At 33.5% G+C, this 70740-nt stretch overlaps 2 protein-coding genes across 4 annotated transcripts; both read left to right on the top strand.

The window, feature by feature from the left end:
• The first annotated feature begins 19295 nt into the window (after positions 1 to 19295).
• MYPT-75D (Myosin phosphatase targeting subunit 75D) lies at positions 19296 to 46798 on the top strand. Of its 2 annotated transcripts, none has more exons than XM_077429743.1 (11): positions 19296 to 19638; positions 23583 to 23674; positions 25198 to 25385; positions 25480 to 25598; positions 26632 to 26761; positions 26838 to 27034; positions 28590 to 28715; positions 29088 to 29163; positions 29257 to 29510; positions 42442 to 43057; positions 44389 to 46798. In XM_077429743.1, the coding sequence occupies exons 2-11, from the start codon at positions 23595 to 23597 to the stop codon at positions 44598 to 44600; spliced, it is 1998 nt and encodes a 665-aa protein (XP_077285869.1). In that variant the 5' UTR covers positions 19296 to 19638; positions 23583 to 23594; the 3' UTR covers positions 44601 to 46798. The 2 variants fall into 2 exon arrangements, with proteins under 2 accessions (XP_077285869.1, XP_077285867.1); XM_077429741.1 differs by lacking the exon at positions 19296 to 19638 and adding an exon at positions 22706 to 22811.
• A 4527-nt stretch (positions 46799 to 51325) lies between these two features.
• MsrA (methionine sulfoxide reductase A) lies at positions 51326 to 61535 on the top strand. Of its 2 annotated transcripts, none has more exons than XM_077429194.1 (5): positions 51326 to 51584; positions 57861 to 58024; positions 59646 to 59766; positions 59846 to 59982; positions 60557 to 61535. In XM_077429194.1, exons 1-5 carry the CDS (start codon positions 51534 to 51536, stop codon positions 60792 to 60794), a joined length of 711 nt encoding a protein of 236 aa, XP_077285320.1. In that variant the 5' UTR covers positions 51326 to 51533; the 3' UTR covers positions 60795 to 61535. The 2 variants fall into 2 exon arrangements, with proteins under 2 accessions (XP_077285320.1, XP_077285321.1); XM_077429195.1 differs by lacking the exon at positions 51326 to 51584 and adding an exon at positions 53128 to 53561.
• The last annotated feature ends 9205 nt before the right edge of the window (positions 61536 to 70740 follow it).

The following is a 70740-nucleotide window of genomic DNA, read 5'->3' as shown; positions in this document are numbered from 1 at the left end:
GGTCTCAGAGTGCTGCTGCTGCTGGTGGCCTCTCCAGTTTGCAGGCTGCCTTCTGATCCGGATGGACCTGCTGCTCCGGGAACACCTCCAGCCGAACTTGAACTTTCACGCCGGAACAGACCTATGATAGATTTGGCCTGCTTAGGCTGCTCAATGCCGCCTATGTCAAAATTAGGGAGAAAAAATAAAAATAATACAAGTGAGAGAAAGTAAGAGTGCAATAAATCTGGTCACAATTAGTGCTATCTATATTATAAATACGGCATTAATCAAAATAATAATTAAAAAAAATAAAAACACCTGTCAAGCACAATGACATTCTAAAAAGTAAAACAATTCTAATAAAAAGATAAAATCCAACAAGCAAGAGCTAAACGTGAAATTGAAAAGAGGTTTTTAAAGGTGCTTGAAATTAGTTTCTGGGTTAAGATAATACTTTCAAAAATATATTTAACTCTAAAATATCATATAATAAATTCTGTTCTGATTATTTATATTAAAAGATAAATTACCTAAGAAACATACATACATAAAACTAAGCGAAAGAATTGTGCGAAAAAAAATATCAATTCAAAACACTGAGATTATTTATTTACATAAGCTTTTTAGAACGGATGTTTACAAAAAAATAAAAAATAAAACAAATAAATAGAAAATGCACCGGTTTGCGGTGTGAATGTATTGAGAGATGAGATATTTGGGTTTTCAAAAGAAATAAAATAAATACTACGAAATTTGTTGTTTTATTTATTATCCATTCAATCAATATGACAAACATTTACAACATATACATGTACATAAACTACTTATGATTGCATTAATTTATCGTTAGTATAAAATGGTTGTATTTTCTATGGAAAATAAACTGCGTCTATTTGCTGATCTTGAAAGAATCCAGTGGTGAAGTGATGTTGGTTGTGTTCCACAGGCTGAGAGGAGTTTTCCATTTCGTCATAGTGTTTGTGGGTTGGGTTGAGAGTTGAAAATGATTTTCTTAGCAAAATTGTCGTTCACTAGATGACATCTCCAGTGCAGTTCAGTGAAAATTCCATCGAGTTGATGAAATTTTTGCGCAAAACATTCACCATTTTTATAATGAGTGTCACCAATAATAACGCGTGTTTCTTTCAAATGGCAATCTTCCCTTTTTGTGAAGAGCTCGCGATGACTAAGTCGTACTCGTCTATTTCACTCGACTACTAAAATAATCAATAGTGCGGACCGGTGAACGACCACTACTACCAACATGTATACATGAGGAATATGCGGATACGAAGGGCGCACTCATCACGGGGTTCAGTGATTACTAGTCAAATGTGAACCTGTCACAGGACAACTGGTCGCCCTAGATCGGTCACTCGTGATCATCCGTCACGCTAAAACTGGTCACAAGAAAACTAGTCACACGCTAAAACTGGTCACGAGAAAACTGGTCACACACTAAAACTGGTCACGAAAAAACTGGTCACACGCTAAAACTGGTCACGAGAAAACTGGTCACACGCTAAAACTGAAATTATTATTACTATCGACTAGACATATGTTCGAGCCAAAGGCCCTCGTGGCCGTTGTTTGTGGTCTTCGCGAGGTGTTCGCGGGCATCTGTCAGCTCAACTGACGCTCGCATCCGCATCCGAGAAGGTCGGCAATCGCTTTTGCGTTCATTTCACTTTGACAGTTCGAATGTCAAATCACTAATCTTAATTCACCGCGGTAAATGTACCACGGGGAGGTCAATGAAAACACTGATTGTGTACTAGCACTAAGAGGATCCTTATTTATGTTCACTTGTTACAATTGTAATTATATGTAAAAAAAGAAGTTCATTTTCGTTTCTCAGCTTCGGAGCCAATGGGACGTTGCCAGAGATTCATTCTGCATGTTTGTACAAGAGCGATGATTATGCCATCGTCTTCATCTTTAATATGGACGGTATCTTAAAGTGAATTCGTCATTTTATAATGAACTTGTCACATCTCATCTACATAAAGAAATCGTCGGTAACATTATTTTTTTTATCTTTGTTACATTGTAAAACATTTTCTATATGTCATTTATATATTATAATATATATTCATTGGAAATAGGTTTTTGAGCTCTCTCTCCTATTATGCTGTGCATTTAAATTAGAATAATATAATACTATGATTACTAACCAAATAAAATAAAATCGTAAAATAGAAAATGATCAGTAGATCAGTAGCTATTAAAATAGATATAAGATGTATTGTGAACATAATTTCGTAATAATAAAAAGCATTTAAAAATCAAAACAAATAATATATATTCAAGAATATGTTAATGTATAATGTGTTGAAAACATAATAAATCATTGTATTTACTGTGCAACAAAGGTATTTTTTTTAATTTTGTCCCTGTAATTTAGATTTTGATTTTTTGATTTTTAAATGCTTTTTATTATTACGAAATTATGTTCACAATACATCTTATATCTATTTTAATAGCTACTGATCTACTGATCATTTTCTATTTTACAATTTTAATTTAATTTGGTTAGTAATCACAGTATTATATTATTCTAATGTTAATCTAAAGCATAATAGGAAAAAGAGCTCAAAAACCTATTTACAATCCTTATAAATGTTCATAATACATCTAATACATAATATTAATTAAAGACTATCTAAAGTCGATGACCTAAAGCAGATTGTGTTTAGGTAATCTGTGTTTATACCTGAAGGGTATAGACATTTTATTGTAATCACCGAGGCTCTTCACAAGTGTGTTAGTATGGTTATTAGTGATTCTTTCATAGAATCTACTGGTTAGTTTGTTAGTAATGTCTGTAACAAACGGAATATTATATATAGCATGCAGTTTTTTCAGGTTAGTATATATGGGTGTATTATAAATTATTTTAAGGGATTTATTTTGTATTACTTGGAGCTTGGAAAGGTTAGTATTCGAGGCGTTATTCCATACAGGTGAAGCATAGGTTAATAATGGTAATATGAGCGCGCGATATAATTTTATTTTATTTAGCGTTGATAAAGAACTATGACGATTAAATATTGGATATATTGAGGATATACCCCGCATCGCCTTGCATTTCGCTGCCTCAATGTGAGGTGCCCATCTCATTCTTTTATCAAACGTTACTCCTAAATATTTTATTACTGACTGCCATTTCAGACTTTCTCCAGAGGGGATTTTCAGATCTGAACTTGGCTTATGTTTTCTAACACTAAAGAATATGGCGTCTGTTTTGGTTTGATTAATTTGAATTTTCCACTTAGTGAAGTGTTCAGTCATTGTTTTAATTGCAAATTCAAGATTTTTAAGAATAGTGTCTGGTTTTTTGCTACTTGTGAAGCAAGCTGTATCATCTGCATATAGGGCTATGTGACAGTTTTTTGGAATAGGTATGTCATTTATATATATGGAGAACAAGAGTGGGCCAAGCAAGCTCCCCTGCGGAACGCCAGCTGCGATTATTTTTGGAGACGATAATTCATTATTTACGCTAACCACTAGCTTTCTACGAGTTAAGTACGATTTGATGATGAGAATTAGGTAGTTTGGTATTTTGTTAATAAGGAGCTTATGAATGAGTCCATCGTGCCAAACCGTGTCGAAGGCCTTTTCTATGTCGAGACATACCATTCCGGTACTTCTCTTCATATTAAAGTTCTTCGTCACGTGTTCAGTTAGTCTTGTTAGTTGTTGGGTCGTGGAATGTCCAGTGCGAAATCCAAATTGTTCATTTATTAATTTCTTATTTACGACTTTAAGTAAAAGTGTGTAGATTATTTTTTCCAGAATTTTTGAAAGCGTGCAAAGTAAGCTAATGGGTCGATAATTGGCCGGGTTTTTTGAGCTTTTATCGGGCTTAAGTATGGGAATTACGTTGGCTGTTTTCCAGTATTCTGGGAAATACCCGGTGAGTAAACATGCGTTGAATATTTTAGATAGTGAGACTAAAGCTTTTAATGGAAGTTGTTTGATTGTGATGTTATCTATTGAATCTCGCCCAGGTGCCTTTTTATTTTTTAAATTACGTATTATATTTTGGATTTCACACGGATGCACCAATTTTATATTTTTAGTACTGTTAGTGGGAGTTTTTGTGATGATTTTAATGGACCGGTTGACTTTATTATGCGTTGGTATGTGATTGTAATGTTGTGTGAGTGTGTGATGTTTTTGGAAGGATTTTGATAATAGTTCTGCTTTGTCGCAATCACGCGTCACTGAGATTCCTGCATCATCTAATGGAGGAATCGAGTTTTTTGTCCTGCGAATCGCTTTAGCTAATTTCCATAGAGAGCCATCAACTGGGCTCAATTTTTCTAATTTTTTAGACCAAGCTTCATTTTTGATTTCTTTGATTCTAATTTTAATTTGATATGTGAGCTTATTAATTAATGTTTTCAATGCTGGATTTTTTGATGTTTGCCAAATTTTACGGAGTTTATTTTTACTTTTAATTAGATTTGCAACAAAGTCAGTTATCTCTAATTTGTGTTCAATGTATTGTGTCTTAGGTATGTGAAGGTGTTTGGATCGAGTTATTGATTCCGTTAGGTGTATTATGGAGCTGTCGATTTCGGTTTTGTTTGTGAGTGTGGTAGAAGTTAGAATGGTTTGGTCATTTATGTACGACTTGAACTCTCGCCAGTTAGCTCTCCCGTAATCCCAACTATGCTTGATGATTTCCTCGGGTTTCCCGTCGATTGAGAAGATTATCGGGAGATGATCAGACGACAGGGTTTGAAGGGCATTTGGTGTCGATATTTTTGGGCAGTTCTTGACGAGGACAAGATCTAGTGTGGATGGTTGTGAGTTATTTGTGGGATAGTGTGTGTATGTATCCGGATGAAGTAAGATTGTATCTGTTAGTTGAATGTATTTAAAAAGAGTTGTGCCTTGTTGGTCAGTGTTTACGCAACTCCATAACGGATGTTTGGCATTAAAGTCACCAGCTACCACTACCGAACTACCAATGTTAAATATTTTGTTAAGATCGGATGCCAATAATCGTTTTTGGGGAGGATTGTAAGCGGATGCTACTATGTGACGGGTGTTGTTAATTGTTAGTTCGATGGCGGTTAGTTCTAAATTTTTTAGTGGCGGGGTTATTACGCGACAATGTTTAATTGACGATTTTATAAAAATGGCAACTCCCCCTCCATGCTGTTCTCGGTCTTCGCGATAGCAGTTAAAGTTAGGTAGGTTAATACGGATATGAGGTTTTAAGAAGGTCTCGGAGATTAAAACTATGTCAACACAGTACTCACCGATCGCCGACTCTAGTTCGTCAATCTTATTCTTAAGTCCACGAGCATTCCAAGCTAGAATGTTCAGTCGCCTCCCGTTAATCAAAGACATCGAGATATTCGACAAGCATGAGTGCCAGCTCTAGTTTGTCGGTGCAACCGCTGGCCTTGGCACGAATCTCCTGGAGGATCTTCAACATCTTCGTCATAGACGCCATGGAAGTTAGGTCTGTTGTTGGTTGAATGTTGGGATTGGTTGGTTGGTGGGGTTTTTTAGGGATATTTGGGATATTTGGTGAAGGAGTTTTAATGGTCGGTAGCTTTGGGAAGTTATGATCGTTAACGACCGGGATATTTTGTGGCTGTGCCACTGGGAGTTTCCAAGGGTTGGCTTTGACAATTGATGCTCGATTCTTCCTCGATTCCAGCATTTTCAGATAGCTCTGTCTTTTTGGACAGTCTTTGAAGTTAGCGGGGTGAGATCCTGAACAGCCTGAGCAGACAGCAGGGGTAACTATTCCTTGATTGCATTGTGCGGTGAGGTGAGTGCCGGCACATTTGACGCACTTGGCCTGCCGATTGCAGTTTTTCGCAGCGTGTCCATATTCTTGGCATCTGAAACATTGAGTAATATTTTGTGATTTACTAGTATATTTAACGACACTGACCTTTTTAGATTTAGGTACATATATATTTTAGAATTTTTATGTTATGCATTTCAAAGCAGCAAAATCGTGAAATTTGTGTTTGTTTTTAACAATCCGGATAATCGTGGTTCTATTGTACATACATATTACTTACTTATCAATACATTGGTAATTAAATCGGTGATAGTCAGCAACTCAAAACAATGTCACTTGTACTAATCCATATTTTTCACTTCTCATATTCAACAATTACTCAACTTACTCATATTCAACAATTAGCAATGTTTTATATATGTACAAAACATGAAAATATAGGTCTGGTGCATGGATCTTATCTCAAAGCTACGAACTGAATTGCTCCCGATGAAATATAAGCGATCAGGCTCGACGGCTGCAGTAATTGACGGATTATTGTAAGTATGTGAAGCAGTGGCGTAACTACCGCGCCCGCAGACCCCGCAATGCGGGGGGCCGCCGAGGCTTGGGGGGCGCCGCAAAGCGGCGTGCCTTTTTTGCAGATTTCTTAATTTGTTCTGTAATTTCTTTGCAATAATTTTTTTTAAAACCTCTGTTATTTTTTAACCTATTTGCATCTCGTTTTATTGTATTTACATATAGCTGACAATTCTCTCTTATTCTTGCATATATTTTTGTTAAAACAATAAAATAAAATTATATGAGGCGTAAAAACGTAAAAATTTATAAATTTATAAATTTTTAGCTATCAACATTAACAAGTGGGAAGTTTTTAAGGAAAATTCATCATCAGTTACTTTAAACAGATTGTGCACTGCTTGTTGGTCGTCCAGATTAGACTCTATTAATGCACTTCGATACATATATGTATATGTAGGTACATATATGTACAGATGTTTTAAATTTCTTACAGAAATAATTTTAAAAAGTAAAAGAAATGATGAACAATCAAAAGAAAAGTGACTAAAAAAGAAAATGGAAAGTTTCGAATTTATTCTCCTACTCTTCCTTCTTGAAAAATTCTTCGGTTTCTCAACTTTGTTTCAAAGTTCCTTCAATCAAAAAACGCTGATGATATCAGTGCTCAGTCTATGATTAGAAATGCATATTGCGAGATCAGTTATTTTAGAAATAAATTTGAAGGATTCGTAACAATTTCAACAATATTAGGGTTGAAGCCAAAATTGAATCTAAAAGCATTTCGATGAAGTTAGTCATGATATACGATTCCAGGATCCATTAAAAGAAATTTTGAACAATTTTTAATGCGGCACTAAACGTAACCTAAGTGCAAATGAAGGTTCGTATCACGTTATTTAAACATTGTTTCAAAGTTCGCTTTCCTGCAAAACAATTATCAGATGACGATTTACATATATGTACATATGTATGTATATCGTGAAGCTATGTCTCTAGCAGTGGCGGCTCGTGATAATTTTTAGTGGCGGGGCTGCACTGAAAAGATGTCTAAAACATGTCACCATAATTGTTCTATCATGTCATAACAGGACAAAATAAGCACAAATTTGGCGTACGACCACTTACATGTGGATTTAAGTACTATTGAAAAAAAAACTAGCAAAATTCACCACCCATTAAAGGGGAGCGTCCAAACGCGATGAAGATTACGAAAAATACGCTGCTACTCCAGTAAGATTGCTAAAAAAAATTCGCGCTTGCTGGTTTCGCGACCCGGCTTTCTCAACAACTAAATTAAGTTGATGAGCATAACAGTGAACGAAGTGTGCATTTTTATAAGTTGGTTTCAAAATTTTCTGTACACCTCCCCTCTCTCCGCTCATTACAGCGGCACCGTCGTAAGTTTGAGCAATAAGTTTTTCATTGTCATCGTTTAAAACTAGTTTTAATTGTTCAGTAATGCATGCGCTTTTATTTTCCGGATTAAAAAAAACCCCAAAACCTTTCAAAAACTTTACCCCCTAATTCGTAACGAAAAACATTAACCTGTTGACAATGTATCGATACATCGGTTGTTTCATCTGCCATAACAGCTGGATAAGTTGCTTTTTTTATTTCAGCACTTATTTGTTCCCTACACACGTTCAAAATAAAATCTAAAAGTTCATTTTGAATAGTTTTTGATGTCCCTTTAAAAACCGAAGAAGTTTGAAAATGTTTTTTTAAAGAATCGTCGAAATTTTGTGAATATTCTAGAAGCCCCCGAAAAACTCCTGGATTTTTTGAATTATCTGTTTCATCGTGTCCCCTCATTGGCATTTCAAATTTACCGCAAAATTTAATCAATAATTTTAAATAAAACATCCCGATTTTTTTTGACGTTTTTTTTGCCGACAAGCTTCGCTTAAATGGGTTTTTATATTAGCCGATCCAAAAATCGTGATATTACACACATTTTTTAAGTGTTCGACACTTCCCTCGTGTTATTTAATTTTATCGTTTAAATGTTTTAAGTCAATAACTCCTGTTTTATAAATGTCTGGATTAAATTTTCGCGAGTAACTAAAAGATCTACTAGTTGCAGGCTGTGAAATAATTAAATTGGGCGTGAGGCAGCCTAATGCTTTTATAGCGACTTTTTCGGTAAGTTCTAGTCGCGAAAAGTGCAAATTTTGTAAATATTTTACTGAATTCTTTTTTCTTCCATTTTTAAAAGAAAAAAATCTTAATATATTTAAATAAAAATTACGAGAAAAAGTTAAACAGATTTGAAAAAAGTTTGCTGTTATCAAAATGAAAACGACTCACCGAAGTTTTGATGAGGGATCGTACACAACCAATTAAGAGTAACGAAAACGAATAAAGCTGTGATCGTGCGATTCAACTAATCAAATGTAAGATCAAGCACGCGAAATCTTACACAAACTGACAGATGAATGCCGTTTAACAGACGAAGGCTGCCGACTATCCAGCCCAAAACGCCAGAGTGAGTGAAAGAGAAAGAGCTATCTGCAGTTGCAAATAGCTCTTTCTCTTTCTCGTTCCGCAACTCCGGGCTGCGTGGCGTTCAGGGCGGCGCTGTAAAACTTTACAGCCAGTACAACAACATTTTAATTCATCTGTCACCATATAAGTTAGTGGGGTCTTCGAAACGGTCAACATTACTTACAATATCACCCTTTTGGATATGGGTGATATTGTAAGTAATATTTACTCTGTCGAAGGCCCCAATAGTTCGTCCATCCAACTAATAAAAAAAATATCATTAATAAATAAAATATTAAATGTATTATTAATATATTTTAGAATTTTATAGGAGGGGCTGCAGCCCGGCAGCCCATTAGGACGAGCCGCCACTGGTCTCTAGCCAACAAATATGTCAATGACTTTGACAAATCATTGCCTGATCAGATACTTGATTTCCGTTCGTGCTTAAAAGAAAACAAACCTTGTAACAATAAGTAGATCAACGTGTTCATAATTTGGCAAAGCTCTTCATTTGTAATTTTTATAATTTAAATCATCTTGTTCCTCACGCTTCCAGTAACTGTAGCCACTGCGGAGCGCTCGTTCACAAGTTGAAACTTATTAAAAATTACTCAAGGTCAACTATGTCACAACATCGACTTAAAGTATTAGCAATGATTAGTATTAAATTTTAACAAACTAGTCGTGTTTGCCAATGAGTCCAGAAAAAAGTTTTTCTACGTAAAAAAGGTATGAATTATTAATTTTGAAAGTTATTTTGCTGTAAGGAAATAATATGAATATATGGGGGGGGGCGCCTTAAAATATTTTGCGGGGGGGGGCGCCTGGAATTCACGCTACGCCACTGATGTGGAGGCACCGAGGAGCAGTAGCGTAGCGAAGGGGGGGTCCAGGGGGTCTGGACCCCCCCCTTGGCGGAGTGCAGTCGGCGGCAAAATATCCCACTCCTGTCGCAATTGATCGTTTGTACCATTTTTAGATAGTTTTCTATCCCAAATCCATGACAGATTTTTAGGACGTAAACATATACTTGAAAATTTCCAATGTTTGCTTCCTGATTGAAAAAGCTCTCAACCATCAAGTGTTTTAAAAAATAAGATAAAGACTTCGGGGGGAATTTACAACCAAGATATATTTTGTGGGCCTTGCATTCTAACTGGAGAGTTGGAAATGTGGTGGCAATATATAAGTACTAGTGAAAATCGACCAAAAAACGCACTAGCTGCAATTGCAATTTGCAATCCTTCAATATTTACATACTTTTAAAAATTCTAGCAACACTTGACAACAGCCACAAGTGAACGGAGCTTCTCCACACTAGGATGACTAAAAACATACATATTTAAGAAATACGATGTCGGAAAATCGACTAAATGGACTTGCTTTATTAGATATTCATAGGGAAATAAATTTTAGTGCAGAAAAAATATTAGATAAATGCGCGAAAATTGGATCTGTGAATTTCGTACTTATTTATTAGTATTCATTATTTTTATTTTATTTGAATTTTGTTCAACCCATATGTTAATTACGTATTTACTTTATTTTTATATGTTGTGATTTTATATTAATTAAATATAAATTATCTTGTATTTTTTCCTGTCAAAACCCCCCCCCCCTTGACAAAATCCTGGCTACGCCACTGCCGAGGAGTATCCCAATGATTCACCGAATGTTGTTAAATGGCAGTTTTTTTTTATAAATTATATATTCAAGAATATGTTTATGTATAATGTGTTGAAAACATAATAAATCATTGTATTTTACTGAACCCCGTGATGAGTGCGCCCTTCGTATCCGCATATTCCTCATATATACATGTTGGTAGTAGTGGTCGTTCACCGGGCCGCACTATTGATTATTTTAGTAGTCGAGTGAAATAGACGAGTACGACGTAGTCATCACGAGCTCTTTACAAAAAGGGACGATTGCCATTTGAAAGAAACACGCGTTATTATTGGTGACACTCATTATAAAAATGGTGAATGTTTTGCGCAAAAATTTCATCAACTCGATGGAATTTTCACTGAACTGCACTGGAGATGTCATCTAGTGAACGACAATTTTGCTAAGAAAATCATTTTCAACTCTCAACCCAACCCACAAATACTATGACGAAATGGAAAACTCCTCTCAGCCTGTGGAACACAACCAACATCACTTCACCCCTGGATTCTTTCAAGTTTACCAAAGAGAATATATCCATAAAAAACACAACCATTTTATACTAACGATAAATTAATGCAATCATTATAAGTAATCTATGTACATGTATATGTTGTAAATATTTGTCATATTGATTGATGGATAATAAATAAAACAACAAATTTCGTAGTATTTATTTTATTTGTTTTGAAAACCCAAATATCTCATCTCTCAATACATTCACACCGCAAACCGGTGCATTTTCTATTTTATTTTTTTCTATTTATTTGTTTTTTCTATTTATTTATTTCTAAACATCTGTTCTAAAAAGCTTATGAAAATAAATAATCTCAGTGTTTTGAATTGATATTTTTTTTCGCACAATTCTTTCGCTTAGTTTTATGTATGTATGTTTCGATTTCAAAAACGAAATTCGACGCAAGTATAAAAAAATAACTCAAAACATATTTCATACATTATATTCATTATATTCATCAATATTGAAAAATCAACATTCTACCAATTTGTCTTAAAATAATTTACATAAAACAATGCACATGCTAAACGAAATCTACGGAACTTAGTCGAATACGATTTGAGGCAAGATTCTTTTTAAAAAACTTAAGATGTAAGGTTATCCCAGTTGAAATGAAAGTTCTGAGGAGCATTTAACTTGATTTTCTAGTTATTTGAACAGCTTTCTTACTCGACTGGACTACTTGAAATCAGTAGCTGCTCATGAGAAGTCATAGTGGGGGGGCTGCAGAGACTAATCAGGCTGTAGTAGCTCGTTAACTAAACCGGTGATCGAATGAAACCAATAATAGCATACATATGTACTATACTGGGAGGTCTGCAGTCCGCAGCCCATGTGAACGACAAAAATAGCATGCATTTGTACTGTACTGGGAGGACTGCAGCCCATATGGACGAGCTGCCACTGCTTGAAATGCCTTTCGAGCTGTAATATATTGGTTTTTTCCAACTAATGTAAATTTACGTTTTTTATTTGCATTACTCAATTACTCCCGCTATACAATAACATCATAATCTTCGTCCAAATTGTCCGTATACGGACAAACTTTCATCATCATATGAATTGCTTTATTCTATTCATTTCTTTACAACTACAAACAATATAACATAACAATTTTTAATATTATAACAACAATTTTATTGACATTTTATAGTACTGGTGCGTCTATTAGCACATTTGTAATTATGCTACTACAACGATGTAGCTAAAAGAACGAAATATTTATTATGCTTCACAAAAATAGTATTTTATATGTTTTTTTGTTGTTGTCTATAACTGATGTTAGATTATAACAGATTTCACAATGGAAACTTCTTATTCAATAAGTATACAATCTATTTTTTATCATTTTAGTTATTTATTTTTTTAAAAAAATTTTCCGCAAACAATTTTTTTATTAAATTTTGAAGTACAAATTTATTAACAAATAATAAAAAACAAATTTAATGATTGATTTTTATTCACAATTTCATATTATTATTTCAGAAATCTATAGATTCTATATAATATACAGTTATCAAATAAAACATTGCAATACAATGCTTAATAATAGCAAATCTAATTTTTAATTGGCACATTATTTTGTGGTATGTATTATGATATAAACATTGAAGAGAGCTGTTTTTTTTTTATTCTAAAATATTCTCAAAGTAGAATTAAAAATAAATTTTAATAAACACCTATGGAAGTTATTTTATTATTTCTCATATTAAATATGTTTCAATATGAACTATTGACTATTTTACGTATGGGATTTAATTGCTTTTATGTCAAAAAATCAGATTAAAATAACTTTTGACTTTCATTGCATTTCAAGGGTTTGTATTTTATAATGAGTCAGAATTTCAAAATACACCCCCCGCTATCATCAGTCATCAAACATTATTAATATCTATGTCCCTTCATCTTCCATCGATGAACTAGAAGAACTTGATAACAATGATGCTCCGAGAGATTGTTGTCTCCTAACCTGAACACGTGGTGTACATTTTGAAAGGGTTCCTCTCCTCACATTCATTTTCTCACTCTCTGGTAAGGATTTGCTGCATTTCTCCTCGATGATGGCATCTCTAGAGAGGTTACTGAAAATCATTATCATTATTAGCATCCGATAATTATAAATATCATTATCACATTAAAGGAGAAGTGGAATACCTAGTCAGTTCAAGCATTGAACCTCGTCTTGTTTGACCTCTGTGAGGTCCTTGCATAATGCTGGCTGGACAGCTTGCAATTCCTAGTGGATCCGCATGACCCACATCTTCCATCAGTAATACTGAAGGACCTCCTACGCTAAAGCTCCTTGCCGTTAGAGATGGTCTCGGAGTGCTGCTGCTGCTGGTGGCCTCTCCAGTTTGCAGGCTGCCTTCTGATCCGGATGGACCTGCTGCTCCGGAAACACCTCCAGCAGAACTTGAACTTTCACGCCGGAACAGACCTATGATAGATTTGGCTTGCTTAGGCTACACAATGCCGCCTATGTCAAAATTAGGGAGAAAAAATAAAAATAATACAAGTGAGAGAAAGTAAGAGTGCAATAAATCTGGTCACAATCAGTGCTATCTATATTATAAATACGGCATTAATCAAAATAATAACTAAAAAAAATAAAAACACCTGTCAAGCACAATGACATTCTAAAAAGTAAAACAATTCTAATAAAAAGATAAAATCCAACAAGCAAGAGCTAAACGTGAAATTGAAAAGAGGTTTTTAAAGGTGCTTGAAATTAGTTTCTGGGTTAAGACAATACTTTCAAAAATATATTTAACTCTAAAATATCATATAATAAATTCTGATTATTTATATTAAAAGATAAATTACCTAAGAAAGTTGCTGAGGGTGAATTATACGCTAGATATTCTTTGTTTGAAGCTTAACGTTGGAAATTCGGTTTGTTTTAAAGCACTACTGCCTTCGTCACCTCTTTTCCTAGGCAGCATTGTTTCCGTCGCTGTCGGTGTACTGACACGAGTTGGGTCTCCACCAGATAAGTAAGGATCGGTTGTGTAGATTAAAATTAAATTAAATATAAAATAAACTCTTCAAACTTTATGAGTTGATTGATGCAAAAAGTAAATAAGCGGTTTCGAAAATATTACCATTAGACTTTTGGGAGGTTCTTTCTTCTTCTTCCAGAATATCTTCTTCAGGTACTGCAAAAATGTATATATTTTATTAATAAGTGTGCAATAACATTTAAAATATATAGCGACGATACATAATTTATTTTATAACAGCATGCAAAACAATCATGCAAGTTTATCAAGAATAAAAAGTGTTATATATGTAGCTTTAAAATATTGATCATAATTCAATTATCTTTCAATTTACACTCACATTCAATTGTGTGTAAGTTATTATTTGAAATTATTCAAAAAGGTAAATCAAAAGATATCAAATTTGAACTAAATGCTTGTCAGCATATGAACATTCAATTTTATAAGAAATGTGAAGAACATAAAATTAAAATATTCTACATTTGTTAATTGGAAAATATATTAAAACATATAATATATATTTATATATCTTGATTAAATCTAATTATAAAACTATGAATGTTTTTTGAACAATGATTTAATAAAACAGAAATGGTCTACTCATTGATAGTTTGGATCATGTATTTAAAGTTGAGTTTTTTTTATATTAATGTATTATTTAATAAAAGTCGATAACTTGCAGCTTACATCAGAACTGTCTGAGAGAGCAAATTATGTTTTCATAAAAGAAATACGCTATTAATCCCGAATGAATTCTATTTCCTTATGTAATATCAATATGGAAACAGAATAATGACAATTTGCCCCATTAGCTAGCTCTGGTTTACAAGAAAAATGTATAAAATGATTGGCAAGCCATAAATATAACAAATTTGTTGATGCATACCTTGCACATGCAAGGTGATAGATTATAATATAATATTACATAAAACAATAAGCATATAAGTATTATAAACTAATTCAATATAAACAAAATGATAAAATATAATGTAATATCCATGTGGATTCATTTGAAATTGTGGTTTATGTATTAGATATGTACTAAAATTATCAACAATTTTAACAATGTTTTACATTTGCGAGTAATACTTTGATTATTTTATATTTCATTTATTGAATTTGATATTAAAAATCCAAGTAATATCAAAGGCATTATATAATGATTTTTTCTACCTACATTTAAATTATATACAGATATTTTGAATACAAAAGTTCGCGGTAATATCAATATGAATTCCATTAAATTATAAAACATGTATTAAAAGATATCTGTATATGAATATCTATCTATAAGTGACGAAATACAATAATTAAAATATTTGTTAGTGCAACAATTTTTAGAAAATTTCATATATGTGTGTATTTTGCATTTTGTTCTAAAAATGCTATTACATAACTGGGTCTACCCCACGGGATCGAATGTGAAATGCACGAAAAACCAAATATCGGAAGGCAAAGATCGAAAATCGAAAGATCTTAAGTCGAAAGATCAAAAAAAAGGGTGCATGGTAAATGGTACATACTCACTTAATTTGCGTGAGCAGGATACAACAGGAACAAGAGGAACAGGCTTTTCCTCCCGTATTAAGGTCTTTTCATACCTATCCAGCACGACTTCTCACAAGCAGCTACTGATTTCAAGTAGTCCAGTCGAGTAAGAAAGCTGTTCAAATAACTAGAAAATCAAGTTAAATGCTCCTCAAAACTTTCATTTCAACTGAGATAACCTTACATCTTAAGTTTTTTAAAAAGAATCTTGCCTCAAATCGTATTCGAATAAGTTCCGTAGATTTTGTTTAGTATGTGCATTGTTTTATGTAAATTATTTCAAGACAAATTGGTATATAGTTTATTTTTATCTTATTTAATAGGAAAAAACTTCAATGTGCACATACATCCTTAGATAGAATGTTGATTTTTCAATATTGACAAAATGTGAAATGAAACGAGGTGACGAAACTAAATACTTGATCATATGAATACATATACACATACGTATATAATGTATGAAATATGTTTTAAATTATTTTTTTATACTTGCGTCGAATTTCGTTTTTGAAATCGAAACATACATACATAAAACTAATCGAAAGAATTGTGCGAAAAAAAATATCAATTCAAAACACTGAGATTATTTATTTACATAAGCTTTTTAGAACATATGTTTACAAATAAATTAAAAAAAAAAACAAATAAATAGAAAAAAATAAAATAGAAAATGCACCGGTTTGCGGTGTGAATGTATTGAGAGATGAGATATTTGGGTTTTCAAAAGAAATAAAATAAATACTACGAAATTTGTTGTTTTATTTATTATCCATTCAATCAATATGACAAACATTTACAACATATACATGTACATAGATTACTTATAATGATTGCATTAATTTATCGTTAGTATAAAATGGTTGTGTTTTTTATGGATATATTCTCTTTGGTAAACTTGAAAGAATCCAGGGGTGAAGTGATGTTGGTTGTGTTCCACAGGCTGAGAGGAGTTTTCCATTTCGTCATAGTATTTGTGGGTTGGGTTGAGAGTTGAAAATGATTTTCTTAGCAAAATTGTCGTTCACTAGATGACATCTCCAGTGCAGTTCAGTGAAAATTCCATCAAGTTGTTGAAATTTTTGCGCAAAACATTCACCATTTTTATAATGAGTGTCACCAATAATAACGCGTGTTTCTTTCAAATGGCAATCGTCCCTTTTTGTGAAGAGCTCGCGATGACTAAGTCGTACTCGTCTATTTCACTCGACTACTAAAATAATCAATAGTGCGGACCGGTGATCGACCACTACTACCAACATGTATATATGAGGAATATGCGGATACGAAGGGCGCACTCATCACGGGGTCAATTTTTTTGTTATCATTCGGTTCTCTTGCCTTCTTATTATTATTCGGCTTACATCATCAAATCATATCATATATACATATATAATATCGCTATACTGTATTTCTGGGTGTGTGTGTATCTGCGATAACGCTTGCCGTACTATTAGGGGGAAATCACACAGCGGTGAATGTGGCACGTGTTTTTTTTTAGATAGTTTTTAACATGTAGAAAAAATGTGACGTTCATGGCACGCATGCATGGCACACGCCCTTTCAAAACGACACATTGGTTGCTATTTAGGAACTGGTTATGGATAAATTCGTAAATATCGGGTGTAGATATCGATAGTGTGGATGTAGCCTATGAAACATTACAAAAAAATTTGCCCGGAGGAAGCGGACCCAACAACGAGGAGGTACAGGGGGTTATATGTGCGCGGGTAGTAATAAAAAAGGGAAGGAAGCCAAAAATGTCAATCGACGTAGAAGCTGGTTACCCATGTACTAAAAGAATGAACTCTTCAAAATAGGGACATTTTTTCGAACGTTGGGCCCCATCTATGGTCAAAACTGATCATAAATTGATGGAATGGAAGCACATGACACTGTTTAAAATCGATGAGATTTTTTATTTAACGTTTTCGGATTTTCCACTAGGTTCATTGTGAAAAATTAAAAATTGTAATACTACGTCTTTCTCGTCGTGCCTTCAGTTGGTAGCAATGCCAATAGTTATAATAATTTGGCAGCAGGTTGCCAACCCCCACTCTCTAGACGTTGATTTCTGGGCGCGTGAGAAGAGACCGGGCGAGAGTCTTCTCTTGGACACGGTCGAGATCAGTTTTTCCTCTCTAGTAGAAAGTATCGACTTAAGAGTCGAGCGGAGCTTCCCGCGTGTGGTTGAGTTCAATGGTAGTTTTTAAAGTTCCTGGAGTTCCCGCCTTCTTTACACGCAGCTTTTAGTAGAACGGCTAGAAGCCGTCTCCACAGAGGAAAAAACCTCGTCTCAGTCCAACGTCGACGAGAGTGTCTTTCGTGACCTGGTCAGTTCACGATTTTCTTTAGATCGTCCACATGGAATATACCTGTGCGCCACCTGCACGTCACAACATGGGATACATTTTTGAGAAACCCAAGGAAATTTTTAGACCTAATGTAGACACATACACAGCTAGCCATTGTTTATATGAAATTGTATGATATAGAATGCGGTAAACGGGCTACATCCCAAATTTGAATTGCTACCAGGATAACCACCGCTAGCCAGTGCCGGCCTTACACCCAATGGCGCCCTCGGGCAATTTTTTTTTAAATACCTGTGGCTGCTCGCTATACGACATGGTCGAGTTTGGTCACTTTCCTGCGAGTGGGGACCAACTCGATTGTGTTCGGAGTTAGCTACCTCACTCTGCCTTCAGCTGTCATAAATAAAACACGTGCATTAATATGCCAGTTGTCTCATTCGTTCATCCCCCCCAAAAAAATTTCGCCTTTGGCGCTCTAATCTAAAATTTAGTATGGCTTTTGGCGCTCTAATTTTAATTTGAAAGCGCCTTTGGCGTTTCGAGCGGCGCCCTAACTTATTTGACGCCCTCGGGCGCTGCCCGACCCAGCCCCCCCCCCCTAAAACCGGCACTGCCGCTAACGAATGATGAATAGTCACCGGACCCAGAAGGTTCCGCGTATTGTTCAAAGGTTGTAAATGCATTTTTAAAGGTTTGCTGAACATTTTTTACCAAGGATTTACAACAATGGAACAATGGATAGCACTGTGACTATCCTACTTCTAATGATGAACGACCTCTCGTACAAAATTTTACCGTAAATGGTCCGAAGGGTCGTTTTGTTATAGATCACTGTCAAACAAGTATGGGGGATGAATGAATGAGACGACTGGCATGTTAATGCACATGTTTATTATATGACAGCTAAAGGTAGAGTGAGTAGCGGCTCTCCGAACCCAGCCGAGCTGGTCCCCACTCGCAGGAAGGCAACCAAACTCGACCATGTCGTATAAGCGAGCCGCCACACAAGGATAAATACTACCATATAATTTCAACGACTATCGGTCGAATGTAGAGTTTTCAAAGGATTGTACTACGTACGCATCTCAAATAATAACTAAAGAAATTAGATATAATAAAAACAAAACATATATATACATATATATATAAATATATATATATATATATATATATATATATATATATATATATATATATATATATATATATATATATATATATATATATATATATATATATATATATATATATATATATATATATATATATATATATATATATATATATATATATATATATAAACAAACAACTATAAAAAACTTTTATTATAAAAAATCATATACATTTTTGGAATCTACGCTTAGGTTATCGGTGCAGCGTCAGTACTATGAGTAGGGACGGGTCATGATCGCTAGCTTCAGAGCTGTACGAGTGGGTAAATATGGATCGAGAAGCGATCGGCGTGAGAGTGGACATGGACGAAAAATAGAGTGCTGGGGGTGTTTCGAGCGGTGGGCGCAGTTGCAGTTGTCGCTCGCAGTGTCGGAGCGAGAGGCGTGAGGGGAGGAGTGCGGGGTGTGTGAGGTGAGGTTTGCAGAGTGCAGAGTGCAGTGCGGAGGATGCGGCATGTGGGCCGCGAGCCTTTGCGGCCCACCGTCGCTCCAGCTGTACGTCCGCTCCGACTCCGACTGCGACTTCGACTGCGACTCCTCAGCGGCCGACCTGAACGCTGACACCCTCGCACTCTCGTCAGCGTCAACGCGTCGCACTTGATCGCTCCGACGACCGACAACCGACGACACACCTTTCAACCGGACACAACATCGACAGGTATCATCTCTCTCTCTCTCTCTCTCTCTCACACACTCTCTCTCACACTGTCTCACTCTCCCTCTATCCACATAACCCCAAACCTCCACTCGTCTCCTCTGCAGCTTCACATATTCCACACTTTACTTGTTTGACACATGTCTTTCAAACTGACAGTTGTTCAATATGTTGTCCTTTCGTCGTTTTGGCCCTAATACGTTTTTCCGACCGTCTATGTATATTCAACGACTATTGTTTTTATGACGACATTTTCAATATTCCATCGTTTTCTTGTTTTTATCTTCAATCTCCACGGTTGTTTATAATCGCGATCCTCGCTCGCAGTGCTATTCACTTTCTGAAAATGTTGCGCAATCTAAAATGTGTGGGTTTGTTAATAAACGTATATCCAGAAAGCCTCCTTGTGTTATTAAACAAATTTTGTTACTTTAAATACACCTCACATGTATGGCATGTTCATTTTTTTTTTTACTTCACAAGCGAATTATATATATATATATATATATATATATATATATATATATATATATATATATATATATATATATATATATATATATATATATATTGTGTGCTTATATTTAATCAGTCGGATAACTTTGCTCAATTTGGTTGTGAATATTTAGTCAGCGAGTTATTTTAATTTACTATTTGTCAAAAATATGTCAGAAGCAGAAAAACAAGAAAAACAATTTCTGTTGAAAGCCCACCCCACGTTGAAAATTTCCAACCAGAATTATTTTGAAATCCAATAGAAAGCAGGTGTAAAGATTGTAGCTAATCCAAACAAACCCTAAATAACTACCGACGAGGATTTCGAGTTTTGTAAAGGTGTGTTTAGACTCTCTAATATATCTTGAAACAATTTTAAATAAACAAAATAAGTATTTTTTCAAAACAAGTTCCATCTTCTTCATTGTTGTTAAAATGTAATGCTCACAATCTAAATACCAAGCCACAATCTAAAATACTCGGCAGTTAGGAATTTCCATTGGGAAATTCTGCTATAGTTGTAAATTTAGAAATTCCAGTGTAAACCAGTCTTAATAAACATTGACACGGATTATACGACCCATGTTCAATGCATTTTTTTTTCAATTCTACCTGGAAAGGCTTAGCGAATAGTATTCTTGTTTACTTTGTACATGCTTAAAATACAACGCCTATCGGCGTTTTTCAGGCCTATGGACTTGTTGGCAAAAACACCGATCGGCGTTGGTCAGCATTCAAAGGGTTAATGAAGACTAACCATACTGATGATAAATTCCTTTTAAAAAAAATTAATTACTTATCATTAGAATTTATATGAAAAGTTCTTTATTTTAATTCCTCGCCCTAGTTTATTTTTCATAACTATTTTAAAAATAAATAAATAAAATAAAAAAATAAATCCATTTTTAAATATTCCAAAATTGAATTCCAACGACGATCCTATCTCTATATATCATTAATTTATATTTTGTTTGTGAACTAAAAATAAATAAAACTTTTACTAAATAAAACCAAAAAAAAAAAAAATGATACCAAAATTGAATTCCAACGACGATCCTATCTCTATATATCATTAATTTATATTTTGTTTGTGAACTAAAAATAAATAAAACTTTTACTAAATAAAACCAAAAAAAAAAAAAATGATACCAAAATTGAATTCCAACGACGATCCTATCTCTATATATCATTAATTTATATTTTGTTTGTGAACTAAAAATAAATAAAACTTTTACTAAATAAAACCAAAAAAAAAAAAAAGATACCAAAATTGAATTCCAACTACGATTTTATCTCTAAATATCACTAATATATGTTTTATTTGTAAACCAATTATAATATTTACTCCTTTTTATATAATATTTATATTATTATATTTTTTATACGATATTAAATTTTTTTTTTGCATTCAATATTTTCCATTTATATTATATATGTATACTGTTAAATAAAAAAACAATCATTGATAAAAATATCCATTAATTACATCAATTGTCTAATAATAATAATTTTTTTCCCTGACAATATGAAGAATTGTGCAATTTCTATAATCCATATAAATAACATAATACATAGACAATACAACAGATTAAAATAAATTATATATTTACAGCTTTATCCCCTGGAAAATACAATACCAATTTTTTTTTTAATATTAAATATAATTTTATCCATTTACGTATAATAATATACATAAAATCCGGTGCCACTTTAGTATGCGATCTACCTTCACATTTTTACTTTAATATGCTCACTGTCTCAGTATTCGCGTATGACCGTGATACTGAATAATACCGACCGTAACAACCCAATCTTAAATGAATAGGGCGAGCCCTAACTTAACCTAACCTAACTTGACCCTTAAATAAATAGGTGTTGGCTGCTAAGATTTTTTAAGTTTTATTTCATCAATATTTTCACATAAAAAACATATATATATATTTAAGGGTCAGGTTAGGTTAGGTTAAGCTAGGGTTGGCCCTAATCATTTATGATTAGGTTGTCAGGGTCGGTATTTTCTTCGCTGCTGACGATATTTTGATAGAAATGCTTCGACAACGACTGTGATTCAAAGGTAGATTGCATGATAAGTAGACCGCATACCAAAGTGGCACCTTTATAATCCCTTAGTTTTCGTCTGATAATAAAATAACAATTTTATCATTGATAATAACTTTTCAAACACAACATAACTTCCACTCAAACTTAAACTCAACACCGTTCACGCGTATTAATTTGTCAATTAACGAAATTTCATCACAATCTGACGATATAATCGAATTCATTTCGACAAAAACATTGATTACTAGACTTTGAGGTTGTTTTTGCAGCTAAAACTGTTAATCACCTGTTGCCATTAAATATATTTAAATGAATACTTTCTGCATTACACATCGTATACATTTGTCTGAATATTAATATCCGACGAGCGGCGACGTCTTCTCGATACATATGTATATAAGACTGATAAACTAAAACAAATATAAAAAAGTGATTGACGTCGGTAGCCCTATTCGCATATTGAACGTAATCTGTATAGATTTTTGATGTATATCTTATCATCGGCAATCCCTTCATAGTAATTATTACACTCGAGCACCAATCATCGGCTGGCATATGTTTCGTCCTGAATATTTATATAGTCGAAGGCAAACGACGGCAAAATGAGTATACGAAAGCAGGTTGGTTCGTTTACATACAATAATTTCATTTAACATACGTGTCCGTGAGATTTGTCGATTTATCTGTCTTCGAATCGTACACTAATAATCTAACAATTACAAATATTTTATCAACGCGTTCGTTATCGTAAAAATTTTGTATCATTCTTTAAATATTCTCGAATAACTGTCGTTCTGCTTTTTGCTGAACACCGACTAGAGAATGATCTAATCGTTTATGATTGATTATCGTCGATATTCCGCTATATTAAGGCTGTATGCCGTTTGAATGTGACTCGATTGGCAGTTGTTGGTGTTGAATTTTCAAATTTTGAGGTTTATTTCGATTACGCAATGTTTCTGACGCATATTTCCATTCAAAAATCACGAGATTTGATTGCTGCAGGACGGCATGACGTCTTCTGAACATGCACTTTATTATATAACCTAGTTTTGTTAGCCGCGGCTGAAAGTATCGTGTATATAATACAAGCCGTTGATGGGTACGTTAAATATGGGTCTAAATTTAAAGTGTATACAAGTTACAGGTGTGTGTGTGTGTTTGTTGATAAGGATATTTAGCGAGCTCGTGTAATTTGAATGCGTTTATTTTTAAACTCTGACACGTTTAAAAATAATGTTCGATGTATTTTTAGATGAAAATTTCATATTGAATTTTGTTTTTTGTTGAATATAAAAATTGTAATTGAATAGTTTCCGGTTTCTTAGTTACGTGTTTATTATTGTTTATCGAAATTTATCATGTATAAAATTCCTCTGCCTTGTTTTCAGAAGAAATTGAAGATGGAGCACTCGGATTTGGTGGCCGAGATGACTCAGGTCGAGCGTCTCACCACACAGGAAAGACTGCATTTAGCGAAAAGGTTGTTGTTTGCATTTAATATGATCAAATTGCAGTAATTGGCCTGGTCTATAATATATATATAGTTGCCATCCGTTTGGATCTCAAAGCAAAAAGTAAACGAGAACTATATATTCATCTGAAAGTGATGCTAATTCGTATTTTAGTACAATATGCTTTTGTAAAATATGTATATGGAATAACAAAACGAGCCGGCCGATAAGTATGCCAACTGTCGGTCTATTCCTTGTTTATTCCATTTTATACAGCATTTTGTTTGAATATTCTGATTTATAGTAGTCGGCCACTTGGATTTTGACGCCCAAAGTAACATTTTACTGATATTTTCTATTATCAAAAGTGTGATGTACTTAATATAAGAAGTATTTGTGACGATTGGGTAATGGGGTGATAAATAAAGGCCCAAGTGGCCGATTACTATACAAAGACTATGCCAATTAGACTGAGCAACAAAAAAAATCACGTTTTTTACTTACCGGAGCGGAGACTTATCAATTTTAACTACGTTTGAAGTACTGAATTCGAATACGACGATGATTTTTGCTGTTTTTTTTTCTCGTTTTTGAGATATAAGCGTTTAAAAAATTGTGCAATTTTTGTCGTTTGCAGTCTTTAACTGGTGTTGGAATCAATAGATGTTTTTTCTATGTATTGTGATTTATTTCATTGTTATTAACCAGCAGTGTGTCTTAGTGATTAGCATATTATGCTTTCGAGTAGTGGTCACGGTTCGATTCCCATTAGTAGCTGCTGGCCAGACTTTGGTTTGTGACTACAGATCGATCGTTTTCCTATTAGAGTTTGCCAATTTTTCCGATTTTAATTGAAACGGTTCCTGTAAACTGGCATCTTCTTTCCAATCTCTTTCGCAAATCTTAAGTTATTCAGTGTCTTGAGGTTCTCCAATTTGTATAATAAAATGTTGCAAAATTCCTCCATAGATGATGTTTGTATGAATTCGCATTGCATAAATGTTTTGTGTTGATTGTATTGATCGTATTGCATTTGTATTAGTAAAGGCGAGTGTATGTTCGATTGGATTAAAAATAAAATAAAATACTTATTATTAATTATCTAGCTAATTTTAATAGTTTTAAATATATATATATATTTTTTTTACACATTTTTTCCTGTATGATATAAATAAAATACTGAGATAAAAAAACAAGTCTTCGTAAACGTAGTGGAATATAAAACAGTAGTGAAATATAAATTAATGCATAATAACACGGTAAAAAAATATATTTTTGACTTTTAAAATTCGAATAGTATTTGGAACCAATAAAAAATCACTATCAATAGAAACAACATGTGACTTGATTCCAATACTCACTTTTGGCACAGCAATACTAGATTTCAAATAAAAGTTGCGCATTTTTAAACGCTCATATCTCATCGACGAGAAGAAACCAACAAAAATCGTTGTCACATTCGAATTGAATGGGTCAAACTTTGTTCGAATTAATTGTTACCGGTCTGCTCCCTCCTTTTTTTCGTCTCATTTCATATGGTTATCTGTTTCAGACGGCGATATCAACAACTCAAGACGTGGAATCAACGCGAAAGAGAATGGAATCGCTCAAAAACCAATACGGCGAAGAAAGGCAGCATCGCGCCGGCGTCCACGGAAAAGCCCAGAAACAAGCGAAATATATTTTTTAGCGATAGTGTGATGCTATTAGAGGCAGCTGCCAGGAATGATATTGAAGAAGGTTAATAATAATTTATTTTATATTATATACTTATGCATATATGTATATATATATATATCGGTATTGATTGTTTTAACTTATGTTGTTGTTTTAGTTCGGAATTTATTATCACGTGGGGTAACACCTGATGCGACCAACGAGGACGGTCTCACTGCATTACATCAATGCTGCATCGACAATAACGAAGATATGCTGCGCCTATTATTAGAAAAAGTATTGAAAATTTACTAATAATTACTTGAACGGGTGCTACTTTAGCATGGGATCTACCTTTGAATCGCAGTCGACTATTTTTTTTTTATTTGTATCGTAGCAACCATCTGTTTATTATAATTTATGTCTTTTGCTGCCGCCCCATTATGATGTCGAAGCATTTCTATCAAAATATCGTCAGCAGTGAAGAAAATGCCGACTCTAAATGAATAACCGTAACTTAACCTAATCTAACCTGATCCTTAGATACATAGGTGTTGGCTAAGATATGTTTTTTCATCGATATTTTCACAAAAAAAAAACATATCTTAGCAGCCAACACCTATCTATTCAACCGTTTGCCCGCGGCAATAAATATAGCGAACAAGCCCTGTACGTGGCACCTTTTTCGCGAATTTGGCAATCGAGCTTTCGACCTTAAATACAGATTTTAATATTTGCTCAAGTAACCGGATATGTTAATTAACACATAAAGTATTATTTTAAACAATAAAATACACAATATATCTCGTAGTTTGGAATTAATTGTCAAATAATCATTCTTCATAATTGTATGAACATGTGACGTCACATAAACAAGGTTTCAGTATTGTTCCACAAAAAACTAATTTTTGACTGGTATATATTCACTTTAAGCAAATTGAATAGATGGCATTCAACTCTCAGTAATATATTCAACCAATTTTGATCCTTAAAACAGTTGAAATAGGCGCATATAAGGCTCAAAATCCTGTGCAAAGTTCAGAAATTCTATGGAAGACAGCCGCGCTATAGACTTGTCGCCCAAAGCTTCCATAGAAGACGGCCGCGGGCAAATGGTTAAGGGTCAGGTTAAGTTAGGGTTGGCCCTATTCATTTAGGATTAGGTTGTTGGGGTCGGTATTGTATTCAGTCACACTCGAGAACTGAGACAGTGAGACCGCATATTAAACGTGAAGGTAGATCGCATACTAAAGTAGATATGTGAAGGTGGAAAGGTGGACACCCTTTAATGTATAAATGCGAGTTTTGACACGGAGACGTTTCATTCCAGGGTGCAAATGTAAACGCCGAGGATTCGGAGAGGTGGACTCCGCTGCACGCTGCGGCAACTTGCGGACATTTACAACTAGTGCGATTGTTGATTCAACACGGTGCCAATTTGCTAGCGGTCAACGCCGACGGTGATTTTGACGACGAGACGTAAATGTATCGCGACGGGTGTGCGTGAACGATTTGTCATGGTCTTTTATTTTTCAGGTAATATGCCTTATGATATTTGCGAAGACGAGTCGTCTCTGGATTGTATAGAGGGGGAGATGGCGGCGAGGGGTATTACGCAACGTCTGATAGACAACACACGTGCCAGCACGGAACGGCAGATGTTGCGGGATCTGAAGAATTTGGCAGCGGTGACCGGAGACCTCGAATATACGGACCATCAGGGCGCAACACCGGTGAGGCAGAATTTTCACAAAATTTTTGTGCTTCAATGCAAAAAGTTGACCATGTTGGTGGTGGACGGGTTCTATAAGCTTGTGTTGCGCAGGAAAAAGATCAAACCGTCTGTAAAGCTAACTTCCGGCGCTGGTATTTTGAGAATAAGACTCGCTTGAATATGATGTTTTCTGACACACATGTGTTCCCGTTTTTGCATATTGCATACTGGGTGTGTAAAAAGTCTGCTTTTTAAATGTCAATTGTACGATGTAAAGCATGTAATGATGCCCAACCCCACCCACCCCCCCCCCGTCCTTTTTTGCTTAACCGGTTTTTTTACTTATAAAAATAATTCTGCTTGTAACTAATTCTAATGTATATTTGTAAATTATAATTTTAAGGGGAATGTACATACATAGGAATGCTGAGAGATTATTAATTCACAAGTATTTTGTGAGTTCTTTAAATGTTTATAATCCATTTAGTGAATATGCGTTTAGTTTTATTATAATAATATATGTACATATAATGTATTTTCTTACAATGAAACATATTTATATAAATTCGATAACTTGGCAAGTTATTCGTAATGAAATGCTCAAATATGTAATTTAATTTTGGAGCAGATTATTTTCGTTGGTTTATTATGGAAATGTGATAATTGTTAAAAATAAAAGAGTTCTGTTGAACATTTTATTGATAATATTTTATATATCGTTTTTGATTTTGAAAATATAGGCGAAGAATCTGATGATTGATGAATCTCCGCCAATTTTTCTCACGTGATTTTATTTATTTAGATGTGAATTTAATATTAAAGATCGTAGCCCGAGCACGGCTGGTAGTAATCGACGTTAAAAAAGTGTTGCAGACTTTTTTTACACCCGGTATGTATTTTTTTAATACGTGTTTTTCGTAAGCTTTATGTTTGTTGTTGAACTATATAGTTTTAACAATAATAATAACGACAAGTGTTTTATGTTTATTATTATGTTACAGATATATTTGTGAATGGAAAGACAATAATTTTTCTTCTCCAATGTTTAAACTTTTTATATGTGTATACCTCTATATATTTATTATATATATATATATATACCTCGTTCAATATTTTGTATTTGTAAATTTTTTTGTATTTACATGTTAATGCCTCCATGTAAGTTAAACTTGTTCTTCTGCTTATATTTTCTGATATAATAAATATTTCCACTTACACCTTTTTCTTATTGCTTATTTCGAACTCTTCAGTCTTATTCATTCTTCATTAAGACCTGTCATGACTAATTGTTTTATTATGTTTATTTTTATTTCTTTCAAATATAATACATACAAATCAATGTTCTTATTATATACTGACATTTTACATTAGGAAAAATAAAAGAATACTTTCACTAACACAGTTATGGTAATTGTATAATAAGTTAAATAATATTTACTATTGTTGTATTCATTGTATCCGAATGTTAAACTAGTTGTTTTGGTATATTTTATTGATAATGGTGGTGGTTATATACTTGCTAGTTTACATATTTTTTTATAATCTCACCATAATTGTTGAATTTAAATTTATAGTTACACATAGCGGCAGCGAATGGATACTTAAAGGTAGTGGAGTTCCTACTGGACAATCACGTATCGACTGATGTTAAAGATCACGATCTTTGGCAGCCCGTTCACGCAGCAGCATGCTGGGGACATGTAAGCTTTCCTTTTATTTAAATATATGCATATGCATGGTTTTTTTTTATATAATTTGGGGCACCCTCGTTAAAATTACTAGCAGTTTTTTAAACAATTTAACAGTTTTGAATGGCATGGAATTTTTTTCTCATTACTCGGAAGTCTTGTTCCATTGTGAAAATAACCTTCACTGAAAGTTTCAATCCGGTAATACTTTTTACGACTTTCGAACGGAAGCCGTTTGATTTGGCGACCAGTATTAGTACAAAAGATACGTTTGCACTGTTCCGTTTATTCGAATCCGATTAACCAGACGTGTCGACGCTTACAAAATTGTGACTAAAACTATTAATGCATGTGTTTGGGTGTTTTGTTTTTATGCTTTTGCAGTTGGAAGTGCTAGAAACGCTCGTGCACAACGGTGCTGATTTGAATGCGAAAAACAAGCACGACGAGACGCCGGCAGGTATATTCAGCCATTCAAGCATATAGTCAAGTCGACAGATTTGTTCACTTTTTGTACAAAGATTGAAAACGTGGTTGTTTGTCGCACGCACAGATATTTGCGAAGATCTTGAGATGCGCGCCCGCATCGCTCAGCTGGTCACCGAGAGGGAGGCCCGCGCTCGCGTCTCCAACGGAAGCGGGGGCCCCGGCAGCAGGAGGGGCACTGGCGGAGCTCGGCCCTCTTCGTCGAGGGCTCATTCTGTCAGACGCACGTCGTTGAGGGAGCGAGGACTCACGGCCAAACATGATGCTCACGAAGAAGTTAGAATGCGGAATACTTTCACGGGTGCTGCACAGCCAAATACGGTAACTTTTTTGATTATTATTCAAATACTTTGATGATTTATATGTAATAATCGTTTCGTTTCGACATACATATGTACGTCACAACTAAACCACTGCCAAAACGTATATACGAATGCAATAACAAAAGAAAAAACTTCTATATATACTATTTACTACCAATGTTTCCTCTTGGCAGAGAATTTACCGCCATCTATTGAAAATTTATTTAATTAATAAATTTTTCTATTGTTTACTATTGTTTACATTAAACAATTAAATTAAATATATTTAAAAGGTATTTGAAAAAAATTCGACTGCGTTCGATATCGAACGGACACATTTCTTTTAATTTTTTTTTATTTAATAACTTAATATGCCAACACCCATGCGATGATACGTCATCGGTAGAGACACGTATTTTGGGCATCTATTTTTGTCAATTTTAGCATTTTCATTTTGCATTTTAGCGTTTAGGGCATTAAAAATGTTCAATTTTAGCGTCTATTTAGAATCTATTTTTATGAAGAGTTTAATTTTAAATAATAAACAATTCCGATGAATTTTAATTTTAAAGAAGTCTATTAATTAATGTATTTTTCCAAAACTAGTTCCACCTTCTTCATTGTTGTTAAAATGTAATGCTCACAATCTAAATGCCAAGCCACAATCTAAAATACTCGGGAGTTAGGGATTTTCATCGGGAAATTCTGCTATGGTTATAAATTCAGAAATTCCCGTGTAAACCAATCTTTATAAACGTTGACACGGATTACACGACCCATGTTCAATGCATATTTTTTTCCTGTCTCCGTGACGAGCCGGAATGTTAAATTACCGAAAACGCAAATATCGGAAGGCAAAGATCTTAAGTCGAAAGATCAAAAAAAAAAAGGTGCATGGTAAACGGTACATACTCACTTAATTTGCGCGAGCAGGATACAACAGGAACAAGAGGAACAGGCTTTTCCTCCCATATTAATGTGCGCGCACATTAATATGGGATATATTTTTTTTTCAATGCTACCTGGAAATGCTTATCGGGTAGTATTCTTGTTTACTTTGGATGTGCTCAAAATATACCATGGACTCGTTGGCAAAACGCCGATCGGTGTTGGTCAGTATTCAAAAGGGTGAAAGTCTTCTCTTAATGATTGCAAACATTACAAACGGGCTAAAAAAGGTCCTAATGACATCTTTGATATTCTACTACTGTCTGTAAAATAGCAGTTAATTACATTTAGCCAATCCCATGCATTATTTGGTCAGTCCAACTTCTTTTACCAAATCAAAGTTAGTTCAGTTCGTTGGCGACATGATCTTTCCATTATAATTTTGAGGGAATCTTTGCATTTATATACATATGTATAGTATTGGGTAATTCAATTATGTACTTAAAAATAACAAGCTCATTATTCACTTCATAATAGATTACATTTCCGAGATAAGAAATATTTGCTACGTATGATATAAAGTGACACGGCGGGTAAGCAATTATTCATTTGAGATGTGAATTATTTCCTCGCTCGTTTTTGAAGATTTTTATCGCATTTCAAAGTGTATTAATGCGATGACGAAATTACCATTTGCTCAATATCCGCAAATGGGCAGGTATACAGGTATACATGTATACACACCGTAATGAAAAACACCATAAATTGACCACGCTGTTGGTGTTACGCTCTTTAACTGTTTTTAATTAACCACACATTATAATAATATAATAATGGAAATTGTTCTATTGTGCGTATTTTACGAGTTTTATCCGGACCCCCGCGCTTTTAATGTGCATTTAGTAACGACGTGCACCTGAATTAGTCGATTTTTATCTTTTTTTTTTTATTTTATTAGATTTGGGTATTCGCCCAAGTCGGGAGTTTGTGAGTGGAAATGATCATTTGATTGATTTTTCATGATGCTGATTCCGAAGCTGTGGTTTTGCTGTCGAACGATGTTGTGTGAAAATAAGTGAAAACACTTTTCGCATTACGAGTGTGTAAACATTGTAAAATTTAACTTTTTTTACTGCTGCATGCATTATTTTTATTAATACCGTTGCACAAAATGGCTCGACTTTCGTATTTATTACTTTCTAAATATTTTATCCCGCGTAAAACATTCCTGTATTCGTAATACGGGCGTATTCTTTGGATTTAAATTTATCTAGTAACGTGCCGAATATTCCAGCATTGCTATGGCGGCGGGTAGAAGCTGGAAAAGTAAGTAATGACCCTTTTCAGGAAGTTTTCCATTCTACGATCCAAATATTTTAGAGTACTGAAAGATAAGATACTGTAACATACCTAAAAGGAGCCGCTGGTTAAGTGCAATCGGATTGGGCCGAGTGGCATCCCCGCTATTTCCCAGAATCCAGACGAGCGTGAGACGGCGCATCCCTGACACTGTGCGACCGTTATAATTGGTTTCGAGGATTATCTCCAGGCTTTAAGTGCAAGTCGGCCAACAATGAGAGACCCCCGAATGCACTTAGCGGCGGTAACGGCACTTGGTTGCATTTCCGTGGAGTTCTTAGAACTGACAACGCGAAAGCGTGGGACTGCATATCCGAGTACGTGACGAAGATGCCCTCAGCGACCTGTCCTTTATAAGGAGGTACTTAGACCATTTCAAGACATTCTGGACGGAGCACTGCCAGTGCGTGTATCTCCTTAATCATCAATAAATGCTGTGAAACGACTTTGGCCTTTTACTTGGATCCTGAATTTAAAACTGTAAATTTGCGTTTCCAATAAACGAATTTTCATCTTTATATTATACTAGTGTTGTGCCCGATGAAATATCATCGCATGGGTGTTGGCATATTAAGTTATTAAATAAAAAAAAATGAAATGAAATGTGTTGGTCTTGTGTTCGATCCGCAACGCAGTCGTATTTTTTTCAAATACCTTTTAAATATGTTTATTTTAATATTTATATTTAATTGCTTAGTATGAAAAATAAAATGGTAAAAACTACCTTCCTTCCTACATATAAACAATATAAAACACCAATAGAAAAATTAATTAATTAATTAAATCAATTTTCAATAGATGGCGCTAAATGCTCAGGGGCTTAATTTCCTAGAGGAAACATTGGTAGCAAACAGTATATATATAGAAGTTTTTTTGTTGATCTGTTTTTATGTTCGTATTATATTCGTACGTTTTGTTGGCAGTGTTTTAACTGTGACGTACATATGTCGAATCGAAACGACTATTATAGTACGGCGAGCGTTATCGCACACAGACACGAGCGTTATTGCACACAGACACCTAATACATAATTTCGAAAGAGACTTTGTATGTTTGTATCTTTGGTTGGGAACTTCGAAATCAAAACAAAGTTTCTATGACAACAATTCAATTGGTTGAATATTTTATTTTTTTCGATTAAAATACATTTAATAAAAAACAAATGAATATTTACTATTAGATTCGTCATGTTTAAGCTGTTTATTTTACAAATACTGAGCGAAGCCGGGTAAAAAAACTAGTATAATATGTATATAAAAATCAATGTTTGTTTGTCTGTTACATATGCGTTCCTATACCATTCAACCGATTGCGATGATTCTTACAGGAGTTATTGTGTGTATGCCCGCGATGGCTTCCGTAAAAAAAAAACGGAAATGGGAAAAACGGGAATGAGTGGCATTGCAACGCAATAATTTCAAATGTGTTCGCCACCTGGGTTGTTAGGGTAAAATAAACAAACAATTGAATAATTTCAAATGTGTTTGCTGCCTCCATTTTTCCGCTGCTAGGTCATAATACCACGAATTTAACTCGGAAACGGGAATTGCATGCGTTATTGCGGCATTGCAACGCATGCCGGGTTCAGCTCGTACATGCTTTTACTTTTACCTTTTATTAAATATATATACTAATGTATATGTCACAGTGAAATTATATTTCAAGTGAAAATATATTTTCACTGACGTTTCAGTGAAATCTTAACGTTACATTTTCAGGGTTGGTTTTATTCATTTAAGATTAGATTGTTAGGGTTGGTATTGTTTAAGGGTTAGGATAGGCTAGGTTAAGTAAGGGTTCATTTAAGATTGGGTTGTTAGGGTTAAATTTATAAACGTTGTAAATTCATTGTTTAATACATTTTCATTGCTTGAATTGGTGAATATATTTTCACTTAAAATATGCATATGGGTTATAAGATATTAACATCCTATCAATTGACATTTGATGTATCTCACGAGTATAATAGCGTTTTATCACATATCATTTGATTGGAACATGTGATTGGCAATCAGCTGACAATTTGAGTAAAATTAATCGTGTTTTCGAAAGCAACAGTTGACAGCTTCGATTTGAGAAATTTTTCGTCATTATAATTGTGTTTCAATGTCCATATAATACGTTTGTCAAATTTTCATTCTACTTCGATTAACAAATGAAGATGAACTTAATTGCATTCAAAGCGAGATGCTAATCACTCTTCACGGCCGTTAAAAGGGAAGTTGAATTGAAAATTTCTAAAGTCAAGATGAATTGCAAAAACAATTTGCAAGATGATGTTCGAAAATGGGCTCACTTTTGCACAATGAGAGAGCATCTAGGGCGAAACGTTCGGCATGCGATCGAAAGGAATTCGATGAGGGAAAACGCTCGTCAAGATCATCGGCCGTTTCCCTCTCACGAATAAATCAATCATTTATGAAACTCTTCGTCCAATTAATTGGAGAGACACGCGAACGCCATGATTTCCTTCGGCCAAAAAACGATTACATATTCCAAGGCAATTCGCACAATTTTCGCACTACATTAATGATTCTTAACCTGTTTTTTTTTTCCTATAGATTTGTCAGTCAAATGTGTGTAAGCTGCGTACCCCCTTCATAATAAAAGTTACTAAAATATTTCATTTTTACTACAATGCCATAACAAGTTGTCTTATATCGACATTATTGCCTACTGGTGTTTTGCCCGTTGATACACGAATTAAAATATGTAAATACAATGTAAGGTAATGTATAGGTGCGCGCGTACGTATTAATAGAAAAAGTTGTGTGCGCGCATTACACGCTCACCGATCAAACCCGTTCAACCATTCGAAATGATTAATTAACGTGTATGTGTGTACGCTCCCGCGCAGCGTATCTGACGCTGACGTCACCCGTCGTTCGCACTCAAAATCAAGAGCACAAAAGCGGAAGCTTAAAATGCACCCATTGGTCAGAATGACGATACGTTCCTCTAATTGGTCAAAGATTTTAGTCCACGTGGACCACTTCACTCTGATTGGCTGTGCGCCTTGTTCGCATGTATTTATTTTATTAAATATCTCTAGGCACAACATATACTCCTGGTATTATAAAATTTATTTAATTTTTTAAATCTCCATACTTGTCTACACGTCCGCCACAAAAACATCGCGTCCGTTTTTATATATACATATATTACTAGTGTTGTGCCCGTTGATTTCAACGGGTGGTTTCGAAAAGGAATTGAAACACGAATAAACAAAAATAAAGTTAAAGAAATTGAAACGACTGGTTTTAGAAAGAAATTGATGCACGAATTAAAAATTACGAATTACGTTTTGTGCATCGCCGACGCCCCGACGCCTTCGCCCTTGGCGCCCCCGGCGCCTCTGACGCCCCGGGGCCTTCGCCCCCAGCGCCCCCGATGCCTCCGGCGCCAGTTGGTTTATGACGACACGGCTTTGAATACACGTTATTTGAGCTCTAACCATAACTTGAAACGGCAACGGGAACGGAAACGCAACGGGAATGGGAACGGCAATTGCATGCCTTATTCTGGCATTGCAACGCATGCCGGGTTCAGCTAGTATATAAATATAGTGTAATGTAATTTATAGGCGCACGCGCGTATTAATGCGCCGTTCACCCGTTCGAAATGAATGTGTGTGTGTGTGTATGCATGTATAATATGTATGTATGTATGTGTCACCCGTCGCTCGGTCTAACGTCGCACATGCCTGTCGTCGCTCGGCCTGACGTCACATGACGCTCCACACCCCCCCACTTTCCGGCTACCATGCTTCCCCGCGTCTCCTCGACCACTTCACTCTGATTGGCTGTGTGTTGACGGTCTGGCACAAACACACATACCACACACATCGCGTCCGTTTTTATATATATTATTATTATACGTGACCATGTATGTATGTAGGTATACCATATACAAATCTATATATATAAAATTGAATGTCTGTGTGTGTGTCTCGAATAGGCTCCTAAACCACTGAACCGATTACGATTGAACTTTCAGGATTTGTTGTATGCATGTCCGGGAAGATTACTGTGAAAAAAAAACGGGAAAAAACCTCTTAATAATAATATTCGTAATTACGATTTTACTGACGCGAAAGTAAAGCTATCAAGACAATAATCGCGCCACGAATGTACTGACCATTCAGGGCTGTGCCACAAACACACAGCGGATGGCCCACGTCAACAAATATATCTATGCCTATATATATTTAGCCAGCAGTTTGGCTTAGTGGTAGCGTATATATTTAGCACCACTGAGGTCAAAGGTTCGAGTCCTCGCCATCTGCTGGTTAAATTTGGGGGTTTTGTGACTCCAAATCGATCGTTTCTCTATCAGAGTTTGCCAATTTTATCTGATCATTGCTGAAACGGTTCCTGAAAATTGGTATTAGATCTATTCCTGTTGTCACAAAAATCTGCCTGTGTATAATTTGTAATAATTATACACAGTAATCTGAAATCTATAGATATCTCTATAATTTCGTATTTATTATATGTATAAAAATTGTACACAAAAAAAAATCTAAAAATAATCCATAGATGTCTCTATGATTATTATTTCTGATTAATTGTTATATGCTATATATTCTGATTGTATACATATATATTACTGTATTTCTGATTTCTGATTGTTTATGTATTCTGTATTCCGTTAACGTACACCCGTCGCATTGGAGCAAATCTGTAATGACGAGTGTATATTGATTTGTAACAATAAAAATAAAATAAAATTGAATGTCTGTGGAACGGGAACAGGAATTGCACGCGTTATTGTGGCATTGCAACGCATGCCGGATTCAGCTAGTTCAATTATAAATTGAAATCATAATCAGACAATATTGAATATGTAGGTGTGAGCCAAGTAAACGTTTCGAGAGTAAAATTAGATATGTTGATAAACTCTAATGGGAAACGATCGAAAGGTTGAAGCATCAAATTTCAAATGATCACTGTTGGATGACTATACCAGGGCACATGAACAGCTCCTAGCCCAAGTCATTCACAAGATGGTGATTCATTGTTAAATAAGAAATGCATTGTTAAATAAGAAAATGTAATTGTTATTATTTGAAAAACCACCGAGTCACTGTAACAAATTGTATTATTATAATTTATATTAGAATCACTTTGGTCGGTCACAGTCGAGTCGTTTCGGTTGAATGGCGAATGGTCAGGATGCGTTCGATTTTTGGCAACATCGGAAGTGCTATTCTCGTCGTGTGATATTTGCCGTTTTGAGACGCCGATGATGATGATGATGGTGATGATTCGGTCGAATCTGCGGAGATTGGTTTCGATTGAAATCCGTCGTTTGTTACGACACCGACGTGTGTAATATTGTAGTGAATATGTACATATTATTGCGCGTAATATGCACGCCCACGATTATGCAAGTGGTTGTTGCACTCGATGCTCGTTTTATGGATTAGATGGCTCTCTTCCGATTTTTTTATTTTTAATTATTTATGTACGTGCGTTTATGAAAATATTGCCTAGTTATTTTTTATGAGGCTTTGTGCTTTTAGTTTTTGTTGTTGGAAATCTTATTGGCGAATGAATTTCATTATTTTATTTTTACTAGCCTCTTCTTACTTCGCTTTCGATTTTTATTGAATATATTATGTTTCTTAAGTCTGTTTGAGTTGTTTGGAGTGTTTCATTCTGTGAGAATTTTTTTTCAACATTATTTTCATCGAAAAAAGTTGAGAAATGTGTATTTTGAAGAAAATTGGGTATATACGTACATAGTTTACACATGTGATGCGTGCCAAAATGTGGCACGTCAGAGCGTGGCATTTCCGTTTTATTCGATTTATTAAAAAATATGTCAAGTTTTTGTCGTTTAAATTGAGTGATGGCAGATTACCCCAATGCGCCGCCAAATCCAGAAAACAGTCACTTTTTTTTAAATAGTTTTGCACATGTAATAAAACGCCATAACACACCCCCTAAAGTGTTTTCGGTGAATTTTATTCTTGTATTGACGTAGATTTGATAGTGATTGATAACGGTGATTCCCATATTTGAAGAATTGTTGGAGAAACTTAGGAAATAATAAGATTGTACGAATTAGCAATGGCGTGAAGATACGCCCATTCACAGCTGGAGTCTACCTAGGTATGCCGTGCCGTACGATTCTGAGAGATTTCTACCAAGACTTATTTAGTTAACCCTTTGAGTGTTGACGTCTTTTCTGTTGAAAGCCCGTAATGTTTCTCCATTTTCAACTAGAATTACTTTAAAATCCATTAGAAAGCAGGTATAAAAATTATAGCTAATCCAAACGAACCCTAGATCACTACCGCCGAGGATTTCAAGTTTTGAAAAGGTGTGTTTAGACTCAGTTTTAGAAAAGTTGTGTTTCATTTGTAAACATTTCAAAAGAAATGTTTCAGTTTGGTTCATAATTATTATCTCAGCTGTTTATTTGGTGTAAAAATTGTAGCTATTCGAAACAAACCCTAGATAACTACCGCCGAGGATTTCGAGTTTTGTAAAGGTGTGTTTAGACTCTCTAATATATCTTGCAACAATGTAAAATAAACAAAATAAGTCTGTTAATGGATGTGTTTTTCCAAAATACATCTTCTTCATTGTTGTTAAAATGTAACGCTCACAATCTAAATGCCAAGCCACAATCTAAAATACTCAGCATCTAGGGATTTCCATCGGGTAATTTTGCTATGGTTATACATTCAGAAATTCCGGTGTAAACCAGTCTTTATAAACGTTGACAAATGAATGACACGGATTACACGACCCATGTTAAATGCCTTTTTTTAATGCTACCTGGAAAGGTAGTATTCTTGTTTACTTTGTACATGCTCAAAATACAACGCCTATCGGTGTTTTTCAGGCCCGTGGACTTGTTGGTAAAACGCCGATTGGCGTTGGTCAGCATTCAAAGCGTTAACTAATGGCGCGGTGCACGAAAGTTTTTAGAGTATTTCCAAATCGTTTTTATTAAAGTCGGTATTAAGAGTCAAGTGCTGACAATAGATGAATAAGACTTTGTCATGTTTTTATATTAAGTAATTGATAAATTAGGAAATTGGCTGAATTCCCCTCACCCTAAGCATAGTATGTACAAAAGTTTTGCCATGAACAGAGAAATAACAATTTTTGTTTTGATTAAATTCATCGCCTTGAAGTTTCAGATTTGGTTAATTAGACTTGTTATATATGTACATGCATACTAAGTAAGTCTGTCATATAGGCAATGTCATTTTTGGAATCAATCAAGTTAGTTCGTAATGTATCATACATGATTTTTAAAAAACCCCAGCACTGTCTCGAAACAGTTTATAATACCGACCCAAACACCTTTTGACAGCCAAAGAACTTCTGTGTGAAGCAGCAAGCGATCGAATTCCTCGTCATTTTCAATACAAAACCGTCCAAATAATCTCTTCAATTGATTATGATTTTGTTTGTTGCTGGAATCATACAATGTAGTTATTCAATCAGATTATTGGCAACTAAGTGCTCGACACCACTTAAAATATGTCAGAAATCCCCTGTAGCACCCCATCATTGTTGGAGCACCATCTGTAGCAACTGGCAAGATTTATGGGGGGGGGTCTGAAATTGGCGATGCACAGGACGTATCACTTCGTAATTTCGAATTCGTGTATCAATTCCTTTCCGAAACCACTCCTTTCGGAACTACCAACGTTTTACCGAAACCACCCGTTTCGATTTTAATTTCGGCGGTGGGGCGCCCCCTCGGTACGGCAGCTTCGATTACTGTTTCAGTTCCGGATCCCGATTCCTTTTTGTTTCGGATACGGACTCCATTTTCAGTTCCGATTCCCGATTTCTGTTTTAGTTGCACACGTTTTTACATATGATAGGCGCGGCGCGTCAAGGTTGCCTTTTGTACCAACTCTGATGTGCTGCGCTGCGTCGCTGCAGCGCACTGTCGCCTATTATTATTACTTGAGCGCGGATAGAGACTGTGCTTTTTCCAGGAATCGGGGCGGTTTGGCTCTATTTACAAAGCTATATTCCAAAAAAAAAAAGGTTCGGCGAACCTTTAACAATGCATTTACAACAATTGAACAATGAACGGCGCGCTCTGGGTTCGCTCTTTAATTATTACATTTCTCTGTCACTACCACTCTTTAGAGCGGCGTTCTCGAATGTTAGTGATTCATACATACATCACGCGCTCCATGAAGTTGTAATTCACGCCACCAAGTTATACAGCAGCCATATTGTAATTGGAAGATCGAAAAGGGTGTGCGTGACCGTATTTTAAGAATCGTCAAACATCACCGTAGAAAGTTAAGTCAGTCGAATGAAAATGTGATCGTCGGCCATTTTCAGCGCTCAGACTGTGACGAGGCACGTGGAATCTCGCACGGCGCGGTAACGCTCTAAGCGCGCGAGGGCGCCAAAACTTCGCGTTGAGCAATCGTCCATTTTGAAAAGCGCGCACGCACTAGCACGCATTCGCACTCGCGCGCACGCATGCACGCACGTTAACCGACCGTTTCGCCGCGTTCAGTCGACCGTTAGATATACAGCCGCTCGCACGGCTGCTCCGACGTCGTGCAAATGTTACAGTGAACGTTTCGGCGTACATAAATCAACAAAATAAAAAAAATCGGATCAATTTTGTTTTTTCCGCCATTAATATTATCATCGTGTGCACAAGGAAGCGTACTGTTTATTTGGTGTTTTAATTAATTGGATTGTGAATTCGTTAAGTTGTGTCCTTGGAATTCCGCCTTGAATTTTTACAACTTTTTGTAAATATATATGTGAAATATTGTTCTCGAGTTTGGTCAGTTTGCGAACGTTGGTGGTGAAATTAAGTTGTGTTATATTATATGTAATAATAATTGAACTTTATAGTTTTTTTTCATGATGTGAAAAAAAATATTAATTAAGTTGAGTGTTCTTGTGAAAGAGTTGTGCTGAAAATATGGGTTGACATTTTGTGTGTTATTTTACATTTGCTAAATATCATTATAATAGCGTCAAGATGTTTCTCGCAAATGATAATCTGCGTAAAATGAAAAAAAAGGATCCCCCAATCCTCGGATTGAGTTATAGGGTTTGTTTTATGTCTACATATGTATATTTTATTCGCTGATACAACGAAAATCCATTAACTGACTTGAATTGCATTGCACATGAAATTTTTCTTTATCCATTTTCAAATCGTACTCATTTTCTTGTTTATTATATTTTTTATCAAAATTAACATTTTTATAGAAAACTAGCAGTGATACCCGGCTTCGCTCGGTAAATGGAAATTAAATGAAAACCATGAAAAAAATCTTTTTTATTTATTAAATTTATTTTAATCGAAAAAAATTTATATTATTTAACGACTGACCAATCGCAATCGTCTTTGACCAATCCATTCAATCAGAAACGACTTTGACGACAGCCAATCAGACGAAGTTTCGGTTTTATATATTTTTTTATATACCAGTAAGGCCTAACAGGTAAACTCTAATACGCGTTCCTAGCCAATTACAAACATTGCAGCATTTTTTATTAGATACATCGCTGAATTTCGAGATGCTGAAGAACACGGAATTTAACTATTAATTAATTAATGAATTCATTCATAGAGACATCTATGGATTTAGACTTGCGCATACATTTTTACATATTATACATACATCAAATTCAGATATTAGTGATATACATAGTGTGTAGGATGGTTTTTGTCAATTTGATGGAGGAACCGTTTCGACAATGAAATCAGATAAATTGGCAAACTCTGAAACGATTGACTTGGAGTCTCAAACATTCAAGTCTGACCATCAGCATTAAAGATTAGCACGGGATCGAACCCGGTAACCTCTCGGTGCTAAACATAAACGAAACCATCGAGCCATACTGCTGGCTAAGATATAATAACAATATTTTTTTTATTTTATTTTAAAATATTTAGATATTTTACTTAAATAATAATAATATTTTTTTTTATACTTACGTACATATCTACGATAAGTACGTCAATGAAATAAAATCTTAAATTAAATTTTAATAAATAGATAAATTAAATTTAAATAATAATCAATACGGGTATTGGGTTTTTGTTGTATATCAATATGTACGTTACATTCAAAGTAAAAATGTAATTTAATAAAAAATTTAAAAAATAAAATAAACGTCTTACTAAAAACTAAGCAGAAATTGTTTTAAATTAAATTATTTTCCAATAAAGCATCTGTAATACTCATTCAAAAAGCGACATATTATAAAATTTCATCAAAATATGACGATTTTGTTACAAAATAATTGGTTTTCCTTAAAAAAAATTACCTATGTTGCCTTATAAATTAAAAAAAATGTATATATTCAAGTTGATAAGAATTTTGCTCAAGTAATATTTACCTTATTCAAAGGAAAGGAGAGTTAAGATTGCTAATATTGGTCATAAAAGGTTGCAGACAGCTGAGTTAAGTTTGTTTTATATGGCATGCGGCATCTATTCAAACCTAAATTTGATATTTTTGGGCACAAGGTTCGTCTCCACTGCAGAAGAATACATACATACATGTCACGTTTACTTTTAAACAACTTCTATTGTCCTGAGACAATGTATTGTAATGTTTTGGATTCATGAAGGCACAATATCATGAATACAATTCACGAAGGCACAATATCAGTGCTTTCATGAACAAAATTTTAATCAAAATGCATTCAATCAATGTTTTAATTATGTAATTCTCGTTTCAGGGTCTTCCTAATGGTGTCGAGAATCAAATTTCCAATGGGCAGACGTCTCCGCAGAAGCGCTCGTCGAACAGTCCTTCAAACCCGAACGATCCCGGGGAACCCATCGGCCCAACGCCGACCAAACAGCCCGTCCTCAGCCACAACGCGCTCAACGGTGATTCTCAATCGCAAATATCGACGGATAGGGAATCTCAATCTTCGTCGGCTGCCTTCGGAACCTTAGCATATATGAACAATCCTCTTTACGGTGTCAACGCGGCAGCTCAATACCTTCCTAGCGGCGCGAGCACGACCACCAGCACGCCAAACTCCAACGGAAACAGCGTCAGTCCGTCCGGAGATAGTACGTTGCATAAAAACAACTCGTCGCCGACATATCCAAAGTCTTACCCTGAGAATGGAAGTGGTGCCGTATCACCCGTCAACGGAGTACGGAGAGCCCCGGAAGGTCAAGATAATGAATCTTTCATACACGAAGACGACACGGACTCTTCTAAAGGTGCACTCGTGAGCGCTTCTCAACTAGGCCTGCCGACGGAGACCAGCTCGGCCACTCATTACACGTCCGATAAAAATGGCAAGATCAACGTGCACGTAACTGTCATGATTAATACTGGTATGTTACTCGAAAGTAGGGTGAAAACCTTTATATTGGCATTTTCAAATCGGGAGTTTGCACACCGATTATTTAAAGAAAATTAACTATCCATGATCATTGTTTCTTTATTTGTGGCTCATATATATCTATGAACTTTGCTAATATACAAAAATCTGCTGTAAATTTGTATATAAAGCATGTATAGCACATTTAAATACATACGAGCTTTGTACTCAATTGGAGAGGGCTTATTAACCCTTTGAGTGCTGATGTCTTTTCTGATGAAAGCCTGCCACGCTGAAAATTTTGCCAACATTTCCAACCAGAATTATTTAGATATCCGATAGAAAGCAGGTATAAAAATTGTAGCTAATCCAAACAAACCCTAGATAACTACCGCCGAGGATTTCGAGTTTTGTAAAGGTGTGTTTAGACTCTCTAATATATCTTGCAACAATAAAAAATAAACAAAACAAGTCTATTAATGGATGTATTTTTCCAAAATACATCTTCATTGTTGTTAAAATGTAATGCTCACAATCTAAATTCCAAGCCACAATCTGAAATACTCAGCAGTTAGCGATTTCCATCGGGTAATTCTGCTATGGTTATAAATTCAGAAATTCCGGTGTAAACCAGTCTTTATAAACATTCGACACGGATTACACGACCCATGTTCAATGCATTTTTTTTCAATGCTACCTGGAAAGGCTTAGCGGGTGGTATTCTTGTTTACTTTGTACATGCTAAAAATACAACGCCTATCGGCGTTTTTCAGGCCAATGGGCATGTTGGCAAAACGCCGATCGGCGTTGGTTAGCATTCATAGGGTTAAATTGCAAAAAAATTAATATGGAGGCACTGGCGGATCCACGGTGGTGGCACAAGGTCAATGACCACTACCCTAGAGGACTACATAATATTATACATATAAACAATAATTTAAATTCGCATTCGGCGTTTAAAAACGCTTTTTTGGTATAAAAAAAAAAGTAAAATTATTGAATTGAGGGTGTGAGCAGACCACTCTGTCCTTCAGATATAAAATGTTATCATGTGCATAATCCATGATCCTTCGCCTACACTGGGAATTTCCGCCTTATTTTTAGTTGAAATATTGGCTTCACAAATTAATAAGTTAGTAATATAACTGAATATATGTACGTCTTATTTTTGAAAAAAAATATGTGTATTAAAAATTAGAAATAGCCCCCACCCTACAAATTTCCTGGATCCGCCAATGTATAAGGGGTACAATTTATGAAAATGAACTGCCAAGTGCTGCATTAGGATTGGAATTATTTGTATTATGAATTGGATATTGATTTTTGTTTTGTTTTTTTTTTTAGGTACTTTGGCCGATCTGAAGAAGCAGAGGGCGCAAATTAGAAATTCGAGTCCGACCGAGTCTAGTGTGATATCACCGGGGAGTCCTGTCGACTCCTCGACGGCCACACACTCGTCACCGTCGCCCGTGCAAGGAGATGTGCCTCGTTTCAGCGGCAACACCGGTGACGTGGTCGGAGACGCCAGATCGAACAGATGCTGTATAATAATGTAGAATGAGACTTTAAATTTTGTAGAACTTTTTTATTTTATTAAATTATTCCAAGTCGGAAACGATACGATTTACATTCCACTAACAGGTGCTCGATGTAAAGTATGTATGTATATTATGATTATTATTTTTTTTTTTTTTTTGACACTTATTGTGTATTTTTGAATGTGTGACAGCTATTTTGAGAATCTTAAAGATATTTTGATAAATTTTACATTGTATGGCAGCTATGTACTTCATTACCATACAAAATTCACATGTACTTAATTGAATGTTTATCCTATTATAGACATTTTGTGACTTTGGATTTATTCGTGTATATATTGTTCAATTTTACTTAAATCTTTTGCACGCCACTGTCAGATTATTAAGGCAACTTTTTAGGACGCAAACTCGGACTTGGTTCACCACATGTATACTGTTTTGTTTGACTTATACTTTTTATACTACAATTCGATTAGTAAATTTATTAAAAATTACTCTATATTATTGATGGCAGCTATTATATTAATAATACTTTTGAAGCACCATGCTGGAAGTACATTTTGTGAGATATTCTCATTTTTAAAAGCTTTTTATGATGAAAGTTTTCCTATATGGTTTTTATAAAAGAACATCTCTATGTGGATTGTATGGGATTTTCTTTACAATCTTTATTTAGAGTATCGGAAGAACTAACTAGATGTATATTGATCAAAAATTGTTGAAATATACTCTGATATAATACGGTATTCGAATATGAATGTTGAATTCCTATGGACTTTGACGACGAAGAGAACTTTGGTTTGAATTTGGTGAATGGCCAAGTCGAGTTTGAGTCGTCCCGTTTGTTGCTAAAATTGTTACTGATTTTGTGGCGTATAAAAGGTTAAAACATATCTTTGAAATGTGTGTGTTCCAAAAATTGATGATCCTTTCGTATGTTTACATTTTGATGATACGAATACTTGTGCATATTTTATATAATAATAAGTATTCCTAAAGGTTTTATATTGATTTTTGTGTAAATGATGAATAGTCATGTTTGGAAAGTATATATCTTGATATGTATCAAAGTTTCAAGTCCAATATATATATAAAAAAGAGCTTCAATTTATTGAAATATTTAAAATTTGAATGTACATGGGTATTATTTTTTTGTTGTTTTAGTTTTCGCTAGTTATTAAATATTTTTGTGCAAGTTTTTGAATCAATGTTTGTTGGCGGATTATTTGCATCGCGGTTGATTGTATTAACGTACATACCAAGACCTGTGTAGAGTGTTGACAATTTTTTGTTAGGTTAAACATTGCCAAATTGTTAAATAATTTTATATGTATATCTTGATTGTTGTTAGTGCTACTTATTTTCAGTATTACATTTTTCGTAAATTATTTGTATAAAATATGATTAAATCTGCTCAAGCTTATTAAAAAAAAAAATCTTCAGCTCAATCATTATATAACTCTGCTGTTAGCGTACATTTCAACTTTGTCTATTATTATTACTATCGAGGTTTGTCATATTTTGGTTACTGCTTTAATTATCGTATAAATACGTGTATTTTGTGTGTTGTGAAAGAAATGCAATGTATCGGCATTTATTTTTTGCTTTAGCTTATAATATTTATATATGGTTTTTTTTTTTATTTATTACTAATACCACAGTGAAATTTAATCTGATATTTTATTGGAATTTCTGTGGATGAATTGTCTTACGGGACTCAAGAAAAGGAGTGACGTGTGCGTAGGGTGCATTGTGCACTTTATACACTATGACGAGCTTGATGTATATTAAAATTTGTTTAATCCACTTCTAAAAAAGCATTTAAAAATAATGTATCTATGCAAAATGTGATTTTCGTGCCTATTTCTAATTCGGATCGTTATTTTTAAGTTTTTTTTTTTTTTGTAATTTTTATTTGTATAGGTATGCAAATTTTGCCATTTTCTCAGAGTGTGTGGAGTGTTTCTGAATTTTGAACTGCGTAAATAAATTCCTAGTAATCGCAATTTACATCGTTATCTATTGCTGTGTCATTCTCGGATTCCCACATGCGTTTTATCTCCGGTCAAAAGTAGTTGAACTCTTGCGTAATTACAATATACTATATAAGAAAGTCATATATCTGCATGATAAATATTTCAAAGTTTCTTGAATGCTAGAGAATTTATAAAACACTTAATTTTCATATTAACTTTATTAAATTTTCTAAATATTCATACTGCAATAATATATAATATTAAAAAAAAAACGTACTTAATTTTTTTTGTTTTACTTTTCGTTGTAACATATTTCACCTTAGTGTTCAAATGTTATATTGAATTTTGTTGGATCGTAAAACCAAGTGTTCCTTAAATATGTACATTTTTTGAATTTTGTGTTATGCATAGTCTACGTACAGATATATCGATTCTTCGTACATTAAATATATTTTGAAATATTTACATACGTACGTATAATGTTGGTGTTTTTACAGTGTACATATCCGACTGTATAAATATTATAAATTAAATCAAAGCTACAATTCAAATTATATAAATATTTTTTAATGTTGTTTTGTTAATATATATATATATGTAAAAGTATTTTTGTATAAAACAAATGTTTACATCTGTGTGTGTATTTATTATATCATATACATATTATGAAAAATCTTTGCGGTTCTTACATACATATAATAGTCTTGCCTTCAAAAAGCTTTTTACATTCCGTTAGTATTCTAGTCTTATTTTTTTTAAGTGTGTTATCACAATTGTGTATATATATATAATTAAATAGCATTATTTAATTGAATTTCCATCCAGTTGAATATGAGATTATATTTATGTATCTATATATCTATATTATATCATAATATGTTTCAAACATAAAATTATTATGTATAAAAATTGTAATTGCCATGAAATTTTTTTAAATCGTTTTGATCTGTCCTTAAAATGTATTTTTCACGTTGAATGGAAGTCTTATTTGTGATAAATAATAAAAATAACTATCGTCGGAACAAGATTGGGAACATAAGTAAAATAAAAAGCCTTTTTATGTGGGTGCTCAAATCAATATATTCGTTTTGTCATATATTTTTTTTTAATATTTTTTAAATTGTATTCTGTGTATGTTTGTATGTGTGTGTTTGTTCTTGTGTAATGGTTACTTTTACATTAACGATTAATCACATATTCGATTCTGCTAATTTTTAACTGTGATTAACTGTTAGGGCAACGAGGAGACTCGTTAGCTGCCAATTTGAACGTACTTCGATCGTTATTTGTCTCGTACTGTTTAAACACACTGCTTAGACTGTTAATAAATGTGGATTTGAAATGTAAAGTATAGTCAAATGTCAGTGTAATGTTAACTTCACTGTAGAATTACACACGAAACACGTAGCGATGGAGATAGAGATCCTCGACTGCATATCGACTTATTTTGTTCTTCCACTTGTACTGAATATATTATTAAAAATAAATAAAAACGCAGAATCAAAGCAATGAATTAGTTTATACACAGATTTAGCAGTATTAAAAAAAAAAAAATATATATATATATATATATATATATATATATATATATATATATATATATATATATATATATATATATATATATATATATACGACTCATAAGTTTTGAGGAATGGTTGTTGTCGGACTATTTTGCCACTCGAAGATAAGTTTTGTAAATTAGCACTGTTATTATTATTATAATTTTGTTTTATGTGTGTAAATTGTAAATAATTCATTCAACGATGCCTTATTTCCGATCAAATTAATTGTACTTTGCTTGTCCTTGTATAGAAAAATGAAAACAAAACAAACAACTCTAATCGCAGACGGTTTAATTTATTTATTGTTATTGTCAAATTTAGCATGTGGAGTATATACATATATACATATATATATATAGTGTAAAAGTTAGTCAATTGCATTCTCAGCAATATTGAACATTCCATTTTAATTATTATATATATAAAAAATAAATAAAATAAAAAGATTAATGTGTAATTTAGATAGATAATTTTATGTACGTACTATTGTTGTAAACTGAATTTTAGAGCTCTTGTATTTATGAAATAAAATATTTTTATTTGAAGTATTCAATTTCATTTTATATCTTATGTATATCATGTCATGTCAACACTATGGTGGCCGTTGACTCATATTTGCATCATATTAGTTGCACAATGCTTACTGGCCGCTGATGCATATGTGATTCACGAATGCGTGAATATATTTTTCGCGCAGAATATATTTTTCAGTCTGCTGATATATTTTTGTATCACGACGTTTTTGTCATAAACAAAAACGTGATAAAATGTGTCATGAAGATAAAAGTCAGTATGTTTTGAAGAGGCTTTCATCCGTTACTGTATGGTTCATAGTTTAATGTAATGAATACTTAATACTTATGACGGCCGCTGACTCACATTTGTATCATGTTGGGTGCACAACGCTTAGTGGCTGCTAATACATATATGGTTCACGACTGCGCGAACTGTTCCAGTCCGCTGATATATGTATTTTTGTATCACGTTTTCGTCATAAACAAAAATCTGATACAAAATTGTATCATCGACCACAAACGTGATAGAAAAATATATCAGCGGACTGAAACAGTTCGCGCAGTTGTGAATCGTATATGTATCAGCGGCCAGTAAGCCAACGTGATACAAATGTGAGTCAGCGGCCACCATACTGTTAATTGAGCATGAGTGTGGAACGTGTTCGATCCCATTAAGGATATTCGTATGTGACAGTCAATAGTCGATGTAATCATATTTACAACATTGTAAATATATAAATATAACACAGTCATTGTTTTATATTTATTTGTGTAAGATATAGCTTAATAGCTATTTGTATTCAATCATACAAATAATAATATATTAATCTACACATACACATAAATATGTACATGCATACAAGAAATACATATAACTATTTGCACATTCATTCAGAGGTGTTGCAGCTTTGCAGCTATCAGATATTTATCAATATTACTAATATCAATTAACTTGTAAGTAAAAACCAACATACATACATATTTTCAGAGTATCACTAACATTCATGCAATTCAATTACTTTAAAGTTGATCTTATATTAGCATATTTACATCTAAGATACTCCTCGTGGGTATATTCTGTAATTTTTGTAACCCATCTTCAATTGACAAATTCATCAAGTACAGAACATAAAATCTGATCACATGATTGCATTATATATTATTTCCTTAATCTACAAAGTAATCCTACTTTATTGTTTACCTTTTTATTATAAATTCAACGTGTAATTTAAAATCTAATTTGATATTATACCCTAGTATTTAATGTTATCTACTATTTCTTCAACTTTATCATCCATCTTCACTTCATCCACACCACTTTCATTGTTTTTCCAAATAATTTTTGTTTTGATAATATTTATATTTACACAACCAATTATTTACACTGCTCAATTCTTCATTTAAGACATCACACATCTCTCTTAAATTATTACCTATGATATATACTAAGGTATTATCCGCCAAAAGATGAATTTTACACTTATTAACTACGTTAACAATGTTATTTGTGCAAAGGATAAAAATCAAAGGTCCTAAATTTGATCCTTGTGGCACACCATGGGGTGTATCAATTTCAGAAGATAATTCCTTTTCTAATTTCACGTTGTTTTCTATTATACAAATAACATTTAAACCAATCTAACTATATTGCTTATTCCTAGTTTACCCTCCTATTTTTTTTTAGCAATACATCCCTATCTGTAGTTTCAAATGGCCTCTTATAATCTAAAAATACCGCTCCCACAATCAATACCGAAACATCCATCGCTTCCATCCCGTTCGAAATAACCAAGTGCCTCTCCTTAAAACCTGACTGCTCAGTCACAACAGTCATTCTTCACAAATTAAGTTTTTCAGTTCCACCACATCATCTTCCAGGATTTTATCAACTACAGGCGAATGTTAATCAGCTTTATTTGTACTTATTATTTTAGGTACAGGCACCACAGTAGACACTTTCCATTTTTCTGGAAAAATTCCCCTTTTCTAATGATAAATTTATAATTTTTACCAATTGAGGTCCGACATAGTTCCATATATTCTTTAAACAATCCATCTATACTAGAAACTGATTTTAAATCCTTTATTTTAGTAAATTTTTTTATATGAATTAATTTCAAGTTTTCAAATTTATTTAATACTATTACATTATCATCTATAATTTTGGCCTCACCTGTATTTAACAACAATATCATTCACACTATTTAAATACGACTTATTCAATTTATCAGCCAGGTCTTTCTGGTTCTTATGTATCTTCATATTCTATATCTTCAGACCCTGATCAGTGTTTTTATTGTTTTCCATGATTATTTCTTATATCATAAATTTACCTTTCATACCGATGTTTTTTTTTCAATTAATGACACTGCACAATTTCTCATACGTTTATTGTCGCAACAAGCCTTTTCAACATTTGAGTTCAATATTTAAATTGTAGTCATAGTCGAATTGCGCGCAATTGTGCAGTGTCATTAATTGAATCATTTTGCAAAAAAGCAATCAAGTCAATCACAATTTTATCTGGATATGTATTCATATATGTATTTTTTTTTCAATTGAATTGAATGTGATCCTGAAAGTCAATCGAGGTTAAAATTGACAATTGACAGATATTTGAATAGTTGAAAAAGGTCGAATCTATTGGAAACTTTATAGACTATTTATTCACCGATGAGATAGGGCAATCGATGATTTTCGCTTTCGACTGGATTGGAGTTTCATATTATTCATTTGCAACACAGCTTTTATACTTTTAACGGTTTTAAATCTTTATAAATTTGCTAGGTAGATATTTCGCAATAACGTCTCAGTATAATCTGGTAATAAAGATTAGATAACTAAAGATAGTCGTGACTTTCCCAGACGACTTTTCATCAACATTGAGTTGTGACAATGTTGCTAATGATGACACATAGAAAAGAAACACCACCATATTTCTCCATGGTAAGATCGTTAACCGAAAGGATTCTAATGTTTAAAAATACTAATCTTGTGCCGATGAAAATTATTCACTTCCTTCTGTGCCCTTGATGATGTACCTGTTCGCTGCTAATTGATAGAAATATATAAATTAATCGTCGATTGGTTTCAATGTATTGTTTTAACTTTTAATCCAGTTGAATCTTTTCTTTTTAGTTTCAAATCCAGTGTCGTATAACCATAACTAGCGTTGCCCTTAGTCTTTGCAAACATAAATTGTAAACAAGAGAGATACATTAGAAGTTTTTGCTTGTTACTTAATTTTGAAAATAATAAAGTAGCCTTATTATAATCACAGTGATAATTTAGTTCGCTCTTATTCATAATTACGAAGTGGAGATCAACATCGCGTTTGATCGAATTAATGTTATTGAATAAAAAAAGTTGCTTTATTCAAAACGTTTCGCCAAATATATTTAACCAGCAGAATAAACTAGTGGTTAGCATATAATGCTTTGAACAGAGTGGTCACGGGTTCAAATCCCACTGGATTCTGCCGGGCAGACCTTGGATTTGTGACTCCAGGTCGATCGGTTTGCCTATTTATCTGATTTTCATTGAAACGGTTCCAACAAATTTAACAAGGCAACCTTACCCATTTTCTCGCAAAATCTTCAGCAATCTCCAATTTCGCTGAATTGTGTAAAATACTGCAAATTTACAAATTTGACCATAAATATATCTGTGGATATTAATTGATATGCACTTTGTATGAACTAATAATATGTGTATCAAATGTACAATGTTTCTGACCAGGTAGGCGAGTTGGGGTTACCTGTTAGGCCTTCCTTTGTATAAAAAAAGATAAAAAGTTCGATTTACTCAGAAGTATGGAATGTTGTATGCTCTGCATAACAAGGAGAGATGAAAAGCGAGAGGAAGACTAAAATGTCGAAAGGTAGACGAAGAAAGTGCTCGAATGATACCCAGGTGAGTGAAAAAAGGATGAGTGTGGTTCAAAGAGCAGTAGAATAGGAAGGACTCGAAATGGCAAACCTAATATTAGAAGAAAGACGTACGAGAAGAGTGCTTGAGTGTTATTCAAAGGAGTATAAAAGGTTACTAATGAGATGGGTGGAGTAAGTAAAAGATACTCAAAACAGAGAAGAATTGAAGGATATATAATTAGGTATATAAAAGGATTCGGTGATTATTGGTCACAAAACGTTCGCTCAAAAGTTACTAAAATCTCCATATACCATATACTAACGAGAACTTGAGTGCCAAATATTATGTATTCGCAATTTTCATGGCAAAAATTGTCTTGGGCGATCGCAATGTGACTAATAATCCCATTACTATGTAAAAGATGGACTTTTCTTTCCCTGAATACAAGAAATATATTGCTTACTTAAGATTTCAATAGAATATAACATATTCCATTGTTTCTCGTGAGGAGTTATTTAGTAGGCATACAATTATCGACCGTTTGAAGCGACTACAGCCTATTTTTAGGTCAATGTCAAATTTACGACTCGATATAATCACCAAATGATTGATCTTGATAAGAGATAGGCATTGAGACCCACCTACATATGTGTGTATTTCCTTATTGTTTGACTCATCGTGCAATCCAAGAGTTTAGTAGAGCAAAAAATACACTTTCTCAGTGTTCTCCAGCGCAGACAACACTTGGATGAGCACGTACGAGTCGTATACCCAAGTTGGTATATACCAGGTACAATACATTGTGCAATATACCCAAGCGTTGTGTTGCTCAACCGGCCGTTGCGTCTTGCGTGGCCCACACAAGGTTACGTCAGATACGTCTGGCATTGATCGTAGACGTCAGTACCTCGTGGACTCCTGCCACGTTGGGTCGCTCTCCATCATCAGCTCCTCCATCATCAGCTGCCAAAATCAACTTCGGAAACAGCTCGTCGCCTCCTGTTGATGCTCAATTTCTTCTCCAAGTTCAGCACTAAGATGAAACCGCCGAACGTAAGCTTTCCATACACACATATGTAGGTATATAATAAATCAAAAAGAAAATGTGCGAATACCAAAGTGTAAATAATAACAAATATATGTGTGTGTGTAAGTAAATGTATTAAAGATGAGGCTAACCTTTTCAGTGTGGGAGTTGAAAGTACGTACGTGTCTCGCTGGAGCTTTTCCAGACACTGAATTTTTCTCGTGCAAATATTGTTATTGATTTTCTTGGGTGTAATGGATGTTGAATATTTAATGAAGGTCGAATTCTAGGTACTATGTGGTGCGCAAAATACTCGAACTGCGTGTACATTTTTAAGTTCTTTAAACTTTTTGTGAACGCGATTTCTTTTTCAGTTCCAAGTACAAGATACTTTTTCTTTGATGTGTGTAATACGCTGCAGGAGACATTTTTCTCTTGTGAATATCGTTTTATCTTTAAAATTGTATATTATAATATGTTCGCGTGACAATGGAACACGGCAACGAGTTCACACAGTGACATGTGAACTTATATAATATAGACAACTGAATACAAGTTTAAAATAGTACATAATATAAATAAAATAAATTATAAAACACTTCACCATAGAATATACGCATGTATGTAGTAATATGAACTGTGAAGAGTGAGGGAGAATTAAGTTTATATTTAATTTTATTCATCTTCTTCCCTTAGCCTTGTCCTATTTATTTGGGGCCGACTCATTATTTCTTTTTATTATTAAATGTAATTTAAAAAAAAATTGTTACCTATTTGTTTTTCTTTTTAATTTAAATATAAATTCTTACAATATTATAGTTTAGTAGTGAATTAGAATCCAATTGTGGTACACGATATTTAAAAAATATATTTTTATATACCACTTTTTAATTTTTTTTATATATATATTTTTATTTTATAAATATCGGTTCGATAATCTGTAAGAAATCCTGACTTTTTTTTTAGTTTTATTAATAGCTTGTGCTATGCCCGTTGATTTCAATGGATGGTTTCGGAAAGGAATAGACGAATTAAAATAATGTTTAAATATAATAACGCGCGCTCGTAATATTGATCGTAATAAAAAGTGCGCGCATTACACGCCACCAATCCAACCCGTTCGAAATGATGAACAAATGTGTGTGTGTGTATGTGTCACCCGTCGCTCGGCCTGACGTCGCACATGCCTGTCGTCGCTTGGCCTGACGTCACATGACGCCCCAAACCCCCTTCCACTTCCCCGCGTCTCCTCGACCATTTTACTCTGATTGGCTATGTGTCCGCGGTCTGGCACATACCCACATACATCGCGTCCGTTTTTATATATATTATTTTTTTAAATGGTTATAAAACTTTAATTTTCATACAAAATTCATTGCATAAGTAATAATTTAAGTGGGCTTTTTATTTTACATTATTTGCTTTATTTTACGATTAATTAATAAAAAATATAGGTTTTATTCCAAAAAAATAGTAAAATAATTCTTATAAATTTATATGTAAGTAGATAATAAATGAAAATCGAAATAGCAAATAATATTTACGTGTACATATTCATTCGCTATTCAATGATGTAATTTAAATATTAATAGTGACGAAAACGCCGATTTTTTTATTAATTTAAAATTTGCAAAGCCATTATTGACAACACTGAGTAAAAAAAAATCACGTGCTTTTAACTAATCAATATTTACTAAGCTTAACCCACCAAATTCGAATATGACAATGATTTTTATGAGTTTCAATTCGTTAATGATATAGGAGCGTTTAAAAAATGCGCAATTTTTACATATTTATGACTTTTGCAGTCTTTAACTCAAAATCTAGTATTGCTGTGCCAAAAGTGAGTATTGCAATCAATAGTCAGATGTTTTTTCTATAGATTGTGATTTTTTTTTGCATTAAAATACGTATAATTAATTTTCTAGCGAATTTTAAAAGTCTAAAATATATATTTTTTTATTCGATCAGATTATTTTTATTGTTACCCAGTGTAATCGACAAAGTCTAAAAGTCACCTAAAATTTACAACTAGTTGTCGTGTTGGTGGAGGATCCAAATAAAAGGCCAAAGTCGCTTCACAGCATTTATTGGGTGATTAAGGACATCCATGCACTACCAGTGCTACGTCCAGAATGCCTCGGTATGGCATTTTAAGTACCTGCTTATAAAGAGCAGGTCATTCAGTGCATCTTCCTCGACACGTTTGTTTACCTATTGTTATAGTCACGTACAAGATATGCAGTCCCACGGTCCTGAGAGCTCCAGCGGGAAGTAGCTGGGTGCCGTTACCGACCACTAAGCCCATTCAGGGGTCTCCATTGTTAGCCGACAGCACTTAAGCCTGGAGATAATCCTTAAAAACCAATTATAACGGCGTCTTTAAATCCTTTGTAAAAAAGGTTCGGCAAACCTTTAACAATGCATTTACAACATTTGAACAATACGCGGCACCCTTTGGGTCCGGGCTATAATAATAAGAATAAATGAATACAAAAATTAAACGAAAAGTATCGAGGTACGACTTCTTTCTTTTAGTTGACTATTAGCATTGTTTCTCGCCACTGATTACATATGTATGTATGTATGATCAAGCTAAATATAGTATGACATAAATAATTTCATTGCGTTACATATACATATGTAACTGGGGTGAGTAACCTTGTCACCAATTGCCACAGCTTGCAAATTGATCGTGAAAGTTTGCCGAATTTGAGGTTACTCTGTGGTTCCAAAGATATAAACAGTATTTATAAATCAATTTTAATCATTTCCAATACTATCTTTCTTAATTTTTGCAACAACTGCTATCGAATCTTTCCTCTGAGTTACATATATACAATGTAAATCAATTCGACAATGCCACCTGTCAATATAAACCGGTTTCACTATATAATGTACACACAATGTTTCCTTTTGGATTTCGAATTTCCTTTTATAAAGCGTATTCCGATCAATAAAACAACTTCACAGTGGCATTTGAAAGCGTGAATATTTCACTGACTCGACCCTATTCAAAACGCAATTGAACGATATCTCGTCCTATTCAGACACGTTTATTGATTCGACCTTTGAAGAAACAGTCATCACATTGCTTCAGATGACTGAAAATGTCAAAGTAAACGGACCGATTCATCAATTACGATTTATTTCTGCGTTATCTTGAATTTTTCCTTGTTATTATTTACATCGTTCAATTTTTATCAGAATTCACTGTAAATATCGCATTAATATGTAATAAATATGAAACGAACGGTTAATTTGTTTCTGTTTTGTTTCTATATGTATGTACATATACATACATACAGTGCGAGGTCAATAATTTTAATGTAGTGTTATTTTCGGACCTTGAAAAATCTGTATATAAATATATTTAAGTACATATTGTATAACCTTGTTGTAATCTTTTTTTTAAGTCCTAATTTTAGAAGTTTTTTAAAATTAGTGATCAATAATTTTTACTTTATTTATGTACGTAGTAACAATAGATGAAGTTTTGTGATCATGTGAAAATTCGAACTCGAGATTTTGACTGATTCAAACTCAGAATCGATCACTGATCACGTTTTCATGATCTAGAAAAAAATGTGTGTGTGTGTGTGTGTGTATTTTTTTCTTTTACATTTGAAATCTGTCCAATGTTTTAATTTTAATCATTTTTTCATATTGCATATAAATATTTAAAAAAAGTCTCGTTTCACAATTCATTTATCACTATATTTTCACATTTATCACTATATTTTCATTTATCACTATATTTTCGACATTTATCACTATATTTTCCAATTATCAATTATTGAATTGATAATTAATTGGCGTACTCATTACTCACATTCGTAGTAAATATATCTGGTTCTTATATTGATAAATTTTATCAGTGTTATTTGATTACGAATGATTGGATATTTTTGATATACGATTTGTAAACATTCCCTGCGACCGTGAATATATATATGTATATATACTTGTAGTTTAAATTGCCCAATGTTTCTATTTACAAGTTGATCTTGATTTTGTAATTTTGCCAGACGAGAAGCAAAAAAATTCCGTGCAATAAAAAGGTCAAAAAACTCCGTCACATCTATTTTCAAATTACGTCTCCTGCTTCTCTGACTGCGTACCGATCTTGAATAGAATTTAATTGGAAACCAACGTTATGTTTTAAACCGTTCATCCCCAGTTGACTAGTCTCGACTGGATATAAGTATACAACCGGTCCTGCTGGATTTCTACCTGGCGTTTCATATTGGACAAGAATTTTGTAATCAATCAACACTACGTCGTGTCCTGAGACGTTAAATTGACTTTTTCACAACTTTTTTCAGGGACTAGTTCCACGCCATCATGTGGACGTGCCCGTGAAGAAGGCAACTTTCGGAATGGGATGCTTTTGGTCCAACGATTCATTGTTCGGAGCACGCTTGGGGGTAGTTCGTACAAGGGTTGGTTACGCTGGAGGAACTGCGAAGACACCCTACTATAGAAATATGTAAGTAAATACAAAGGTTACAGGTTGAGGCAGAAACAATTAGACGATCAGTATCTTGAAAATGAACACTTTAATTAAATATTCACTAAATAAATAAAGCCAAACTACATACAGTTAAGGAGTCGAACAGCTCTCGAGAGGGAGGAGTTCATGAGCACGTTTGTTCTAGCCCTAATTGGCAACAAGACATCATGTTTTCTTAAAACCCTATGATTTTCCGGGGCCAAAAATTTTAGCTTCTTCAGGATAGTGGGATTGTGAATCTCTCCTTTTATAATTTGATGAAATGTTTCCCAAGAAATAAATCTCTTCTCTTTGCCAAAGAGTTGAACTCCAAAGATCCCAAGACAAAGGCACTAGGGAACAGATATGGAATATATGGGTCTACCTCACGGGCCCGAATGTGAAATTACCGAAAATGCAAATATCGGAAGGCAAAGATCGAAAATCGAAAGATCTTAAGTCGAAAGATCAAAAAAAAAAAGGTGCATGGTAAACGGTACATAATCACTTAATTTGCGCGAGCAGGATACAACAGGAACAAGAGGAACAGGCTTTTCCTCCCGTATTCTGCGCGCGCACATTAATACGGGAGGAAAAGCCTGTTCCTCTTGTTCCTGTTGTATCCTGCTCGCGCAAATTAAGTGAGTATGTACCGTTTACCATGCACCCTTTTTTTTTGATCTTTCGACTTAAGATCTTTCGATTTTCGATCTTTGCCTTCCGATATTTGCGTTTTCGGGCGTTTCACATTCGGGCCCGTCACGGAGACCGGGAATATACATATATATAGATATATATATATATATGCATTGATGTATAATACACTAGATGAGCCCAGACGTGTTATTTTGGTCGGAGATCTTGTCTTTACTAACTGAGGGGTGCGGGGGGTTTAACTACCGGGGAAGTTGGGTTTTTTTCCCTACGACGCAGCGGTACCTACCTACCTATTAAGAGAAACTGTGCATGCGCCATGTATTTTGCATGCGCCAAAAGGGAAACAAGTATAACACGTGAGGGCGGATCTAGTATATTCTAGATCTATGTATATATGTAAATACTTACATAAAAGATCGCACTATGGCACAAAGTATGTATATATATTTTTTTTACTCAGGCGAGCTAAGCTCGTTGCCAAACACTTTCCTAAGCATAATCTCAGAATTTCTGTTCCAATGTTAATTTCAACTACTGGATAGTTGGAGGTCAATGAACACGCATACTTTTTTCTCAAAATAGCGCAACAGGAAGAATTTATATGCTAATAAATCAGGCGGCTTCTCTGAAATGACACATGACATGCAGAATTTTGTACAGTAAAAACTAAACAGATAGAGAAATTCCAAAAATGTGTAGAGTTGAGGAAATGATGAATCGTGTCTAACATGTGTTGACGATTGTTTGATATTTGGAAGATCTCATTTGAGTGACATTATCTTTAAAAGACGACTTTGTGGCATAATGCTATTCTATGTAATTTGCTTTTGTTTGGTTAATGAATATTTATTTTTCAGTTAAAATGTTCATTTTCACGTTGCAAATCATCTAATTATTTCCGGCACACTCCTTATTTGAATTCATCGGTGCACCTTATAATGATTAACTTTATGATTTTCAGCGGTGATCATACAGAGGTTATAGAAATTGATTATGATCCAAAGCAGATTTCTTTTGGCGAGCTTTTGGATATGTTTTGGAACAATCATGAATACGGACTGACCTCAAAGATCAAGAGACAGGTGACGGAAATTTTTCAATTTCAATTAAAAACTAATATTTATAATGTTATACTAAATTTAAAACGTTTAACATTTTTAGTATATGTCCTTAATTTTATATCACGACGACGAACAAAAAGAACTTGCTGAAAGTACGTACAAAACTATAGAAACAGAACGCAATGTTAAACTCCGCACTGAAATCGCTCCTGCCGGTCCGTTCTATCCAGCCGAAGAGTAAGTGTATATTTACAATATGGAAATACTAGTATTCTTTGTTTCTGATGCATAGCATATTTCCATGATTTGCGGCAACGGTGTCAAAAGTTGTTTGGGAAGCTATTATTTTATATACATATGTACATAATCATACTTCCAAATCTTCATTCAATCAAGTTATACTAATATGATATTGCAAAGTGACAATATCATATTAGTATAACTTAAAAGCATTTCAAAACATCAAGATTTTGTAGTTATGACACTGATGTTGCAAATTATTGTATTTAAATTGTCAATACTCGTACTTCTTATAAATATATATGATACACTATTTATAAATATGGTTTAATAACAAGTGGAAAACAGAGGTTTAGAACGATAAACCTAATGGATTTTTATACAAATTAGTGCTCACATAATTATTTTTATACATTTGTATTTTATTCTATTATGTATACGTCAAATAATAATGATTTTCAGTTATTACAGGCTTATTTTAAACTAATAATATAATAAAATAAGCAAAACAATAAGCTACATATATGCATATAAGTTAATTACTGCTTCATTGAAATGTTTTCTTTCACAGCTACCATCAGAAGTATAGATTGCAAGGGCACAAAGACTTTTGTAAGGACATTGGACTTCATGGCGGTGAAATGCTACATAAATCTCATTTAGCAGCTAGACTTAATGGATACCTAGTTGGTGTGGGTGGACTTGAACAATTCGAAAAAGAGCTTGAAAGCCTTGGTTTAAACGAAAAGCAAGCTGAATATGTGAAACGGGAACTGAAACGCAACGAAGGCGGTGGATTAGCTTGCTGAATCCGTTTTGTGTGATAACTAGGCAATAATCCAAAGGATTACAATATTTCCTTATGCTTTTCTAACGGAGGGTGTAAATGAACAACATTAATTATTTTTATATACAGTATTTGTTTTAAGTAATTTTATATGATATTGTAAAGTATTGACTTTTGTTTTTTTTAAATTTTGTATGAACTGTTTGGGTCAACACTTCTATTATATAATATAACTCTGATGGTGATTGTTTTAAGTAGTGTATTTTATTTATCTTTATTTTATAAAACTGAATTTGCCTAGGACAAATGTATGTAGGTAATATTAATGCACGTAAAATTTTAAAACAGTTTCTGGTTTTAAATGAATATTTTTAGTCAAATTACTGATACATTAACATTCTCAAAGTGCATTTACATTAAACAATGGTACAAACGTTGAATCAAAATATAAATGAATGTATATTTTTAATACACGTTTTGTTGATCGTTAATATGTAATATTGTATTTATTATAAATATATCACAATAGAAATGTTCTTGTTTGTCCAATAGAATGTTTTTATTTATTTTTATATGATATTCATTTTTAATTACGTATCATGTTATTCACTGTATTATCTGGATTATAGGCAATAAAAATATAACTGTTTGTTGTGTTTTATTAATTTAATTGAATCATTTACGTACCTCATATCAAAATCTGACATTATCGTTATATATTGATAAATATAGTGCAAATTATTCATATAATGATGGCCCTTGCAAAAATATTTTTTTATATAATTTAATTACATCGCACATGTATATATGTATTTATATAAATATAAAAATATTTATAAGAAAAATCAATTAGTTTTTATCTATTATTAAATGTTAATACTCATATACATTAAATATTAATACAACTATACTTTATTTTTATCCAAGTTATTACATATATTACGTATCAAGGATTTGTTTGAGCATTAAATTACAACTTATTAAAATGATTTTAAATATTTTTACTTGTATCTTTAAATTGAGACATAATTGTGTAATAAATTTTCAGACTTTCTAAAAGCCTTTATTGTAAAGCGCCCAACATACATAAAAAAACATCCCAAAAGTAAAAAGTTTGAATCATGCGAATTGAAAATGAGCAACAAAAAACAATAAATGAGTTCTCAGATTTTCCAAAAACTTTTAACAACGACTAACTTGTGTAATCAAATGAAAATGAATGAAAGATTCTATGAAGACTTTGACGAAAATACAATAACTATAAATAGCATCAGAGCTGCACAACGAGAAGTTTTGCAAAATGGATCCAATTGAATATAAACAATTGAATTATCGGAAAAACCTAATCGAAAATTAATCTATTCAAATGCTTGAAAGAGAAGCTGTTTAATTATTAAATATGATTCAAACATTAATTCTATTAAGATTATGTAAATATATGTACATATATACATATTAATTGAATATACACATATTAAATCTAAATTTATTCAGCGTCTTGAGGTTCGCCGATTTGTATACTAAAATGCTGCAAAAATTTCTCCATAGATGTCACTGTTTGTTTGGATGATGTTTGTATGAATTAGCATTGAATAAATGCTTGGATTGATTGTATGTTAGATCGTATTGTATCTGCATTAGAACACTCGTTGCTTTGGAGCGATCTGTTCGATTTAAATAAAAATAATAAAATACATAAATGAACTTGTTAAGAGGGCTGTACACCCGAAACCTTAATTTTGTTGCCGTTCCTTTCTTCGATATATATATTTACTGAATGTATATATTGAATGAATGCGACAATATATATCAATATATATATTGAGTGAATGCGACAGTTGCGCTTCGACCAGATAATACGTATTTTAAATCGACAAAATCGAGGTTTCGTATTCTCCAATTTTCTCCTCCGAAACTGGATCAATTTTTGAAAAAAATCATCATCGGTATGAGAAAGATATTTTCTATGCACCTGTGTGCGTATTTTTTTTTAAATCAACCGTTAAATAAGCACGCTGGACTCTTTTCGTGGGTGTAAAAAAGAGGCGGTTTTATAGATGTTTGGTGGCTCCTAGCTCATATAAAAAATAATTAATCAAAAAAAATAAAACGATAGATGCATCCCAATGGTGGATATCCATAGCATATTAAAAAATAATTTCTCTAATGCCATAATTGAGGAAGGGAGAAGTGTAATACGTTTGTATGGACAAGGCGCTGGTGTCCAGCCCTCTTAAGGGTTAAACGTAAAATAGCAATAGCTTTTAATATAACTGTAGGTGTATAATTGTACCTTTTATTATTTCTATCTATGTATGTATGTATGTAGCTTTGGATGTCCAATTTTTCGAAAAACGTAAAAGTACATAAATGTATAACAAAAGTGGTGTTTTTTTTTTCTTTTTTTTTTTGCATGTGCACAGCCTTTCTAAGGTGATGAAATGTTAAGCAGAGCATTATTAAGGAAAATCCCCCAAACCGTATATGCCGGAGATATGAGAGACTCGCCAATAATGCTGAGTTGTTACCCTCTCTTTTGTTTCTCAGGTGGGTGTCAACACCATTTTTTTCTACCCCAGCCACAATAGTTTATCCGTATTAATCACACGAGACACGAGGGAAAATCTAAATGTGCAGTCAGTGCAGAATATCCGTTTGGTTTTATTTCACATTAAAAATACTCATCATTTATTTATTTATATAGGATATGCTAGCTAATTCTAATCATAATTCTACTATAGTAGTGTGCCCGATGAAATATCATCGCATGAGCTATGGGCAGAGAAATGTTATAATAATAGAAGCGCCTTTACGAATAAATAAATTGTTTCAATATTACGCGGTACGTCTCCACAACTACGCTAAAACGCACGGAATACAATCAGGGTCAGTGGCGGACTGGCCATACAAGCGTACATGCCCGATGGCATGTGGGCCCCACTATCCGTTAGAAAATATGGGCCCTCAGTAAAATTAAATAACTTTTTAACTATTTCACGTGTGTAAAAATTTATAGGATATTACACTTTGGGACCTAGAGTCTGGGTATTTCAATAAAACAAATTTCTTACGATATACACAAACAACTAATACCTGCTTTAACAGCCCAAGGATCGGTTAACTTTTTTTACAAGGCTCGAAATGTAAGTTTCAACATTTGCATAGGACGATTCATCATCAACCAGCGATTTAAATTTACTTCATACATACTTTCAAAATAGCATTTGATTATACTTCGACGATATAGTAAGATTTAAATACACAATTTTAAACAGTTTCCGAATATAAAATCTATTCCTAATGTAGACACATCCATGTATATAGAAACATAGGATAGGGGCCCCCTCCCCAAAATCCCGATTTTTGATTAACATTAATTGAAAATATGCATTTTTTGTTTTCAGGGACGTAATTTAGGGGGGCACTCGCCCCCCTAAATTAAAGAATAGTGTGAATTTAGAAAATATTATGAATTTAATGATTAATGAGATACTATGGATCTATGACTGCTGCGTTTATTTCTTATGTATGTTACTTTTGGGTAACTAATAAAATAATCGCAGCTATGTGCTTTGAAAAAAAAAAGATTTTATTATTTTGAAGCAAGTATATTTTGGTTTTTAAGTGGTATGCTTTGGGTAACATTCTTAGAAATTGTTCATCCCATGGAGCAAATCGTTAGAAAGGTCCCCTTTACTTTTTTTTCTCAAAAACAGATGTGTATCGTTTATTTTTCCGAAAGTTCGTATATTTTTTGATATAGTGATAAATTTTTTTGGTCGATTTTTATTAATCATGTGAAGATTTTTGGAAAAAAATTTTCGCCTGCGGCGCTTTTTTGGCTTTTTGCATAATATTTTTTTTTTAATTATTTTTCCAAAAATAAACTTATTTTTTCAAATTCAATTTGACCAATCTTTGCCTGCCGCCCCCAAGAAAAAGCTGAAATGACGTCCCTGATTGTTTTCTACCGAAAGTAAAAGCCGCTTTTATGTCGCATTTTTTTATGATGCATTCTATTTACCTCGGAAAAGGGTTAAAACGAAATATACAATGTAATTTATGGATCTATTTTGCTTTTGCCTAAATTTGTTTATTCCCATTTTTGAAAATTTTATTTATTTTTTGCTCTTGATTTTTAGCTTGATGGAAAGAAGAAAAATTTGTTATATGGGGGGGGGGGGACAAATTTTTTTAACCCTGGGTGGGCCCCCTTTGACTCCTGGCATGCACTGATTTCAGTCCCAGTCCGCCACTGATCAGGGTCATCAAATATTCACTAAAGAAATTAAAGTTTGTTTTGATATAGATTTATTTACAATTTGAGTATATGGTGGTGTTGGGCGTTGTTGGTTAATCCGTTTCTTTTCTCAGTTGGCGGATTATTTTTATCCCCTTTTTTGTATTTTTCTGTCCTTGGGAACTCTTAAATTAACGTGTAATGTATAGTTTCAACAAAAATATGTATAATATAAAATGAACGATGTGTATATTAACTACACTTAAATAATTGGTCATTAATATTGTTACGTACGCCGCGGATTAAGCGAATAGAATCCCAGAGACTGTGTGACCGTTCAAGGGTTATCTGTAACGGATATCTGTTAACGGATTAACTAAGTGCATACCGTGCGACTGGTATTAGTGGTTTCAAAGATTAGCAACAGGCTAAGTGGAGATAAGCTAAACAATGATTGCACTTCTCATACCGTGGGAATACATATCCGAATACGTGACTATACAGTAGGTAAACAGATTAGACGTCCTGAGAGATCTACCCCTTATAAGGTGGTACGTAGGCGATATCATGTCATTCTGGACTGAGCACTGACAGTGCGTGTATCTCCTTAATCATCAATAAATGCTGTGAAACGACTGTTGGCCTTTTACTTGGATCTTCCACCCACTCCTACGTAACAATATAATTAAGTAATCGGCACCACCAAGAGAAATGTATTTACATTTAGTTAAAAATATTTTTTACATTTATCTGGTGCCACCCCTGAAATATTATGTAGAATGCGGGCGATCGCCATGACACTTTTAAAAACTGTCAAACTACGATGTTAATTGAATAATATGCTAATTAAATGATCAATTTACTTATAAAAATGTATCCCATGATGTTTATTGTGTGTTTTTGAATGCATTGTGCAATTTTTAACGATGCACTTGCCTATTGCCCTTGCCCAGAGAAGTTTTTATCGGACATACATATGTATGTACGTCGATCACCAAGCATCAAATACGACTGTTTGATCCGCATTGCAGTCATATTTTTACTAGTTTTCAAATACCGTTAAAATATAATTAATTTAATATTTATATTTAACTAGCTGAACCCGATATGCATTGAAATGACAGAATAAGGCATGCAATTCCCGTTCCCCTTCTCGTTGTGTTCCCGTTCCCATTCCCGTTCCCGTTTCAAGTAATGGTTGGAGCTCAACTAACGTCTCTTCAAAGCCGTGTCCTCATAAACCAACTAGTAACGTGGTTACCAACGAACGCATTTCCTTGACTACACAATGGCGCTTCAAACTTTCGCAATTAAAATCGTAATTACCAATATTATTATTAAGAGGTTTTTTCCCGTTTTTTTTTCACAGTACGCTTCCCGGACATGCATACAACAAATCCTGAAAGTTCCATCGTAATCGGTTGAGTGGTTTAGGAGCCCATACGCGACAGACAGACAAACAAACCGGCATTCAATTTTATATATATATATAGATTGTATAATATGAAAAAAATGGTTCAAAACCGCGCTAAATCAAATAATCGTTATGTATTTTTTATTTACTATGCTCTTATTAGCTCGCTTTCGATTTTTTCATCTGACAAAGTTCGGGTTCTTATCCGATCGTTTTCAAACTTTGCCATTTTGCTCGGTTTGGTTATCAATATTTGTGGAAATCAAATCTGCCATTACGATGGTGAAAAGTAATCGTAATAGACACGTTTGAAAATACTCCATTATCGTTCTCGATGACGTATATTAGCTAGTTGCCGTAGTTATCCACACTCTTTCGATCGTTTTTTCCCTTTTTGCCACCCTCTCGCTATGTCAGATTTTAATTGTTTAAACGCCTATAACTTTTTCTTTTTTAACTGTATATTTTATAAAATTTGCATTATGGGCTCTCTTTATCTCTCTTATATATTTTTACTTCACTCGTAGGTTATTATATGACGTAACGTAAGCAATGTCTAACCTGTAACAGACCTGTAATATGGTGATAGACCCGATGAAAATTTAATCGGGTGTATTGTAAGTAAAAACTACCTACCTACCTATATATAAATTGTATAAAACACCGACATAAAAATTAATTAATTAAATAAATTTTCAATATATGGCGCTAAATGCTCTGAGACTATTGCCCTAAAGATAAAAATGGTAGCGAACAGTATATATAGAGGTTTTTCTTTATCTGTTATTATATTAGTACGTTTTGTTGGCAGTGTTTTAACTGTGACGTACATATGTCGAATCGAAACGACTATTTTAGTATGGCGAGCGTTATCGCACAAAGATAAACACACACACACAGAATAGCGGTATTATATGTATATACATATATACATACATATATGATATGATACTTATACAACCAAACTTTGGACTTAATCGATTGTAATATCACTAATTCGTTTACAAATTGTTTCAAAGATAGATATATTTTTTACAAACTTTTTATTAGCTTCACTCGGTTAGTTATTTAGAAATATGCATACGTGTGTACATGTGTTTTTAGTCAATGTTTGACTGCACCTTACACATTAAGAATTGAAGGTGTTACAATGAAAGCTTCACAGTAAGAGCAACACTGATATTGTCATCCACAATCATCTCTAAACATTTAAATATTGTATTATATTTTGTTTTGTATGAATTTGATCAGAAATTAATGAAGTTAATGATTAATGATATACATAGCAAAAATTCCGCAAAAATTATACTATCTATGTATGTATATTAAATAAAAGAAATTGATGGATTTTTTTAAAAGCGGTTTAATTAAAAAAAAAATAATAAATTATATTGATATAATTGAAATTCATAAATCTATGTACATACATAAAATATATACAAATGTTATATGAATTTCAATTTGTTTGTTTAGATTAGGCAAAAAAAACTTTTTTTTTGTATATTTGCTGGATATTTACTTTGCTTTTATATTTACTTGATCAGTATTTTCCAAATATAATATACTAGTGGTTTTACCCGGCTTCGCTCGGTATTTATAATATAAACAGCTTAAACATGGCCAATCTTTGGAAACTTTGATTTGTTTTCGATGCTTTTCTTTTCGAAATTATATGTATATTAGATATAACTGCCCAAATTTTATTGTGCCTAATTATGTTACATATGTTTATTAATTATATATGAACATACATATAAAGTCCCTTTATTTTCTATAATATACATATGTACCTATAATACATACTAAGCCCGCTTTAAAGGTCACGGAATTTGACCCTTAAAGCCCTCAACATGAGGCCACCACCCCCCCGACGAATACAGTCCAAGAGACCCTTTCGTCGGAGAACGAGACGGTTGTTCATGAATATCGCACAAGAACAACCGCACATCACCTATAATACATATTTAGAGATTGAAATGGCAATGGGAAAGCCACGTGGTTAGAAAAATGGATGAAAGGTGGACAAAAGAAGTGCTAGAATGGTACCCGAGAGAATGCAAAGTGAAGACCGCAGGGAAGATGGGTAGACGAAATTAGGAAAATTTGTGGGGTGAGATGGATGAGAGTTGCGCAAAACAGAGACGAGTGGAAGTGTATTGGAGAGGCCTTCATCCAGCAGTGGATGGTGAGTGAGTGAGTAAGATGATGATGAATACACATTTATTATCATTCCGTCTAAGAAATTACAAATTGGACAGACTTGATTCAATTCTTTATTTTCGATCAGTATTTAAAAATAATAAAAAAAAAAATTACATACGTATATGAAGCTACATACATTAATTCATTTCAAGCAACCATTTATATGTACTACATATTGAATATTATTGAAATTAATGTTCTGGCGACAAATTTATCTAAATATTTTTTAATACTAAAGAAATAAACTATTTTTTGAGTATAACATATTCAAATTTTATGTAAGATATAAAATAAAATGGAAAAAGTAGTAAATGTATGTTTTAAAAGTATGTGTAGAAACGTGTATCTCACCTGTGTGTATGAATTGCAAAGAATGCGGCCAAGAGAGCGTTAAAATAAAAATTGCTATCTCGAGACTTTGTCTCAAAACCCATTAAATGCACACATTTAGAAATAAAATATAATTTTTTAAATTTATTACTCACATTTGTTCAAAATTGCGCGGTCAACCGTTATATTTTAATAACATTAATTAAATATAAAGAATTGAATAGCGTTTCAATGGAAATAAAGCGGGCAATCGCTTTTGGGACTATTCGCGACTACATATGATCGGAATTAATTAATAGCAGGGAGAGAAAGGGATGAGAAGGGAAAGAGGGTGTGTATTGCGATGTGTGTATGTATTTTTTTTTGTTCTCTCATTTCGCATCATCAATGAAAGCATAAAATACCCGTATGTGCGATACACCTAACCGTCACGGCTTGTTCAACTTCACAATTTGATGTGTTTTGATACCTTTTTATTTTGAATATACAACAATTTATGTTAAAAAGTCAACATGCCTCATTATTAACTTTCAATTATGTTGTATGTACTGTGAAAGAGCCCATGAATTTATTTCTATACGAAGAGACCACCGCTCTTATAGTGGGATGATCATCAAAAATAAGATAATTTTTGGTGATTCAATTCTTAGTACGTTCATATGTACATAGTACATATGTATGTACATATATAAAGATTTATTTCTATGTCTATGGAGAGATTTCAGTTGTAAAAAATCAGCTGATAGTAAGCTTATTGTAAAAAACTAAATGTATGTAAGCTTATTGTAAATCATATTAACAATTAGATACAACATAACTTCTTATTGAACACTTATCGCAGATAAAACTCACTGAAGAGATATACAGTGAAATGTCAGATCTGACATATTTGGCCAAAAATCAATATATATCGTGTATTACATTACATGAAGCTAGACGCCAAATTTGAAATTTATATATACATATGAGAGTTAAAACTATAAATATTTAAATGTTACAGATAACGAGAACCTATAGAGGAAATTTTATAAAATATAGAGTGAATTATAGGCGTTTAAACAATTAAAATCTGATATGGCCATATCACGGTGAAAAGGTTGAAGATAGATTATAGTAGCTTGCCGTCACCATCATAGACGTCACCGTACCCGAGATTGTGGATATTTGATACGCATTGTATACGATATTTTATCTCCAACGTAATGGCAGACGATACATTAGCGTATATTGATGACCAAAATGAGCAATATGGCAAAGTATGAAAACGATCGGATAAGAGATAAGAGATATAAAAATTACCACTAACACGAAAACCATGTGAAATTCAAAGGAGGTATGTAAAAAATGGAAATCTACGGTTTCATAAAAAAATCGACCTATCCTATTCATTTTTACTAATTATTATTCTCGCAATACTAACATATATCAAGTTTGCTTTTGGCAAATTTTAATAAAAACTACTTTGATTAATATTATTATTAATGTCACAATTCGATGTGACCAACCCTCAAATTTATCTATGTATTTGAGAATAATGAATATACATATAATAATGAAATATACATACACATTCACATATACCGGCAATGAGAGTATTTTCGATACAAATTGAGCGCAAATGTAGGGAAACTTACATTGGACAAAAGTTCTATTTCCAGTTGTCTGATTTTGTTCAAATATTTTTTTATCACTTAAAATCACTATAAATATTGTACACATTAAATATCAAGAAAATAAAAACAATTTAAAAGGTCAAATTAAAATAATGAAATATTGTTTTAA

The sequence above is a fragment of the Arctopsyche grandis genome, chromosome 4 (assembly GCF_051622035.1).
Source record: "Arctopsyche grandis isolate Sample6627 chromosome 4, ASM5162203v2, whole genome shotgun sequence".
NCBI lineage: Eukaryota > Metazoa > Arthropoda > Insecta > Trichoptera > Hydropsychidae > Arctopsyche > Arctopsyche grandis.
This window is presented reverse-complemented; position numbering and strand designations above follow the sequence as displayed.

Excerpts from the sequence above, each read along its gene's own strand:
- MsrA (XM_077429194.1), top strand. The coding sequence starts at position 51,534 with ATGTTGCTAATGATGACACATAGAAAAGAAACACCACCATATTTCTCC. Across the intron at positions 58,025-59,645 it reads ACACCCTACTATAGAAATAT|CGGTGATCATACAGAGGTTA; the intron begins GTAAGTAAATAC and ends TATGATTTTCAG. Across the intron at positions 59,983-60,556 it reads CCGTTCTATCCAGCCGAAGA|CTACCATCAGAAGTATAGAT; the intron begins GTAAGTGTATAT and ends TTTCTTTCACAG.
- MYPT-75D (XM_077429741.1), top strand. Across the intron at positions 25,599-26,631 it reads TGCGCCTATTATTAGAAAAA|GGTGCAAATGTAAACGCCGA; the intron begins GTATTGAAAATT and ends GTTTCATTCCAG. Across the intron at positions 29,164-29,256 it reads GCACGACGAGACGCCGGCAG|ATATTTGCGAAGATCTTGAG; the intron begins GTATATTCAGCC and ends TCGCACGCACAG.